Source organism: Aythya marila, assembly GCF_965140915.1.
Source record: "Aythya marila genome assembly, chromosome: W".
In the NCBI taxonomy this organism is placed as follows: Eukaryota; Metazoa; Chordata; class Aves; order Anseriformes; family Anatidae; genus Aythya; species Aythya marila.
Genome location: NC_139081.1, coordinates 15902702 through 15957660, shown reverse-complemented (window position 1 = coordinate 15957660; position 54959 = coordinate 15902702). Strand labels below are relative to the sequence as shown.

The 54959-nt window shown below is 56.1% G+C and overlaps 2 protein-coding genes and 1 pseudogene across 6 annotated transcripts in view; 2 read left to right on the top strand and 1 right to left on the bottom strand.

Moving 5' to 3' along the window:
• Positions 1-7537: 7537 nt before the first annotated feature.
• Positions 7538-11114, bottom strand: LOC309889552 (cyclic AMP-responsive element-binding protein 3-like; the record flags this gene model as incomplete). The annotated part of the gene is given in 11 exon segments (XM_082782403.1): positions 7538-7734; positions 7737-7898; positions 8327-8405; positions 8539-8623; positions 8740-8844; positions 8993-9099; positions 9587-9679; positions 9908-10020; positions 10256-10529; positions 10599-10736; positions 11099-11114. Coding segments are annotated over 10 exon segments (1353 nt in total). The 5' UTR covers positions 11099-11114.
• A 4096-nt stretch (positions 11115-15210) lies between these two features.
• On the top strand, positions 15211-44267 carry LOC309889519 (talin-1-like; annotated as a pseudogene). Its single transcript, XR_014319580.1, has 51 exons — positions 15211-15340; positions 18531-18628; positions 18761-18890; positions 18995-19147; positions 19267-19406; positions 19603-19730; positions 20024-20084; positions 20201-20305; positions 20634-20766; positions 21266-21474; positions 21612-21710; positions 21928-21977; positions 24153-24764; positions 25001-25167; positions 25361-25489; positions 25867-25980; positions 26823-26964; positions 27985-28100; positions 28205-28333; positions 28417-28530; positions 28608-28816; positions 28905-29024; positions 29186-29383; positions 29670-29809; positions 30154-30247; positions 30428-30517; positions 30627-30749; positions 30854-31001; positions 31106-31263; positions 31381-31521; positions 31780-31961; positions 32323-32455; positions 32811-32912; positions 33034-33204; positions 33354-33500; positions 33843-33944; positions 34111-34230; positions 34344-34490; positions 35442-35616; positions 35703-35737; positions 35907-36032; positions 36317-36433; positions 36513-36698; positions 36824-36928; positions 40219-40342; positions 40477-40601; positions 40769-40894; positions 41179-41241; positions 41490-41672; positions 42412-42537; positions 43077-44267. The product of XR_014319580.1 is annotated as a talin-1-like (transcript).
• A 3561-nt stretch (positions 44268-47828) lies between these two features.
• LOC309889394 (tropomyosin beta chain) overlaps positions 47829-54959 on the top strand; it is a gene marked incomplete at its 5' end in the record, with an annotated part of 13304 nt that continues 6173 nt past the window's right edge. For 2 of the 4 annotated variants that reach the window (XM_082782197.1, XM_082782198.1), the window contains 2 exons: positions 47829-47942; positions 48554-48679. In XM_082782197.1, coding sequence (XP_082638323.1) covers positions 47829-47942; positions 48554-48679 — 240 coding nt within the window. Of the gene's footprint in view, positions 47943-48553; positions 48680-52162; positions 52295-54959 lie in introns of those variants that run through there. The other 2 variants (XM_082782199.1, XM_082782200.1) reach the window with 1 other exon arrangement.

Below are 54959 nucleotides of genomic sequence, written 5' to 3'. Positions count from 1 at the left end.
ATCTATGCATAGTCTTTTACTCCCTTATCTTTGGGGTTGTTAACATACAATTGTGCTAGCTAAGACCTACGGAATCAACGTCCTTTATCTTGTTCTCTGTCTCAATACTGATTAATTAGTATGTAAACCACTTTGCTTGAATAGCACAGGGCTGTTAAAGGCAGGTGTTTTGGAGGTCCACCACTCCTCTGTCTTGTCCACTGGCTGAACCTACTTTGTAGCAAATAGAGACGGCCTGTCTGCTGTTTGCTTCTGCCTTTACCACCCCGACACAGACTTCAGGACACAAAGCCAACGATCCCAAACCAGAAACTGGAATTTCACTAAAGCTGCCTCAATTGAGGTTGCCACTTCAGAGGCACTGAGCCAGAGCTGACTCACGGTCCCCAGGGGACACAGCCAGACCAAGTCCCTGTCACCCTTGGGGTCTGGACTCCCCACCCTTCTCAGTACATTCAAGAGACACATGCGGCAGCCTGGCTCGCTGGGACATTACTTCTTTATTGAACACTTTAAATAAGCTGGGTATATATTACTAGCAATTATTATTAACATTAATAAAAAACCGCAAGAGTTTTACGTTCACCAGTGCATTGTGTAGGAGGGAGGAAAGCTGGCTCCCATCCTTGCTGGGCATATCCCCCCTTGTCCCCCTGGCTACCCAGGAGGCACTGGGGGGGGGGGGCACGGGGTACTCACTGCTGGTGGGGGGCAACACAGATGTGTCCCCGCAACCCTGGTGTGGTGTTGGGGCAGGAGGGTGTCCCGCATGCCAGAGGGCTCAACACCCAGGGAAACCCAAGCAGTGGCACCCTCCTGCTGTGCTGCACCCCCCTAACATCACCACTCTGCATGCCCCTGTGGGGGACTAGGAATGTTCCCCACACTTGTGGGGAGGCAGCGGGACATCCCCCCCTATCCCCCATCCCAGGGGGCTGCAAGAGCCCACTGAGGGGTGAGCTCTTGGGGATAGAGGATGGGCCCTGCCGCCTGGGGCAGCACTGTTATTGCACTACAGCCCAGCCCCACTGGGACCTCTGCAAAAAGCCAGCCTGCTTGGGTGCTGCCTGCAGCCCCCCCAAGGCCAATCCCATTGGAACAGGCACCTCAGCATTACCATCACGGCCACCAGGTGAGCAAGGACAGACTCATTGGAGGGGGGAACAGGACACAAAACCCCAGGCTCACAAAGCCACCCCACACACAAGGGGAGCTCCCAGGAGCACCTGGCTGCAGCTGTGGTCTCCAGCACTAGGACTGCACTCCTGGCAGCTTCAGGCTGGGCTCCGCCAGCATCAGCCCCTGGGCTTTCTGGAGGCGGCTGTGGTCGCAGCAGAGGAGGCTCTTGGCCTAGCAGTTGAGGTTCTGGTAGTGGGGAGGGCTGGGCGCAAGCCAGTGGAAAACGGAGGTGAAAGTGAAAGGCCCCAAGCAGCAGCCGGGGCAGTACAGCACTTCATCCTGCTCCAACAGTGCCAGTGCTATGCCCAGGCAGCAGGGCCACGTGTTCCATCTGCTCCAGCGCTGCTGCCGCACAGGGGATGCTGAGCTGGGAGAAGCCACTTTTCAACCTGCTGCCCCCAGCCAGTGGCTTGCTGACCACCACATGGTTGTTGTTGATGAGCAGCACATTGGGTGCCCATGGCTCCATTTATCAGGGCTGGGCACCTGAGGCTGTCACGTGGATGAATTTGCTGGCGGCATGTGCCAAATCACAGACCTACAGCAGCTTGGGGCTGTGGGGGCTGCAGTCCATCTGCTCCTCTGCTGTGGGACCAGGGGGGAGGCGTGAATCCCACTTCCCAGCTCCCCAGCATCCTCCCGGCTCCACTTCGAGCTGGGGGGCTGGGCAGGAGACTCCACACCCAGTGCCAGGCCCCCATGGCAGGGCAGCTCAGGGGAGGTGGGCAGTGAGTGGCACTTGTGGAGGGCTGCAGCAGGCACCAAGAAGTCACACTGCACTTCTACGACTGGCTCGGGCGTCATGGGGGAGCAGAGCTGCAGCGAGGCCGGAGGGGGCAGGTCAAAAGTGAATGAGATGACAGACTTGCTGGGCATATCAAAAAGCTTGATCTTCCCCCCCTTCAGGTCTTCACGCTGGGAGAAGGGGTTGATGTGAAGTAGTGTCTCCTTTGTCCTGGCCCTGCCACAGGGCTCAGGCAGCTGTAGCAAGGTGGGCAATTTGGAGGGGAATACGTCGGACTAGCTGCAGGACAGGTGCTGGTCCAGTTGCAGGTGCTGCGTCCCCAACTCATGCAGTAGCAACTGCTTGGCATGGCTGGCTGGCCTCCTGGCTACTTCTGAGCAAGAGCACAGGAGTGTGTGTGTCTCACTGGCACCCTGGGTGTGCCCAGGCACCATGGGGCAAAACAGGAAGCAGCCCAGGCAGTGAGAAGTGGGGCTGCTTCCTACAAGCCTTCTACCCCAGCCTGCTCCCCAATAGCTGGTGGGGTGGTAAAGGGGCACCCCCCCGCCCCCAGGACACCCACATACCGTTGAGCATGGGTGCTGTGCTGGGCACAGGCAGGCTGTCCCTGGCGCTGAAGAGGGGGGCCCCCAAACCCTCGGTGCCTAGCTGGTGCTGCAGGATGCCCTCCAGGCACTGTGAGATTTCCAGGAACGAGGGGCGGGAGGTCGGCTCCATCTGCAGGCAGGATGGGTCCCCATTGAGGGTCCTGTCACTGGTGTTAATGGAGAAAAGGTCTCCTGCCTCTCAACACCCCCTTACGAGGAAGTTGTAGACTGTGATGAGGTCTCCCCTCAGCCTCCTCTTCTCCAGGCTGAACAGGCCCAGTGACCTCAGCCGTTCTTCGTACGTCTTCCCCTCCAGGCCTTTCACCATCTTCGTAGCCCTCCTCTGGACACTTTCCAACAGTTTCATGTCCTTTTTATACTGTGGTGCCCAGAACTGCACACAGTACTCGAGGTGAGGCCGCACCAGCGCAGAGTAGAGCGGGACAATCACCTCCCTTGACCTACTAGCGATGCCGTGCTTGATGCACCCCAGGACACGGTTGGCCCTCCTGGCTGCCAGGGCACACTGCTGGCTCATATTCAACTTGCTGTCTACCACGACCCCCAGATCCCTCTCTTCTAGGCTGCTCTCCAGCGTCTCATCGCCCAGTCTGTACGTGCAGCCAGGGTTTCCCCGTCCCAGGTGCAGGACCCAGCACTTGCTCTTATTGAACTTCATGCGGTTGGCATGAAGTTCCATGGCACCAGGCAAAGCATTAGTTCCCAACCCTATTCGCATGTGTACTGGAGTCCTTGGGTGGTCATCCAGCGTACTCTGGTGGTCTTTTGATGAAGGCGTAAGTCTTCCTCGCTGCTAATCTTCTGGCCCTTCCTGTCTTTGACAGACTTCAGCAGTCAAGCCAGTTCTTGCTGGTTCCCTTATCTATGCATACAGTCTCCCTTATCTTTGGGGTCGTTAACATACAATTGTGCTAGCTAAGACCTAGGAATCAACATCCTTTTTCTTGTTCCTTGTCTCAAGTCCCCCCTTTTCTTTATCCTAAGGCAAATTCTTTTGCTTATAGCACTCCTTCTTGATTCAAAGTTTTCATAAAATTCTTACCGGTTTCTACATGGTGCTTGATTCGGTTACACTTCCAGGTTTCATAATCATCTAGTCCTTTTATACAGCACCAAAATGCACACTGTACTAATACACAGGGTAAGAATACTAGTATAAGCAAGATCAATATTCCTATAAACAATTGCTTAAGCCAAGAAAAGTTGGGTAACCAAGAGGTCAGTTTGTTCCATAATTCTCAAAAACCTCACAAGGTGTCATCTTGAACTACCTTATGTAAGATCTTGGTCTTTTCCAAATATTTTTTGAGATCAGTCTCAATTCGTCCTGCCTCATTTACATACATACAGCAACAAATATTTATTAAAGTGCATACTCCCCCTTGGGAGGCTAATAAAAGGTCTAGTGCCTAAAACATTCTTATTGATTTGTTCTAGTTGCTTGCCCAAAACTATAATATGTTGTCATAAATATTGGTTTCCTACTTGTGTTAGATCTTCTCCTTTGTATGGCATTTGGTAAGGCCTGCCATACAATATCCCAAAGGGGCTTAGTTTTTCCTTGGTCCTAGGCCTAGTTCTAATTCTAAGAAGTGCCGTGGGTAGCGCCTGATACCAATACATATTGGTTTCTTGACAGATTTTAGCAATCTGTTGTTTTATCAAATGATTAATTTTTTCCACTTGGCCACTTGCCCCTGGTCTATACAGAGTGTGTAGTTGCCAGTCAATCCCTAGCACTTTGCTGACTTGTTGGGTCAGTTCTGCAGTGAACTGTGGTCCCCTGTCAGATGACATCACTGAGGGTACACCAAATCTCACTATAATTTCATTCTCTGGCTTTGTTAGTTCTACATGGGAATGCTCCCGGCCATCTGGAAAAGGTGTCTGTTAGTACCAATAAGCATCTAAACCCCTCTTTTCCTGGGAGTTTGAAAAAGATCAATTTGCCACTGTTTCCCAGGAACATTTCCCTTCCCTATTGTTCCCATTTGGGGTTTGATTCCTGTCTGTGGGTTATTTTTAAGATATATGACTGGCACTGTTTTGATACCTGTCTGACAATAGTATACAAATTAGGCCCTATCCATTTTCTACTTAAAAACTCTTATACTACTTCAGCTCCCCAGCATGCTTTATTATGTTCTCCAATTACCATCCAATATAATATGGTATCACGATTTTCCCACCATTTATTTGTGCTAAACCTGCAGGTAACATTTTCCATTTACATCTTCACAGAATCACAGAATCATCTCGGTTGGAAGAGACCTCCAAGACCATCGAGTCCAACCTCTGACCTAACACTAACCAGTCCTCCACTAAACCATATCCCTAAGCTCTACATCTAAACGTCTTTTAAAGACTTCCAGGGATGGTGACTCAACCACTTCCCTGGGCAGCCTGTTCCAATGCCTCACAACCCTTTCAGTAAAGAAGTTCTTCCTAACATCCAACCTAAAACTCCCCTGGAGCAACCTTAGACCTCCCCCCCTCATCCTATCACTGGGCATGTGGGAGAACAGACCAACCCCCACCTCGCTACAGCCTCCTTTCAGGTACCTGTAGAGAGCAATAAGGTCGCCCCTGAGCCTCCTCTTCTCCAGGCTGAACAAGCCCAGCTCCCTCAGCTGCTCCTCATAAGACTTGTTCTCCAGACCCCTCACCAGCTTCGTCGCCCTTCTCTGGACTCTCTTAAGCACCTCGATGTCCTTCTTGTAGCGAGGGGCCAAAAACTGAACACAGGACTCGAGGTGTGGCCTCACCAGAGCCGAGTACAGGGGGATGATCACTTCCCTAGCCCTGCTGGCCACACTGCTTCTTATACCAGCTAGGATGCTGTTGGCCTTCTTGGCCACCTGAGCACACTGCTGGCTCATATTCAGCCGACTATCAACCAATACTCCCAGGTCCTTCTCCACCAGGCAGCTTTCCAACCACTCATCTCCCAGCCTGTAGCACTGCTTGGGGTTGTTGTGCCCCAGGTGCAGGACCCGGCACTTGGCCTTGTTAAACTTCATGCAGTTGGCCTCAGCCCATCCATCCAGCCTATCCAGATCCTCCTGCAGAGCCTACTTATCCTGCGACAGATAGACACTTCCCCCCCAACTTGGTGTCATCTGCATGCTTACTGAGGGTGCACTCAATCCCCTCATCCAGATCATCAATAAAGATACAAAACCAAAAGCAAGGCCGGAGCTCCTAGACCAAGCTGGCACCACAGAAGGTCCCTGGGGAAGGAGCAGTGGCTGCCTTCCCAGGGTCACCTCATCCTAGAGGCAGAAACATGCTGTCACCTGTCCCAAGGCACAGTCCACGCATGAGCTGCACTCTTCCACTTTTTCTCCTCTGCAAACAGAGATGCAGCAAACAATTTTACTTCCTGTCCATCTACACAAGCACCTTTTCCTGTGCTTTTCTGCCATAAGCATGGTGCTGCCTGCCTCTCTGGGTTCCCGCACCCCAAACCTCATGCTGGGCTCTACAGCCTGAGCTCAGGAGCTGCTGGTGCCTCCATGGATCCAGTGATCCCAACTGAGCTCAGCACACAGCCTTCATTTAGCAACCATTGCCTTCCCATTGGCAGGGTCAGCCCTGGGCCCCCTGGCTGAGGGGATGGGGGCTATTACACCACTCCAGCTTTGCTCCACTTCCTGCAATTGTGCAGTTTCTTGTTACAAAAGCAGAAGTGGGAGCAGACAACAGCTCCTTGCACTTCCTCCAAGGGAAGTTACTTAGTTCTGCTGTGCTAAGTGCCACTGTGCATGACATGGTGCTATGGGCCTGCTGCCGCCACTCCCCATACACGGGTGTCATTGATGTGTACTGGCAACACCTGTTTGTCCCAAACTGTTTCCAGGGTGTTCACACATCCCCAGCCTCTGCTAGACTGGAAGTGGGGCTCCTGCACTTGGGGGTACTTCTGTGATACTCCCAGCCCCTTGCCCAGCCTCACCTGGTCAGCCCAATCCCAGACTGAAAAGACCATGGAGGGCACAGTTACACAGACAGCATATTTTATTTCCACTTCATTAACAATGAAACATCCTCACCAGCTTAGATCTGAAGTAGGGCAAGGAGAGGTGCTCAGCAGGTACCACCGGGCTGTACTGCAGGAAGGACACCAAGCTCCAGCTCACAGAGCAGCTGCTGCACCCCACAGAGCAGCTAGAGCCAGCTGACTGCCTCACTGCAAAGCTTGGCACAGCTCCAGACCCAGCCTGCAGACAGGAAAGTCTTCAGAAGAGCAAGAGGCTTCACAGCTCTTGGGTCTGCTCCCCCTTAGTAGCCTTGCTCCTTCTCCCCAAGGGGCAGAAGTCTGGCTTTGGGCTGTGAAAGAAGAAAGGCTCAGCCCCTGTGAAGGGAACTGGCTCACACAGCTTGGGAATCCCCAACACCTTCTCTACCCAGGCCAGCAGCGAGCCCATGGCTCAACAGCTACCAGAAACAGGGGAAGCATAGGGGCTGTCGCAAGGGCAGGACCACTGCCTGTCACTGAAGGTCACTATCCAGCTTGCCATCTCACACCCAAACACCAGACAGCACTGCAGAATTACTGGGGAGAGACAAGGAAGAAGTGCTTGTGGCTACCAGACACAGTAAGAAGGGCAGGACTGAGCCTGTTCTGCTTCTTTCCTGCCCAGATGGAGATGAACAGCAGCATTCTGCACCACCTGCCTCCAGTCAGATCAGGTATTGGCATCTCAGGCCCAGCTGCCTTCACTCTCCATACCACAGCCCTTCCCCAGCCCAGGAGGAAGGCAACAAAGCTCCCAGAGCTTTCCACCCCATCTCAGGCAGGCTCCTGTTACAGATATACAAAGCAGGGTGTAGGAATAGATCACCTGTAAAATGATTCTTCTCTGGTAAACCCTGAGCTGCCAGCAATCAGGAGATTATTTAAAAGCATTTGCTTTGACAGATTCTCTGTTGACACAGTTCTGCTTGTCTCTCCCTGACAGGGTGCCCTGCCTCACCCTGGTAGGCAGCAAGCAGGAGGTGATGGTCACATCTCATCAGCATGGTGCTGCTGGATGACAACAGTGGCAGCACGCTCCACCCACTCCTGACTCTTGGCTTTCCATGGCACCAGCACCTCAGAGTGCAAGGGGTCACTCCAGGAGCGCTGCTCCTGCAGCTGGGGATGGCTCAGCTCGGAGCCTGCTGTTGCAGGAGGGTCAGAGGATGAGTTGCTGTTGAATCAGGCTTGGGTGGACTCTGCCCCTCTTCCTGTGACTGACTGAGGCTGCCCAACAGTGAGGTGTCCTCAGGCTCGGGGCTGAGCCTCTCCAGCACAGCTTCCTCTTGCCTGCTGTGTGCTGTCTGCCAAGCCTGGTTCAGGAACTCACGAATCTGCTGCAATAGCGCTGTAAGAGGGAGAGCTGCCTCATCATTCCCAACTCAAGAGCAGGATCCATCAACCTCTTGTTATCCTACTAAGCACAGGCCACCACCAAGCCCGTGAGAGGAGAACAAACTGTTCAATCAGGGCTGCCTCCTCCCAGGGAGGTGGGGTGAGGATGCTTCACAGCAGCCAAGCCCAAGCACAGCCTGCACTCCAAGTGACAGCAGATCTGGGCAGTTCTGATATCACCCCTAACCTTGGGAAGGTCTCTGCAACGGGGCTGGGGAAGGGTCTGGAACTGGACTGAGAAAGGGAAGACAAACCATATGCTCATCATAGGTGAGGGGCTCTTGGGTTGGAAGTGTCTGAGAATTTGGGCTCTGTGGGAAGTGCTCTACCCTGGAGGGCAGCACTTTCCCTGGAACCATGCTCAGCCCCCTGGGCACTCACCTCCAAGCTCTGGATGCAGCCCTCTGCTCCCAAATGAGTAGAAACTGGACGAGAGAATGAGGCAGGACAGAACCAGGACCTGGAAACAAGATCAGCAGAGCTCGCAGCAAAAGGATATGAAAAGGCATTACTGGCTGCAATAAACACCTGTCTCCCAAACTTATGGGGACAGCCGAGGCCCCTTCCCAAACACTGGAGCTGAAGCTACTCACCATGACGCAGGTGCTCAATGTGGTCATTTTGGTGGTGGACTGTTTCACCAAAGCCTGCAGTTTGTGCAGCTGCTCAAGCAGAGACCTGAAGGAGAGCAGGCACAGCAGGTTAGCACAGCAGTTGATCCACAAGCTGCGCACCCCTCCTTCCCTTTTGCAGCCAGTGACAGACCACAATCCCAAGCAGAGGAACAACCTTACCCACCACATCTCCTGCCACATCCAAAGAAAACTCGCATGTTCTGCTTCTGCAGGAGCTGCACCTTCTTCTGCAGCTCGTGGTTCTGAGCTGTGCAGGCTGCCACCCTGCCCAGGACAGACAAACAGCATAGGGGAAAAACAGAGAATCATAGAATATCCTGAGTTGGAAGGGACCCACAAGGATCATCAGGTTTGCTCTTTCTGCCCATGGTGGCAAGACCCCAGAAGCAGCACAGCTGCTGTGTACCCATACCTGTTTTCCAGGCCATCCACATAGATCTTCTTCCTGTGATGACTGTCCTGGGCTGACTGCTTGTTCCAGATCTTTTGACACACATTCTTCAGAAGCTGCTCCTCAGCCTGCAAGAGCCATTTCTCATTAGCAGTCACTCCAAGGTGATGGCAGCCTAGCCCTTACAAATCCTGCATAGCACTCAACCTTGCTTAGAAAGGCAGAAACCTATGTATTTTTGTCCTCTGCTCTTCCCACACCAGTGAATGAACTGCACAAGCTGCAAGGCAAACTCTGACCTGCTGATAATACTGGCAGTTTCCCAGTATACCAGAAAAGCAAAGCACACTGAAGGAAGATGAAAAGCATGCAGGTCATGAGCCACCAGGCAGGTGGGAAGAAGGCTGAAAGCACTTGTAGTGTAACTGCCTCCTGCAATCAGTCACAAGGGGGGGGGGGGGGAAGACTGAGAGCAGCCAGGGCACTGAAGGAAGGAGCAGGACCCTGAATCCTGCCGTACACTGCCCCGTCGAGGCACCGTCCTACATTTTCAGTGCTGAAGTGTTTGAGGAATCCAAGTCTGTTTGGGAGTGACAGGCTGCAGTGAGAACTCACTTTGGTCGGTGGCAGACAGGTTGGCAATGAAACACCTTCTTTCTCCAGGAGTTGCCTCTCTTCATCAGTCAGCATCAGTTCTGGGAAGTCAGGCTGGAAAACAGCAGAAATATACCTACTGAGAATCCAAAGTAAAGGGAGGAGGGATCCACCCCAGGACAGAGAAGGCATGCAGAACGAGGATAAGCTCTCCTAAAGCACTATCACGCTTTCCCCAAAGATATCCCTCAGAGTAGCCAAGACTAGAAAAAAGGGGAGATGGGATGAGAAGCAAAGGCTGGGCACACCACCACACGCTTCCTTAGGCACAGCTGTTGGTATCTGCATGGTGGCTCTAGGCATGAGCTGGGGTCTGGCATCCACATCAATGGCAATCGGGAAACTGGAGCTCTGTTCCAGTGCCTCAGTTGTGCTTTCCAAACCCGTCCATGTCTCTGGGGAAGGAAAGGAGAGTCAAGCTATGGGCCTCAGTGAAGCAGCACAAACACCTCACCAGCCAGATTTGAGTAGCATGGAATTGCAATTTTATGGCAGCAGAAAACCATGAAACTTGTCTCTCCATTGCTACTTTGTGCCCCCACACAAAACCTGTGTCAGGGTGCTTTTCTGCTAGGCACGGCACCGCCTGTAGCTAGGACAAAAAGACCCCCCCACACACACATCACTTACCAAAGTCAATGGAAACATCTCCTTCTGCCATATCAGCCCTCATGCTTTCCAGTGCAGGCCAGTCTTGATGGAGGGAATAACTGTGATCAAACTGCACAATATCCAAGCTCTGAGGGCTGCTGGCAAAGTCACTGCCAGGGCTATGGAACAGATTCAGATCCTCAGAAATGCCGCTGTCACTGTCAGCAGATGAACAGCCCTGCAGTGGGCCTGGTTCATTTTTACAGGGGCTCAGCATGTGGCTGATGAAATCATCCATCTCCTTGTTTAGGAGCTGTGGAGAAAAGCCTTCTGCTAAGCAGGGAGCCAAACCCAGCAGCCTCCAGATTCCTGCAGAACTCACCTTGGGCCCTGGCAGGCCCCAGTCCTCCAGCAAGAGGTTCTCCTCCCCTGGGTCTACAGTGTCATGAGTGTCATTGCTGAAGAGAAAGCCAAGCAGGTCCTTGTCTGCCAGGGCAGCCAGGTCCTCTGGGCACGCCATCTGAACGAGACACACATAGTGAGTCCCAGGCCTTTGGTGGTGGTGCCGCTGAACATAAAGGCACCCGGGACACCAAGAAGCTTTTAGGCTTCAGACAGGTGCCCCGGAGGGAGGAGGAAAAAGGAAAAGTGAAGCAGGATGGGGCAGCAGGGCTTCGGACGTTGGCAGAGCAGTGAAAGAGAGCGGGACCAGCCAGGCCTCTATGCCCCAGCAGCACGCACAGGGCAGACAGCAAGAGACAAGGCTGACAGAAGAGCCCCAGGAAGGCGCGGGCGCACGCTCCCGCCCCCAACCGCGGAGCCACCAAGTGAACGAAAACAACCCCAACCCAGCCCCCATCGTGGACCCAGTCATAGCCTCACCTGGACGTTGCATCCACCACCCGCCAGTGACGCCACCGCCCTCCCAGAAGCCCTCGCACAGCACCACACAGTCCCGCCTCACCTCGCTCCGCCCCCGGGTGATGCAGTGGCGCGAGCCCCGCCATTGACCGATGGCACGGGAGCGCGCGCGGCGAGGCAGGAGCTGGGAGCTGCCCGCGGGCGGCGGCGGAGTGGGGGTGGGTGCGGTACTGGTCTGTTGGGAATGCCCGGTGGGGGTCATGGGTGGCGATGTGTGGGGACCGAGGCCACCGCACCGCTCTGTCCAGTGGCGCACGGGGCCTAGCGCATGCGCGGCGTGGGCCGGCGGGGCGGGAAGCGGGCGGTGCCGTCCCGCTGCTGCACAGCCTCGGCGGGCCTGGCGCGCTGTTCTTGCTCGCGCACAGGTACGGGGCCGGGGGCGCGGGCGACGCGGCCTCGCCTAGCGCGGGGACTCCTTACCGGGAGGGTCCCGGTGCTCCAGGACACCCCTCACTTCCCCCGCCCCCGCCTCCCCCCCCCCTTCCCGCTTATCGGGCTTGGGGCCGGGCCACGCCGCAGCGCGGCGACCCTGTCGGCGGTTGGACCCCTGGGGCGGGAGCCGCTGTACCGGGGACTCTAGGGGCTGGGGGAGAGTGGGGCGAGGAAACGCGCGGCTCAGAGGAGGAGGAGGAGGAGGAGGAGGAGGAGGGGCTGTCATCTACCTCTGCCACCACCAGCAGCTCCGTGCTACTGTCCCAGCAGGAATGCCTCCATGTTCTGGCACTTCCAGCCCCATGAAGCCACGCTTCTGCTATGGGCACAGGTGCTGGGCTAGGCAAGTTGATTTTCTGTTTTTTCTGGGCTAAAAATTAACTTTGCATCACCACACAAATCCTTGTATCAAGGCAGAGTTGCAGCTTGCAGGCGTTGCAGTGGTGCCTCAAGACCTAGCCGTACATGTGGCCTAGCAATTGTTTTGCCTTCTCTGAGATTAAAAGGAAGAAAAACAACCACAACAAAATAAAAAAGAATTCTAGACCTTCCCAGCTGCTGCAGGCTGCTCCTGTTCCTGCATCACCACCCAAACCTTCACAGGAGGCTTTGGCAGAGTGGCAAGGCTGAGGCTGGCTGTGGACCCCAGGCAGAAGGGCTGGGAGAGTTTCCTGCAGCCAGGGCTGGGCCCCACCTGGTGCAGGGCCTTTCCCAGGGACAGTTCAGTGTGGCAGTAATACCCAGAGCTTCCTTCAGCACCAGTATAGTGAAAAGAGAGAAATCTGTTTGATAAAGGTCTGCAGCTCCTAGAAACTTGCCATCAGTGTGCTGTGGAGGCTATCTTCAAGCACAGCCTCTGGCATAACAAAAACCCCACAGGGCTTTATATTTTTTATTATTATTGTTGTTAATGTAAAACTTGCCCTGTACCTGTTGTTGCAGCAGTACTCTCAGGTCAGTAGACAGAATTGCAGCAATTATGTACAGGATGGAAACCTCGCTCCTGGGGCCAGTGGCCCCTGCTGGGGTGTGGGAGGTGGAGGGACAAAAGGCATCTGCTGCTGGTGGGGCTGCATCATGGAGGAAGAGCTTACAGCGAAATGCAGAAGTGCCTTCAGCTGGCCACACTGCTGCTGCGCTGGCATATCTGCCTTCGCATACCAGTAAGCGATTGCTGACTTGTTTGCTTTCCCTGCAGCGTAGCCAGTGCAGAAATGTGGTGTGCATTTGTCAAGTCTTTTTTCTCCTTTTTATTCTTTTTTTTCCCCTTCCTGAGGGATGGCATGAGGCTGGCTGTCCTCTTCCATCACTTTACACTTTGTCGCTGTGGCTGCTTTGTGCCGAGTGTAACACCAGTGCTGCAGCCCCTCTGCCCAGTGGGTGGGCAGTGCTCAAGGTGCCCCCAGTGCCAGCTTGCTCTGGGGGGACAGCACCAGTGTCACCAGCCTGGAGCCTCCAAGATGTTCCTGCAGCTTCAGCATGGCAGCAGAACCATGCTCTGGAATGACTTCTGTTGCTTTTTCAATTGAAATGCAGACATGCCCACTCCTGTCCTTGACGTGGCACCCCAAGGCAGAAGCCACCTGGGGCTTCACCACCACATGGCCGCAGCTTGGGCGCTGTGTCTGGAGGAGGCACCCAGACAGATTTGCAAACCTCATGTGATGAGCCACCGCCAGATTGCTCTGAGGTTTGAGATGTGCTGCTTTAAATAGCAGAGACCACTTCTGCTTTAGAGACTGATGGGAGCAAAGCTCAGCTGCCTGGAGCATAAAGCGTTTTCTCAAAACATGGAAATAGCACTGAACCATCTCGCTTGCCTCTGGCTACTTGCTTGATGTTTTAAGCACCTTGTATATAAGTGTCTGCAGCGTTACGTCTGGTGTGAAGCTGTAACGCCAAGTACAAGTATCCTTTTCCCCCTAAGCCCTCAGTGCCTCACTTGTGAGGCAGCACTCTGCTTTCAGCAAGGTGTGAGGCTGCTGGCGTTGGCCACATGCAGCTGCTGATGGTTGTGGAGGACCTGTGGGTCTGTACTGAGCTGGAAGAGCGCACATGGCATGAAGCTGCCCCTATCCTGCTGTAAAATGGTGTATTTCCTATTCAGCACGTGTTCCAGCTTGCCCTGCAGAGTGTTATATTCCTCTGAACTCACTGTTTTTGTCAAAAAGCTCAAGAGTAGGGCTGCTGGGATAGTCATCATGCTGGTAGCCTCACAGCATGGCTGGAAGGGTTCCTGCCTGCTCGCACCATCGTTTTTTGCTCTATCACCATGTTTCCTTTGTAACGTCCTGGTTTGGGCTGGGATAGAGTTAATTTTATTGTGCTATGCTCCTATTGGTCCTAGTCCCTGTCCTGGAGACAGCACGTCCTTTCCCCAGGGTGGCTCAGGGGCAGAGATGGAAAGCAGCCCTGTGCTCAGATCTAGAATATTTTTAGATATAGGGAAGATGACAAACACCAGCCCACTGACTGTAGCGGCCCACCCTGCCTGTGAAACGCTCAAAAAGCCCCTTCCAGCACTGGCTACTCCTCGTCCACACTGCACCACAACCTGCCCAGTGTTGGGGACTCATCCTGTCCAGGGGCTGCAGGGCAGGGTGCATGCACAGGGGCCCCGCTTGTGTTACATTCCTAGTTGGTGGGGGCTGAGGGCCTCTGTTGTGAGGGCTCCTGCAAGCAGCATTGCCAAATGGCTCAGGAATGCACAGCTGGAGCGGCTCCATGTGCTAGTGGAGGTGACACCGTACTCCTGCTCAGCCTCGGGCAAACATGGTGTGCATCCACCAGGATTTGTGCCTCCTTCAGCCAGCTGCAGCTTGAGGGAGCCTGGAGCGGGTCAGCCCCGATGGAAGCCAGCAGGCTCCAGAGGGCAGGGGAAGGAGCATGGGGTCAGGGGCACTGCTGAGCGGGGCAGGGATGGGCAAGTTGCCCCTTGGCAGTGGGGCAGAGGTTTGCGTCGAGCAGGGGAGCACTGAGAGCTGGATCTTGACCCAGCATCGCCTGTGCCCCCTAGCGCAGGTGTCCCTGTCTCCTCCCTGAGAGCTCTGCACCCCCAGGAAGCACACACAGGGTTTCCAGGCTTGGCACCTTGGGTTGCCCACGTGGGACCACTGCTCACTGATAGTGGAGCCAGACACTACTGGTCTTGGGTCAAAGTGGGGTTTTCCTCTTGCAGCTTCTGTGTCATGGTAGTTATAATTAAAACCCCTTCTGTCATGCTGTCCCACCTTATCTCGCCATGCTGCTGGCACATTTCCTCCTCACTGTTGGTTGAGGGCTGCGGCCACTGCTGCACATGAACAGAATCCACTCAGTGATGGTCCTGGCCAGAGCACCAGACCACCCTTGCGTGTAGTGAGGTGATGAGCAAAGAGCTTCATCTGAAGCCCTTGTGTCCATGAAGGACCTTCACAGTTGCCACCCCTGTCCCTTGCCTGGTTGGGGAGCCAAGCCCTAATCTCTGCTCCCCCACTGCCACGTCCACGCATGTATGGTGGAGTGGGCACACACATCTCCAGCTGAGAAGATCTCGGCCACCATCAGGTCCCTGGGGTATGCGTGGGGGCCTGGCAAGGAGAGCTGACCCAGTTGTGTCCTCTGGAAGGTGACGTAGGAGTGGGAACAGTCCAGCCACCACCATGGTTGCCCTCTTGCTGAAGATCAGCATTGGCAGTGTGGTGAAGACGATGCAGTTCGAGCCCTCCACCATGGTGTACGATGCCTGCCGCATGATCCGGGAGCGGGTGCCTGAGGCACAGATGAGACGGTGTAAGTCCGCGGTGTGGCCAGTCACCAAGCCCCAGTGACCCCATCTTGGCCGTGTGGTGCAGGGACAAGGCTCTGCCCTGCTCTTGGGCTCATCCCCTGTCCTCTCCTGCTGCCCGGTCTCTGCTTTCCCAGCTGCATCTCCTTTTTCTTCTTTTCATGCCCCTGGAACTGCCCTAAACAGCCTCTCACCTGCCTGGGACAGGCTTCCTTTAGGCACTGGTAGGCACTGGTATTTTCAGGACAGAAAGCCCCCTTCCCACTACTGCAGCTTTAAACAAGCCAAATTTATTTCAGGCTGTTCACAACCTGTTGCTGCTCAGCAAATGGCTGTTCAGTCCCCTAAAAAAAAAAAAAAAAGACATTTCACAGCCTCCCTTTCCTGTTTCATCCCCACACAGGCCTGGGTTTCTGCACCTAGAAGAGAGTAGCAATGGGGTACGTGTTGGGTGCTCCCCATGGCATGGGCAGAGCAAGGTTCAAGGGAGAGGAGTGCCTAGGCACCACCAGGGGCAAAGAAACTTGATTCTGAACCTCAGAAGCTTTTGTGCAAAGCAGGGTTTTTGTTGGAGCCAGTACATCCGACTAGTGTTTGGTGCACAGTCCTCATCCACGAAGATACTCTCATGTTCATCCAAGCACCATGGCTGCTTTTGGAGGTCTGGAGACCTTCCCTTGCATGCAGTGATGCCAGTATACTCAGGTGTTGCTGGACAAAGCATTGCAGGTCCTGCTCTGCCAGCACATTGGGAGAGGTTGTTCTGATATCACTGCTTGGCCTGGAGAGCCCTTCGCTGGGTGGACAGGCTCCCAAAAATGAAGGCAGTGTCCCTGCCATGCAGGGTTGTGGTCACAAAAAGCTCCGAGAGGAGCTGACTTGACCTACGTGTTCAGGGTGCAGATTGTCATCTTGTAAGGTTGCTTGCTTAAAAATAGGTAAATAAGAATAACTGATAGTTCCTGCAGCCTGAAAAGTGTTCCCCTCGATCTCCTCTGCGCCTCGATGCTCCCTGTCAGTGTATTGAGCACGGGACCAAAGCTTGGGGCTCTTTGGTCTCCCTCATTTATGCCTCGGACAAAATGTGGGGGCTCAGGGTGGTAGGAGAACACATGGGAAGTGAAATACTGGTCAAGCTCTTTGAGCCTGCTCCTTGCCTGTCTTGTCTCCTCTCTCCTGCATGTATTTGTTAAGCTGGCCAAGGCTATGTGGGTTTGAACAGTTGCAGTGCTCCCAGTGGGTGTTCATATACCATATAAGTTAACTTTTCCTTTCTTGGGAAATAGATAGCCCTCCCCAGTGGCTCTCCATGAGGCTGTGACGTGCTGGTGCGCTGCTACCTCGCTGAGCTTTTTCAGCTCTAATATCTCCCTGCTGCTGTCAGACTCAGAATTAAGCTGATGACAAAAACCTCACAATGCAAGTTGTGCCCTGGTGATTCCTGTGGCCCTCCACCAAGCCCCACATTGGGCAGGGATTGGCCACGGCATGGGGACCATGGGAGGAGGGGAAGGCGAATACATCTGGGAGCAGCGGATTCCTGGTGGAGCACAGGAAATGCCTTCTTGCTCTGTGTGACCACAGCTTTCAGTTTTGGGGGAGGGCTGGGTGTTTATACAGATCCTCAGCCAATGCATTTCCTGCCCCTGGGCCCAAGCCAAGCTGCTCTAAGGGGCGAGGAGAAAACCTTAAAGGGAGCTGCTCGTGCCTGAGTTCCTGTCTGGTTGCTCACAGTTTTCCCTAGAACAGCTGGAGCTCGACCTTGCTGGAAACAGGACTGAGCTCAGCACTGCTGCTCCTTGCTGTCTTCCCTTCCCCACTACCGTGCCCCCAGCCCTCCCAAAGGATTTGGGTTGCAATTTTGGGAACCTCGGATATAGATCTTCCATTTATCTGTTTTTACCTCGTCTCTAGCTCAGAGCTCTTCTTTTCCTATTTGATCCTTGCAGCTGTTGTTTCTCTTTGCTGCCCCTACCTAGTAGCACTTGTGGATCCCTTTTTGAGCTGCTCTTGTGTTTTGTCACCTTTAGCAGGGCCCTGTTAATTAAATCTGAGCACACCCTACCCCAGCAAACCCATCCTTAGCGTGCTTTCCTGCTCTCTCTGGACCGGGAGAGGGGTCCTAAGCCACTGGGCCAGGTGTTACTCAATTCCCCTGTTTTTGGCCTGGGTTTTGTGTCTGAAATGCAACATCCCCACATGCTCTGTGCTGAGCTGCCATGCTGGGCTCAGGCGCGAGCTTCCAGCTCTGCTTTTGCCCTATTTCGGGAAGCGCCTCTCCCCTCCTGAGCTAAGGATCCAGACAAGCTGCTCAGTTTTCAGAGCTTTAGAATTATCCTCTTAAAACTGGCTATGAAAATAGTTTTGTTTGTTTGTTTGTTTTTAAACAAACACACCAGCCTCCCTGGTTCTTCTGTTCTGTTTAGCAGGATCCTCAGCACAGCATGAGGTGGGCAGGCGCAGGGCAGCTCAGGAATTTCCCCTTCCCTGCCAGCAATGCCCGCTTACAAAACCAATGACCAGCCAAGCAGCTGCTGGAGGGGAGGAAAAGGGGCAGAGCCTGGTGTGGTGCTGGCTTCTTACGAAAAGAGCACCGGGGCTGTCCCTGGGCTCCAGCAACAGCAGACCCATCCAGTACCCCCACCCAAGCTGTCAGGATTTACAGAATATCAGTTCTGCACTAATTCACCATCTCTGAGACTTTGTAAACCTCCAGCATATCCTCTTCCGGCCTGCTCCTCCCCAAAATGAGGAGTGCCAGCTTCTTCAGTCCCTAGTACTGAGTGGCTGATCTTCCTGGTCCATCATTTTAGCTGCCCCTCTCGATGCCCTCTGCCTTGTTCCCAGCACCCTTCCTGATGATGCCCAGCATTTTATCATCATGTTTTGGCTGTTATGTTTCACACCAAAGATTTTAGAGAGTTGTCAAGCACAACTCCAAGCTCTTCCCTCAGTTGTGACTGTCACCTCTGAGTCAGCATTACGTAGGCGTGCTTTAGATGAATTTTCCTGTGGATAAATAGATGTAAAACACCTACCCTAATGCTCATTTGCCAGCTTTTTGCCCACTCAGGCTTTCCTCCTGCTCGTGGCAGTTGTGGCTGCTTGCTGCAGCATACAGGGTGCTGCTGTACTGTGCGCACTGGTCTCATCCAGCCCAGGGCTATGCCGACAGAGGCTCTCTCTGTTTTCCAGCCAGCGATTTTGGGCTGTTTCTCTCGGATGAAGACCCAAAGAAAGGGATCTGGCTGGAGGCTGGGAAGGCTCTGGACTACTACATGCTCCGCAATGGGGTAAGCATCCATCTTGCATTGGGCATGCCTGCCCTGCATCATGCACCCTGCGGTCAGCTGGAGCTGTAGGTGCTTCGGTGGGATGCAGGTGCCCAGTGCCACTGCTGGGAGCTGTGCTGGCTGTGCCTGCAGGACACCATGGAGTACAAGAAGAAGCAGTGGCCCCTGAAGATCCGCAAACTGGATGGGACGGTGAAAACAGTCATGGTTGATGACTCCAAAACCATCACAGACATACTGATGACAATATGCACCCGAATTGGTGAGAGGGTGGGCAGTGGTGTCAGGGAGGAAGGGAGGTGGCAAGGGACAGGAGGGTCTTCGGGGAGGGGAGCGGCACCAGCTCAGTTCCATGCACTCCTGCAGGCATCACCAACTATGATGAGTACTCCCTTGTTCGTGAGATCATGGAAGAGAAGAAGGAGGAGGTCACTGGCACCCTCAAGAAGGACAAGACCCTGCTGTGGGATGAGAAGAAGATGGAGAAGCTCAAGCAGAAGCTGCACACGGACGATGAGCGTATGTGCTGGCAAGCGCTGGGGATGGAGTCAGCCTGCGTAGGGGGCGGAGGGGATGGGAGCAGGGCCTCCTGTCTGGGTGTCTGTCCATCCCTGCTCATGCTCTGCCATTGCCTGCAGTGAACTGGCTGGATCACGGCCGGACCCTGTGTGAGCAAGGCATCGATGACAAGACGCTGCTGCTGCGACGCAAGTTCTTCTACTCCGACCAGAACGTGGTCTCGCGAGACCCTGTGCAGCTCAACCTGCTCTACGTGCAGGTACAGTGCCTGGCACAGGTGTGCCTCACTCTGCTGCCCTGTGCCAGCCCCATCAGGGCTCACAATTGAGGTTTTTGGCCAGGAGCAGCCATAGGGGGTATTTCAGGATGCTCAGTTACATCCTCAGTGCCGGCACAAATCCCGTCTGGTGTGGAAGGCAGCAGGGCAGATCCCGGTGTCTTCTCTTCCCACGTAGGCTCGGAATGACATCCTTAATGGTTCCCACCCCATCTCGTTTGACAAAGCATGTGAGTTTGCTGGCTACCAGTGCCAGATCCAGTTTGGGCCACACAACGAGCAGAAGCACAAGCCAGGCTTTCTGGAGTGAGTGTCCTGTGGGTGTCAGCGCCTCTGCCAGCATCCTCCCTTAGTGCCTGCACTGATTCACAGCCCCTGGGGCTTCGTCATCCCAGAGGGCGAAGAGGTGGCCCTAAGGAGAAGTCTTTTGGGTCCTGGAATTGTCATTAGTGCAGTGACCTTTCCTACATCCTTCCTCTTCCCAAAAACTCTCTGCGCTGGCAAGGGTTTGTCCGAGGCTCTGTGCTGGGCGTCTTCATAGGCGAAATGGAATGGCTTCAAGCTGTGCTCTTACAGTTGATTTTGCTGTCTTTTGGCAGACTCAAGGACTTCTTGCCCAAGGAGTACACCAAGCAGAAAGGGGAGCGCAAGATCTTTATGGTATGTGCAGGGCAGAGTGGGGAGAGCCTGGGAAGGCTGTGATGGGGGGGGGGCAGCATGGTGTCACAGTCAGGGGACCATGGATCTGGCCTGATGTCCTCTCATTGTTGCTACAGGCCCACAAGAACTGCGGGAACATGAGCGAGATCGAGGCCAAAGTTCGCTACGTGAAACTTGCCCGTTCCCTCAAGACCTACGGGGTTTCCTTCTTCCTGGTCAAGGTAGAGCAGTGGCTCCCCAGCCCCACTTTTTATGTTAGCTGGCCAAAATTCCCTTTTTCCAGCATCCCTTCATCAATCCTGTCTCCATCCACTCCTCACCCCAACCCACATTGCTCCAGCTTTCCTTGTGTCTTGCCCCTTATTTTGGCTTTCCCTCTGTGCTTCTTTCTCACTCCTTGGTTCATGCTTTTCCATTTGTCCTTTTCAAGACCCACACTGCAGTTGTCATCATCTGGAAGCGCGGCCTTGGGGGTGTTTGCTGGCCACACGAGGCTGTGGGGCGAGAGAGCTTTGAGACAGCCCCACACACCTTTGTTCTGGCCCACAGGAGAAGATGAAGGAGAAGAACCAGGCTTCCAAAGCTTGGCGCAAAAACAAGATGGATGAGTCCAAGCATGAGATCCATTCCCAGGTGGATGCTATCACTGCTGGCACAGCCTCGGTGGTCAACTTCACCGCAGGTAAGTGGAGGGCTTGGACAATAGTCATGCTCCATTCCTGGAATAGACTTAGTTTCTCTTCTCTGGCCTTTGGATGAAGATGAAGGTTCCTGCCCTCCATTGGAGACTGGAGGGAGGCAGTTTGGCTCAACCAGAGCTAACTGAGCCCAGACCACTCCTGACATGCCTGAAGAGTCAGTAGCACTCCCTGCCTTTCAACCCCCAAACATCCCTGTCAGTGCACAGGCTGCTTCCCATCCTTCCCCTGCCATGGCTGACCTGTCTTCCCCTAAACCAGGAGCGTGTTGTCCAGTCCCAGCTGTGATCACAGCCACAGTGTGGTCCAACTCTCCTTTCCCATGCTGTCTTTCCTAAACAATGTGACCATTTTTCAGACTTAGGAGCCAGGGGGCTTCTCCAAGTTTTTACAGGAAGAATCACATCAATTCCAGGTGCAGGGGTGGTCTTAGGGTGTCATTGAATGTATCCTGTCTCCACATCTCATCTCCTTCCTGTGCAGGGGACCCAGCAGATACGGACTACACAGCTGTGGGCTGTGCCGTCACCACCATATCTTCTAACCTGACTGAGATGTCCAAGGGTGTGAAGCTGCTGGCTGCACTGATGGAGGATGAGGGAGGGAATGGATGTCAGCTTCTGCAAGCAGCCAAGAACCTGGCCAGTGCCATCTCAGACTTGCTGAAAACAGCACAGCCTGCCAGCGCTGAGGTGCGAGATGGGCAGGAGGGACATGGGGCTGTGGGGCTGGGTGTGGGGAGCTGAGATAGAATGGGTGGGAGCCAGGGGAACAGCTTGGTTTGGGGCTTGCTCAAAACCCACAATTGTTTTTGCCTCCTTCCTTGTAGCTCCACCAGAATCTCCTGCAGGCTGCCGGCCTCGTGGGACAGACCAGCGGGGAGCTGCTGCAGCAGATTGGGGAGAGTGACACTGACCCTTGATTCCAGGTGGGTGGGCCTAGCTGCGCACAGGGGCACGTGCTTGAAAAAACCTTCTGCCTTGCACAGGAGCACCCCGTGAGGACCTTCTTCTGGCAGGAGAGGTCTGTGCTGAAGCTTGGCCCGTGCACAGTGACTTTGCCAATGGAGGGGACAGGCCAATTCCCATCCCTGTCCTTAGAGCCACTGTCATATAACGCTTCTTATCTTGTGGATTCTCATGTAGATACCAGAAAGCTGGTGTGCTTGGTCCTGTCTGCCTCTGACCCAAAGACGGTAAAAGGGAGCTGTAGGCATGGCTTGGTGGTGTCTGCCCCTCTCAGATGTGAGGGCTGCTCTTCTGGGGACAATCAGATGAACTCTTTGGAGAAGGGCTCTTGTGGAAAATCTGCTTTTCTCATAATCAGCCCTCTGAAGTCCATGCACTCAGGTCACTGCATGGGCAAGCTGTGCTCCAGCTGTCACCTTGTGCCCAAGTCTGTGAGGCTGCCCAGAGCAGGGAACTGAGGCAGCTGAAGCCTCATGTTTTTTTTCTTGCTGAGCTGACCTCCAGCCACACTGGTTTTCCATGACTGCTGCTCCCAGCACAAGGGAGGCAGCAGACAGTGCTGGGAGAGGGAGCCAGCCCTAGCAAAACAGGCTTCCAAAATGAGAGGTTTCTGTTTACTGTGGCCACATGGACTCAATATGAGTAGAAAAGCCTGGAGAGAGAGCCAATAAGGCATCTCCAGCCTGCAGGGCCCCCACTGCACACCTGGCAATCCTGCCTCATGCAGCTGGTGGAGGGCAGTGCGACCAAGGGGCAGATGTAGGAACTGGAGGACGATGTGCAGGGCAGCCTGCCCCTCCGCCACCAGACTCAAGTATATCTGCTTCCTTCCTCTGGGGTCCTCTGCTTGGGGGCTGCTTCTCTGCCTTGGGCAGCTGCTGTGCTTTTGGAAACTGAGGGCTCGAGCTCGGTGCATGTGCTCTCAGACTGCTGTCCTGGCTGGAAGGGTGATAGATGGCAGCAGGAGCAGCCTTTGCTTGCAGAAGGTGAGGAGGCAGTGTGACATTTCTGCTTGGTAGCCAGAGGCTTCACTGTAGTAGCAGGGTGCAGCTTTAGAGCTTGCTCAAGAGCCTGGTGGTGGTTTTGCCTCATTTACGCTCTGCAAGCTAGCCCTCAGAAGGAGAACTGGGGCTTGGCAGCAGTTTAGCTCCTGTCTGCAGCGGGAGGGTGCCCATGCAGCAGCTGGGGAGTTGTGCCTTGGGCACAGCGCTGTGGTGTAATTGCCTGAAGTAACTAGGAAAATAAAACTAACATTCACATTTTAAAGAAAATGTACAGCATTGAAGAGGCTTTCAGGGTAGGGCGTAGCTGAATTACCTGAGCGTTCCCTAGGCTTCCAACCTTAGATGCTATCGCGCTGGGGGAACCTGCTGTGCTAGCTCTAAGGAACAGTATGGAGCGTAGAGTGGAGTGGAGACACCACGGCTAGGCTCTGTGACCAGGTGGGGATTCGATTGTTCTTGTGCACACCAAGATCCTTTTAACGTGTTTATTTCTAGGCTGCACACCTGTAACACCTGTAACACCTGTGTATTTCATGCATGCTAGCTTGCTTTTGCAGACAGTCACTATCGCTGGCAATCCAAAGAACCTGTGTACCTGTTGCTGTAATAAATCACACTTGATTGCATTGTTATAGCTCTCATTAAGTGCAACTAGGGTAAGGGTGGTTATACGTTATTGGTGAATCCATGACCGTGATAGTTCAGTGTTCTGAATCCAACCAGACCCCAGACAGTTAATGCGTTATTGGTGAATCCGACTGAACCCCAGATGGTTAATGCGTTATTGGTGAAATCTGTGATTGTGATAGTTCAGTACCCTGAATCCGACCGGGCCCATAACGGTTAATCAGCTACACCTCTTAATGTGACAAGCGCCTTGTCCGAACTCCCTGCCTCGCACTCGGTGCCCCAATTGCCTTCTGTTTAGCACTCTTGTTGGTGGATGCCAGCAGCATGATGTCAGGGCAAGTCCTGATGGCTGCAGTGTGCTGTCGGTTCGGGCATCCTCCGAGGAAAACTGCCTGCTGGCAGGGCATCCCAGCAGCACGGTGCCTCGACGCAGGTTCTTGCTGCGGTACCATCAGGGATGCAGTGCAGGTTGTTCCTGTGGCAGCATCACAGGTGATGCTGAAGGTTGTCCGAGCTGCTCCTGGAGGTGATTTTAGCCAGGGCAGTGTCCTGGTACCAGGAGCTGCCGCATCTCAGGCTGTGGCACACTGTAGGGATGTGCTTGAGGTGTTGCCAGCCACACAAGCTGCTTCAGGAGTTTGGTGCAAGGCTGAGGTGGCAGAAAGGCCCCCTGAGATCGTTTCCCTGCTGAATATTTCACGAGAGCTGTGCAAGCGGCCGTGTCTGGCTCCATGGTAGATCCTGCGCTGACCTTCTCCATCCCTGCAGGACATACTCATGCAGCTGGCCAAGGCTGTAGCCAACACTGCCACAGCGCTGGTACTCAAAGCCAAGAATGTGGCTCAGAAAACGGAGGACTCGGTGCTGCAGGCGCAGGTGATCTCGGCTGCTACGCAGTGCGCCCTCTCTACCTCCCAGCTGGTGGCCTGTACCAAGGTAAGCGACACCAACCCTCACCCCACTGGGTTTGGGACCAGAAGTCCCGGTTTCTCTCCTCTTTGGAGGTTGGGGACAGTGGTCATCTGGGCTATGGGCTGCTGGGTGGAGAACAGGAGCTGCATGGTAGCAGCTGCCTGGGCTTTGTCCTCCCCTGCAGTCGTGGCTCCCACCATCAGCTCCCCAGTGTGCCAGGAGCAGCTGATCGAGGCCAGCAAGTTGGTGGCTAAGTCAGCAGAGAGCTGTGTGGAGGCCTCCAAGGCAACCACCAGCGATGACCAGCTGCTAAAGCAGGTGGGGGTGGCAGCCACCACTGTCAACCAGGCCCTAAATGACCTGCTACAGCACATCAAGCAGCATGCCACGGGGGGACAGCCCATCGGGTGCTATGACCAGGCCACTGACACCATCCTCAGTGTCACTGAGAACATATGGGTGATGCAGGTGAGAGTGAGCAGTTGGTGGCACCTGGGGAAGAGCACAGTGGGTAGGGGGCTTGAAGGAGCACAGGTAGATGGAGCAGCCTCTCTGGGGCTGTGCTTCCATGCCCGTTTGCTGTGCCTTTGCTGTGGTCTTGTGCCTGAGGGTTGCACCAAGGACAGGAGGCTGGTGTGGTGGAGTGGGGAGGTATCAGGGAGCCCCTGGGACTTGCTGATGGCCACCCTTCCTTTCTGTCCCAGGGGAAATGGTGCGGCAGGCTCGTATTCTGGCTCAGGCCACCTCCAACCTCGTCAACGCCATCAAAGCCTATGCAGAGGGAGAGACAGACCTGGAGAACTCGCGCAAGCTGCTGAGCGCAGCCAAAATCCTGGCCGATGCCACTGCCAAGATGGTGGAGGCTGCAAAGATTCGTGGCACACAGGAGGAGCTGCTGGAGCAGAGGGGCTGCTTCCTATGCTCTGCACAGCTCCAGGGTGAGGTGTACGGTTCCAGAGGGAGGTCCTGCACTGAGCTGATGAGCAAACACAGTAGCTGCTGGCAGGAAAATGAGAGAGATTTGGGGTCGCGTGAAGGTGAAATGGCTTTTCTGCTTTGCCCAGGGAGCTGCAGCCCACCTGGACAGTGAGGAGCAGCAGCAGTGGCTGCGGGAGGCAGCAGAGGGGCTCTGCATGGCCACCAACGCTGCGGCTCAGAATGCCATCAAGAAGAAGCTGGTGCACAAGCTGGAGGTGAGCACTGGGCAGGGGAGGCAGAGTGGGACCAGGGACGGTATGCGAACTGCTCCTAGCCAGGAGTCTGAATCCCAATGCTTTCTGGAGAGGTGATGTCCCTTTTGTACAGTTTACGTTTCCATGCTGCATCCAGTAGAAACTTCTCCACTGCTTCCTGCTGTTATCACAATATCTGAGCAGCGTCCCCCTTTTCCATGTTCACACTGTGTTGCCTTGTAGTGCTGAACTTGATCTCCAGCACCAGAGGTGCTGGTGATTCTGTGGCAGGCAGAGGCACAGCAGGAGAAGCTTAGAGGGGAGCAGGACCCTGGTCTGCGGTGGGGAGCTTCCAAGCCACGCTGTCCCCACAGCTGATCCCTGCCTTCCCCTGGCAGCATGTGGCCAAGCAAGCGGCTGCCTCCGCCACCCAGACCATCTCTGCCGCACAGTATGCTGCTGCCTCCAACAAGAACCCTGTCGTGCAGCAGCAGCTGGTGCAGAGCTGCAAGGTAAGGGGCACAGGGGGGCACAGGCCCCTGTCCCGGCACTTCCCCACTCCCAGTGGGTCTGGGTGCCTGCAGGCCTCTGAGCAAAATGGTGGGAAAAGCTGCTGTGAGAATTGTAGTTTATGTTCCCATTTAGCGTGTTTGTGCTGAGCTGCCTTATTTTAAGGAGAACAGTTATTCCAGCAAATACAGTGTGAGGGCTTTTTAAAGGTTTTTAAACTTGACTTAGTGTCATGCAGCACATTGAGCAAAATATTAGTAGGGTGTGGTATCTGTAAATGAGTTAGGGATGCTTCCAGGATTTGTTACAGAGTACTGGGTTCCGGGGAGGATGCCTGCAAGAAGGCTTTTGAGTGGCTAGGTTCATGTCTGACTCTCTCTGAGCATTTGATCAATGGTCCTGGGATCAGAGAATCACAGAATGGTTTGGGTTGGGAGGGACGTTAAAGACCATCTAGTTCCAACCCCCTGCCATGGGCAGGGACACCTCCCACCAGACCAGGTTGCCCAAAGTCCCATCCTGGCCTTGAGCACTTCCAATGATGGAGCATCCACAGCTTCTCTGAGCACCCTGTTCCAGTTCCTCACCACCCTCAAAGTGAGGAATTTCTTCCTTATATCTAATCTAAATTTACCCTACCTTAATTTAAAGCTGTTGTCTTATTGCTACACTCCCTGACAAAAAGTCCCTCTCCACAGCCACTAGCAGTCAGATCTGCAGATGGCCGTGCTGCAGGCAGCAGGGGGGGCGGGTTCGGCACCCAGAGCCTGCATGGCTGGAGGTGGGATCTTCACCAGAGGGACCTGCAATCTGTGCCCACAGTGACCCTCTTCTCTGGTCGCAGGTGGTGGCAGATCAGATCCCCATGCTGGTGCAGGGTGTGCGAGGAAGCCAGTTGCAGCCGGACAGCCCCAGCGCCCAGCTGGCTCTCATTGCCGCCAGCCAGAACTTCCTGCAGGTACCCCCAAACCTGCTGTTGGCCGTAGGCAGGTAGGAGACAACTGCGTAGTGCCCTGTCTCATTCCTTCTTTTGACAGCCCAGTGGGAAGATGGTGTTATAAATCGCTCAGTCCCAAAATAGGATTATAATCAAAGTTTACAATTTATTAAAGGAATAGAGGTAAGCAAACAGCGCTGGGTGCGCCGGGAGTCTCCGCTCCACCAGGACGCACACCAGTTACATCAAGTAGCTGATTTTTATGCTCCTAGGCTGATACATATTTATTACTACTTCTAAAAAAAAACCACCTGGGTTATTATAATTAGCTTCCGGGATCCAAACCCTCCTACTGGAGCATGCATATCAGTCTCCGGTGGTCCCCCTGGGGGTCTCTGGGGGTCTTTCATGCTGAAGGCTCGTAGTCTTCCTCTCAGGTTTTTTTTCTTGTCCTTCCCCTTTGTACTCCTTGGCAGCATGTCAAAAGCTTACACAGCGTCCCCTGCAAGTTTTGTCTCCTAGCCGTCCTTCAGCTTCTTTTTTCTTCTCCTTAATCTCCTGGCCACCTGGCCAGATATCAGGGGCTTGCATAGTGTCCCATTCAGAAGCCATAACAGTTATTAGTTGTTAGCAGTTGTTCTGAAACCCCCAGACATCAGAGACTTCAAAGAAAGAACATACAAATACAAATAGCTCTCTATTGACACTTCACGAGTAGTTAAATCATTCCTCACAGGCCATCCACAGAGACACTCCAGTCACATCTATAGCAGTGCTAAATCAACCACAAAGGAGGCAAAAAAGCTGTAACTGTTAGGAATAAGAGTTCAGAATCAGTAACGAAAGCAAATAGGCTCATGGATTTGAGGAATATTTCTGAAGATTTGATAATTTGACTATAATGAGGGGGAGACTGGGACACAGGGAGGAAAGGGAAGAAACCACATCTGTGGGAGGAAAGGGAAGAAACCACATCTGTAGAAGAATTAAATTGCCAGTGCAGGACCCAGAGACAGACAGAACTGCTCTCTATTGACACGAATCAGATGAACATATCTCACAATGGTAGCTGCAGCCAAGGCCACAGTGCCCACCATCACTGACCAGGCCTCCACCATGCAGCTCAGCCAGTGTGCCAAGAACCTGGCTGCGGCCCTGGCCGAGCTCCGCACAGCCGCACAGAAGGTGAAAGGCTGGCGGCTACCCAGTGCAGAGGGCAGGCAGTCGGGGATGGCCCTCCTTGTGGGCCGAGCTTCCTGCAAAGCTGCTCTTCCTTCTCCCCGACACAGGCACAGGAGGCCTGTGGGCCCCTGGAGATCGACTCAGCACTGGGCCTGGTGCAGAGCCTGGAGAGGGACCTTCAGGAGGCCAAGGCAGCCACCAGGGATGGCAAGCTCAAGCCTCTGCTGGGAGAGACGGTAAGGGCACACAGGGCAGCAGGCACAGGGTTTTGGGGGCTGGCTGGGTAAGGTGTAACCCCTGCTCACTGGTTGCTCTGCATATGGAGAAGTGTGCCCAGGACCTGGGGCACACTTCTCCATTGGCACCAAGGCCGTCACCTCTGTCATTGCTCACCTCCTGGGCGAGGTGGCCCAGGGCAACGAGAACTACACAGGTATTGGCTGTCAGGCCTCAGCTGGGCCCCAGCAAGGGGCCAGGCTCTCACTGACTGACCACTCTCCCCCACGGCAGGCATTGCTGCCCGGGAAGTGGCCCAGGCACTGCGCTCACTCAGCCAGGCTGCCCGTGGTGTGGCAGCCAAGACCTCCGACCCACAGGCACAGGGTGCCATTCTGAAGTGTGCCAGCGACATCATAGATAAGGCCAACAACCTCATCGAGGAGGCGCGAAAAGCGGTGGCCAAACCCAGAGACCCCAACAGCCAACAGTGCCTGGTCCAGGTGGGACTGGGGCCCATGGGGTGGCTGCAGGCTTGGGGCAGGCTGCCGGGGATGGCTGAAAGACAGCCACCACTCTCATCTTCTGCAGGTGGCCAAGGCGGTGTTGCAAGTGCTGAACCACTGTGTGAACTGCCTGCCCGGGTAGCGGGATGTGGATGCTGCCATTCGCATGGTGGGAGAGGCAAACAAGAGGCTGCTGGTGGATTCGGTGAGCTCAGCCCAGGGCTGAGGGGGGCGGGCAGGCATTGTGGTGGGCACCGGCTGTGCTGGATGCTCTCCAGAATGGCCCCAGATGTGTGAGGGTGCTAGACCTTCACCCACCAGCTCCCACATCTCCTCTGCCGCTCCTGACCCCCTCCCTGCCTCCAGTTCCCTCACAGCACCAAGACCTTCCAGGAGGCACAGAGCCAGCTGAACCAGGCAGCAGCAGGACTCAACCAGTCTGCCAACGAGCTGGTGCAGGCATCACGGGGCACCCCCCAGGACCTGGCCAAGTCCTCAGGCAAATTTGGACAGGGCTTCAATGAGTTCCTGCAGGCAGGAGTGGAGATGGCCAGCCTGTGCCCGGTGAGAGTGAACGCCCATTTGACAGTCCTGATTATTGTGGGAGGCTGTGAGCAGCTGTGGCTAACACCATTTGTGAGATGGAGTCTGGAGAGGGGCAAAATAGCAAGAGCAGGGGAGGAAGTGGCTTGTATTCAGTGATCATTGTCACCAAACACTTGCTGCTGATGGCCGGTAGATGAGTTGAGTGAAGGGAACTGGCGTAGCCTGGAAACCACCAGAGAAAACCAGGGTGGGCATGGAGCTTGGGAACCTGCTGTAGGTGACTACTCTTCTTGGCTCCTTGCAGAACAAGGAAGACCAGGTGCAGGTGTTGTCAAACTTGAAGAGCATCTCCATGTCCTCCAGCAAGCTGCTACTGGCAGCAAAGGCACTTTCTGCTGACCCTGCAGCCCCCAACCACAAGAATCAGCTGGCAGCAGCTGCACGGTAGGAGGAACTGCTCAGGTTGCATGGAGGGAGGTGGTCAAGTGCCAAAGTTTGTGCTGGGTCTGCAACTTCACAAGTCCTGGTGTTTGCCTCCATGGAGCTCAGCTTGCTATGGGGCCATCCTGAGACCATTTATCTAACGTCATCCTGACCTTGTTGCTCTATCACAGTCTTATCAGAAGAGACAGACCCTTGGGCAGGTAGGAATGTCCTCCAGACAGAACCTCTGCCCATTTCCTACACCAGGACATGTTCCACAGCCAGGTTAAGGTGTTTGCAATAGTGGTAGCTCTGGGCGGTGAAGTTGGCACTGATCCAGGTATGTCTCTCCCCTGTCCTGGCAGGGCTGTGACTGACAGCATTAATCAGCTGATCACCATGTGCATCCAGCAGGCATCAGGACAGAAAGAGTGTGACAATGCCCTGAGGGAGCTGGAGGTGAGAATTGGAGGCCAGGGGCTTGGAATTGGCTGGGTGCTGAGATGTCTGGGGTGGGGAGAGGAGCAGCTCCTCTGTGCCATAAGAGGCAGGAGAGAGCAAAAAGGAGCTGTGAGTGCAAGGTGTGGGATGTGGAGAGTGCAAACCCTTCCCCTTGACACGACACCCTTGTCTCTCTAGGCGGTGAAGGAGCTGTTGGAGAACCCCACCCAGGCTGTCAATGACATGTCCTACTTCAACTGCCTGGACAGTGTCATGGAGAACTCCAAGGTGAGTGTCTTCCTCTGGATTAGATGCTCAGCTGGTGGAGCACAGTGAGCTCTGAGGCTGGAGCACCAGGCAGGAGGTGGTCTCCAGCTGGTGGTTGTGTATCCTGCAGGTGCTGGATGAGTCCATGGCTGGCATCTCCCAGAATGCCAAAAACAGCAAACTGCCCGAGTTCAGGGAGTCCGTCAGCGCTGCCTCCAAAGCTCTCTGTGGGCTGACAGAGGCAGCAGCTCAGGTGAGACGCGCTCAGTCCCATCCCCATGCATCGTGCCTGGTGCTGGGAGCCCTCTCCTGCCTCTGCCCTGGCACAAGCCCTCACTGCCTCTCTTGTGCTCGCAGGCTGCCTACCTGGTGGGAGTTTCTGATCCCAACAGCCAGGCTGGACAGCAGGGCTTGGTAGACCCCACTCAGTTTGCCAGAGCTAACCAAGCCATCCAGATGGCCTGCCAGAACCTAGTGGACCCTGCCTGCACACAGTCACAGGTGAGTATGAGGTGGGACACCGTGATGGGCATTTTCTTGCCTAAAAGGGAGTGTTGCAAGAGTGGGGAGATGCTGTGGATCCTGCCTCGATCTGCTCTTCTCCACAAGTGCTGTCAGCAGCCACCATTGTGGCTAAGCACACCTCGGCTCTGTGCAACACGTGCCGCCTGACCTTCCGCACCGCCAACCCCGTTGCCAAGCGGCAGTTTGTCCAGTCGGCCAAGGAGGTGGCCAACAGCACCACCAACCTGGTGAAGACCATCAAGGTGTGTTGGGGCAGCACGGGTGGCCCTGCAGAGGCAGGCGGAGTAGAGACGGGAGGGTAGGTGGGATGTGGGGCATGCTCAGGGCTGGATAACTGCTCACTCTCTCCTGCACACCAGGCCCTGGACGGCACCTTCAATTAGGAGAACCGGGAGCGGTGCCGCACCGCCACAGCTCCTCTGATAGAGGCCATGGACAACCTGACAGCCTTCGCCTCCAACCCGGAGTTTGCCACTGTTCCTGCCCAGATCAGTCCTGAGGTAGGGTGCCACCGGGGCAGGGAGGAGTGGCCTGCCTGTGGTGGGAGCTGCTGCAGGGTGGGGAGGAGCTGCATGCCTCAGCGCCAGTCCCTGCGGAGCGTGGGATGGGACCCAGAGCAGAGCTGATGTCTGGAGGGTGCAATGAGGAGGCAGCAGCAAGCGTTGGGCATCAAGAGACTGCTCCTGGGTGAGGAGAAGGGGTAACTTCCCATGCATGCCTGTCCATCCATGTCACTGGGCCACCATCTCCCTGCACAGGGATGCAGAACCATGGAGCCCATCGTTTCGTCTGCCAAGACCATGCTGGAGAGCTCTGCTGGCCTCATTCAGACTGACCGCTCCCTGGCCATTAACCCCAAGGACCCACTGCAGTGGTCAGTGCTGGCCAGCCACTCTTGCACCGTCTCAGACTCCATCAAGAAGCTGATCACCAACATGAGGTGAGGGCAGGCTAGGACCCTCTCAGCCAGTCTGGTGTGCTTGGCCAGAGCCCCCACTGACCAGTACCCCCAGTTGGACTCATTCCAAGATGATGTTTTGGCTCATCTTGCTCCTGTTCTCCTTGGCTGCTGCAGGCAAGGGATGGGATGGAAGGTGCTGTCCTTCTTGCAGCACTGAAATGGTTTGATGGGAGACACATGCTGGTGAGCACAGGCTGGTGGGGCTGTGGTGCCTGGCTCTAACACCAGATTGCTTGAGGAGAGGGGTCCTGCCCCCCACCAGCACCAGTCGAGTTGTGTGGTAAAGGGGTGGCGTAGCACCAGGCAAGCCTGGTACAATGCTAATCCATCTGTCATGCAGGGACAAAGCTCCTGGACAGAGGGAGTGTGATGAGGCCATTGACATCCTGAACAGGTGTATGCAGGAGGTAGACCAGCCCTCCCTTGAAGCCATCAGCCAGCAGCTGGCCCCTCGAGAAGGCATCTCCCAGGAGGTAAGTGGGGGGCAGCAGCATCCTTTTCTGGAGCCCCTGCTGGCTTCCTCTGCTTTCACACAGGGCTTTGGCAACCCTCCTTGGGTCTTTAGCAGGAGGCCTGCATCCATCCAGCCTAGTGCTGGATAGAGCAGCTTTGTTCCAAGTTTTGTGTCCCTGCTGCATGTCTGTCTCAGTGAAACAGAGCAGGGCTGTGCTGCACCTGGGAAGGGCTGTCTGGTCACACAGCCCTTAGAGACAGAACTTGTTTAGCGATGAAATCAGGAATTTGGAGCCTTGCTTAATAGCAGCAGGTTAACTCCTCTCTAGCAGAGTTCAGCGAGGCCAGCCTTGCCATGCACTCTCTTTTCAACAGGCTTTACACAACCAGATGATTACAGCTGTGCAGGAGATCAACAATCTGATTGAGCCTGTGGCCAGTGCAGCGCGGGCTGAGGCCTCACAGCTGGGACACAAGGTAATGGGAGGGGAGGGATGGGGAGAGGGTGTTCAGGCACCAGGCGTATGGAGGAGTCCACATCAGGAGGAGAGGTTTTGACCAGCGTGTGCTAGGAGCTACTGACACTGCTCTTCCCTAGGTGTCCCAGATGGCTCAGTACTTTGAGCCGCTCATTTTGGCAGCTATCAGTGCTGCCTCCAAGACACCCAACCACCAGCAGCAGATGAACCTCCTGGACCAGACCAAAACGCTGGCTGAATCTGCCCTGCAGATGTTGTACACCGCCAAGGAGGCTGGTGGGAACCCCAAGGTGAGCAGGAGGTGCATGTGGCAACAGTGTGAGCCTCAGACATTTGTCACATGTCATACATGCATGCTGGGCACCAAAATCCATAGCAAGTGTCTGGTGTCCCTGCTGGGGGGGCAGCTTCCTTCTCTCATTCCATCTCCTCCTTGCAGCAAGCTGCCCAGACACAGGAGGCTCTGGAAGAAGCTGTGCAGATGAAGGAGGCTGCGGAGGACCTGACCACCACACTGAACGAGGCAGCCAGCGCTGCAGGTGTTGTCGGGGACATGGTGGACTCCATCACCCAGGCCATAAACCAGGTGAGGGGAACACAGAGAGGGCTGGGGCTGAAGGAAAGGAGAAGTCAGAGTCAAACCCTATGTGGGACTTTGTCGTTTCTTGTCTTCCTTGGGATGCTGGCTCTGAGTCCTGCTTGGGAAGGAGAGGCACTGCACTTGAGCAACCAAAGAGGCAGGGAGAGATGCAGGAAGATGTTTAGATCTTTCCCCATTGGAGTTCTGAGGGCCAGTCTGGGGAGGGAGTGCCCAGGGCCATAGTGGGCATAACCCCAAGCAGGGAAGCACAAGTCTCTTGCCATGCTGTAATCAAGGAGTGTCTCTGGGCAGGGGCTGGAGCCAAACTCTCCTGATGTTCTCTTGCAGTTGGATGAGGGGCCAGTGGGCAAGCCAGAGGGGACCTTTGTGGACTACCAGATCACGATGGTGAAGACGGCCAAGGCTATTGCAGTGACTGTGCAGGAGATGGTGGGTGCAGGGGCCAGCAAGGCTGCCACTGCACTCCTATTCACCCCCACTCGAGACAGGAAGCAGAAAGTGGTGCTGCAGTCTCACCCGGGCAGGGCAGCTGTCCTCCTTGCTTACCTGTCCTACCATAGGGCCCACCTGAGCCCTGTTCTTCTTCCATCGGCAGGTCACCAAATCCACCACCAACCCAGACGAGCTGGGCATACTGGCCAACCAGCTGACCAACGACTATGGGCAGCTGGCGCGAGAGGCCAAGCCAGTGGCGCTCACCGCTGAGACCGAGGAGGTGAGAGGGTTGGTGGAGAGGAGCTGGGTGGGGTGGTTGGTGTGTCCCATCAGGTATGATGGGTGCAGGGGTTAGTTCCCTTCAGGCTCTCTCATGCACCCATTTGCCTCCAGATCGGCTCCCACATCAAGTGCCGGGTGCAGGAGCTGGGTCACGGCTGCACCACCCTGGTGACCAAGGCTGGAGCCCTGCAGTGTAGCCCCAGCGATGCCTATACCAAGAAGGAGCTTATAGAGAGTGCGTGCAAGGTTTCCGAGAAGGTGAGCTGCCCCAAGGGTCCCGGAGCAGGTAACAGGAGAGTGGAGGCAGGTGCTGGGAGGAATGCCAGATTGAGCCATGTGCCCTTTGAGCCTCCACCTTGGGTTCTCTTGTTGTCCTGCTGGGCTCTGTCTGCTCTCTCGGCCATGCTTGCCCTGGCACAATTCAGCTGGTGGGGCGTGGGACGGGTTCCCTTCCTGGCACCATAACAACAACTTGCGCTGCAATGGGTAACTGCAATGGCCGGGTGCTACCTGCTGAAGTGCTGGTAATGGCCTGCCGAGAAAGACTGTTCCACACCTTGGTGGCAGCCCAGGGCTCTCTAAATCAGCCATTGCAGAGGTGTGTGTAGCATTTGCTGCGTCTCTAGTAAGCCTGCAGCTCATGCTAGGTGATCAATATCCCCAGCGTCTTTTGCTAGTACAATGGAAAGCATCCTGCCCATCAGCCAGTCTAAAAAGCACAGTGATTAATAACATACAAAAAATGGTTTAAAAAATCCAACTGATAAGGGTAGAGCTGCAATGCTTGCAAGCAAGATTACAAAAGCAAAACAAATGCTGGTTCATACTGTCTGGCACGTCTGCATGCCCAGGGCCTCTTGTAGGTTCTTTCTTTCCAACCTTACTTTCCATCAGGAAACTTACTCTCTTATGAGTGCTTGCCAAAGTGCAGAAATTGAATTTAGCGCTTACAGAAGGAATGAGCTGTAACATTCTGATAAGGTGCTAGCCTTATTTTTTTGGAAAGTAGCAGAGTCCAATGTCTCCTGCACCCCCAAGCATGATAGGTATGAGATAAAAATAAATGGAAGCTAAGAAGGGGTGTCCAGACCATACAATTCCTGAGACCTCTCCTTGGATTGATTTATCCTGGGGAGGTGTCAGAGGTGTGTGGTGGGGATTGCATGAGCCTGCTCTGCCTCACTCAGTCACCCTGCTCGTACCATGCAGGTGTCCCATGTACTGGCAGCCCTGCAAGCTGGAAACCGTGGGACGCAAGCCTGCATCACTGCTGCCAGCGCCGTCTCTGGCATCATCGCTGACCTCGACACCACCATCATGTTTGCCACAGCAGGGATCCTCAATCAGGAGAACTCGGAAACCTTTGCTGACCACAGGTACCAGGGTGGGGGGTAAAACACCTTGGCCAGCCCCTGCTCAGCTGAGGATAGGTGGGGCAGGCTCTGTCCCTCTGTCTTGCATCTTTGTAAGCTGTGGACCAGCTCCAAGGAGACCTGCAAGTTCAGGTCATACTGGCTGTTTCCCCCTCCAGCTCATACAGAGCTGATACTGGCTGATTTGAACTCCATGTATATGGCATGTTCTGGGGTGCCCTAATTTTCTGCTGCTGGGCCACACCACCTACAGCCTGACTGTGACCACAGCAAGCCATGACCCTGGTCTTGCTCTTCCTAGGTGGTTCTGATCAATGCTGTGAAGGATGTGGCCAAGGCACTTGGGGACCTGATCAGTGCCACCAAAGCAGCTGCTGGCAAAGCTGGGGATGACCCCACTGTCTACCAGCTGAAGAACTCTGCCAAGGTCTGCACTGGGGCGCAATGGGGAGAAGGGAATGGGGCAGGAGGGCTAGAAAAAGCAGGAAGGTGCTTCTGTGCCTGTCTAGGGATGGGAGGACAACTGGGAGGTAGTCAGGGCAAGGGGACACATAAAAGGTAGGGCACAACACAAAGTGGGAGATCAAAATGAGGTGGAGTATGGAGAAGGAAGGGACAGTTTGGGACCAAACCACAAAGGGAGGGACAGGTGCTGGCAGCGTTCCAGAGCTTTCTTGGGGCTTTTTCCCAGTTCTGTTCTCCCTTCCACAGGTGATGGTCACCAACGTCACTTCCTTGCTGAAGACGGTGAAGACTGTCGAGGACGAGGCCACGAAAGGGAAGCGTGCGCTGGAGGCCACGATAGAGCACATCCATCAAGAGCTGGTGGTGAGTACAGCCACAGCATTGTGGCTGGCCTCCTGCCCTCCTGCTGCCCTGCGCCTCACCCCTGACTCTCTGTTCTCAGGTCTTCTCCTCCTCAGTGCCTCCTGCCCAGGTCTCAACCCCAGAAGACTTAATCCGAATGACAAAAGGCATTACGATGGCCATGGCCAAAGCTGTGGCCGCTGGCAACTCATGTCGGCAGGAGGATGTCATCGCCACGGCCAATCTGAGCCGCTGTGCCATCGCGGATATGCTGCACGCCTGCAAGGTGCCGTGTGGGTAGTCAGGGGACGTGGGGCTGGCACAGGTTTGGGGGGACAAGCGGGTGCCCTCCACAAGCCCCATTGTGGCAGGGGAGGCATCTGGATGCGAATCGCTATCTCTGGGTTCCAGGAGGCTGCCTACCACCTGGAGGTGAGCGTGGACGTGCGGCAGTGGGCGCTGCGCTTTGACAGGGAATGTGCTGGTGGCTACCTGGAGCTGCTGGAGCACGTGCTGGTGGTGAGTGTCCCCAGCCCCATTCCCATGGTTTGCTGAGGCCACCCATAGATACCGGGGTGCTCCCCAGATCCCCAACTTCCTATGGGCTCTGCAGCTCTTCCCTCTGAGGTCTTTTAGTGTGCTCCCCCTTACTGCCTGTCCCTGAAGCACCCAAGGTGAGCCCTGCTATGGGGCTGAGCGCAGGGGAGGAGGTAACGTGCGGTGGCCACTGGCACGCAGGTCGTGCTGCCTGTCCTTCAGGTCCTGACATAAAGGAGAGACCTGCTGGCTGCCTTGAGACTGCACAGCTCTTCATTGCTGCAGTGCTCTGGGCTAATGCTGTTAAAGTTGCTTTGACCTGACCTAGACATTTGATGTCAAAATCGTCTTGAAAAAGCAGGTGCCAGATTCCTCTTCCCTTCCTTGCCCCTGTACCTAGCGTGTGGCTCACCTCCATCCCCATGATGGTTCCATACAGGAAAGGAGCACCTCCTGTGTTCCCTGATTGCTTAGGCAGGCAAGGTGAGGAGGGATGGGAGGGCTGCCTATAATTACTTACAGAAGCAGATGTCAGAGTGATCAACAAGCTCTGAAGAAAAGTATTTGGGTAACAACAGATGGAGATTAACTGGCCATAAACAGAGGCTGGAAATTTACAACACAGGAACAGAATCCTGAAGCAGCTTCCATTATGAGTAGTGGGAGTGAGAAACTTAGCCAGTGTGAAAACAGAGCTCATTAAGCTTACACAAGAGTGTGCGAGACAGGCAGTGCCTGCAGTGGCAGAGGTGTTGACTGTAAAGGCCAGCTGCACTCTTTTGATCCAGTCTTCCTCCAGCTTAGTCCTCCCGAGTACTTCAGTTGGCTGCTTTAATTAGCTGTCCTACAAGATCAGTGTAGTTCATATGAAGCGAATTAAGGCTAGATTAACCAAGAGTTGGGAAGAAAGGATTCAGTGAAGTGCTTCCAGTGGTTTGCATTCTTGGCAAGATTGTAAGAGCTGATCCTGCTGCAAGGATGCACAGAGTGTGTGCCTGTAGATCTGATGATAGCCCTGGACCTGAAGCAAGGAAAAAGGGCAAGCATGGGGTCAGTTATGCAGCACGATTTCACTAGGTTGGTTAAAAGGGGATTAAGAACAAAGAGGGAGGTAGGCAGGACCCAAGGGCTAGAAATTGAAGCCAGACGGGGGAAATCAAAGGATGGTTTTATCTGAAAGACATAACCATTGGGATACAGTTACAAAGAGCAGTGAGTTTTTCATACTCTGCATCTAGATCAAATGTCTTTCTGGAAGATGCTTTAGCCACACATAAGTCATCGCAGCCAAGACTGAAATGCTAGGTGAAATTCTCTGGGTGACCTGTTGTTAACAGATGATTGGGCTAATGACATACTGTGGCAGTGCCCAAGGTCAGACTACTTGCAGAAGCATGTTATTCCACTGCATTTTGGGTGTAAGCTTCCATCTGTCATGCAATGTCTCCTGAATATCATACATGCAGTCCATCCCATGAAATATTCATTGGAGGTACATCTTAGTAAGCTTATGGCCTCTAGAAAGAGACCATTTAGCAATTTTAAAAACCTTGTCAGAGCAGATGATAGACTTAATAATACTGCTTTTTGTCCAGACATGCTCACGAGGGCAAATTGGCCACTGCTGTCAGCTTGGGGGCTCCCTGCCATATGCAATTGCCATGACTTTGCTGGGATGGCCCCACACAAGTCCCAAATAAAGTTAGGAACCCTCCAGACTCTGCAGCACTGTGGTCTGTGAATGCAGGAAGCCAGCACAGAGGTCACATTTATGAGAGGGCAGCAGGTTCCCAGAAGGCAGCAAGCAGAAGGGATGAGGAGGTGCTGATGGGGCAGTCTGCAGCGCTGAGCCCTGCCCCACATTGAGGGATGTAGAAGGGAAGGTTATGGACAGGATACTGCCTTACCCCCCAGCATCAGTGAAGACTGTTGCTGTATGTATGCTGGATCTGTCCCTTTGGGAACCAACGCCTCAGTGTGTGAGCAGGAGTGGTTAGAGTTCAAGAGAGTTATTTGTCTCGGAATGGAAAACTTGGCTCCCAGCAAAAGAGTAAGCCAGCAGCATATTTCACTGGGGAGGGGAAGGAATTTGAACCTCCATGGGGACTTGGTATTTAATAACAATAGGTCTCCATCACCAAAAGCAGAGAAATGCAGGGTGAGAACTGCAGTTAGAGTTCAGGGTGGGGAGAAGTGAGGTGCCAAGCGGGGTGAGGAGGAGAGCCGCTCTGGGTGCGGGTGCCTCCTCCAGCCCTGGGAGCCTCAGGAGCCTGTCCATCAGGAATTATGCAGGGCTGAAGTATGAAGTGGTGATGGTAGCAGGGCCTGGAACCTCTGAGCCTTCCTCCCCACCTCTCCATCTCACCTCCTTCACCCCACCCCATGCGTATCCCCATTGCCTGCACGTCTCTGCCAGAGCATTCACTGCTTTCTTCTCTCTTCTCCATCTTCCCCCATCAGCTGGTGAGTAAAGTGACACTTGGTGTGCCTGCCAGTGTCTAACCTCAGCATGAGCAGCGTGTCCGTGTTCCCAGCCCAGCACTGGGGTGGCGCTGTGCCTACGTGGTTTGGGGCAGGACCCCGCCATCTGTGTCTGTACTCATCCCTGCTCAAGCTAATGTGTGGCCTCCGGTGTGCTGTAGTGTGTACATGCCTGCCCTCCATCCCAGCTGCAGGGGGGATCTTCTGGGAAGGGGACATGTCCCTGCAGGGGCTGGGACCTGGCTCCAGGGTCCTTCCATGCCCAGCTTGTGTTTGCAGATGAATCTCGGAAAGGGGAACGGTGAGGGGGGATGGCTTTCTGGAGCTTGAAGTGCTTTGAAGGGGGGAGAAAAGGAGATCCTGGGGGGCAGCTGCTGAGTGCTGGAAGGACCCTGACTTGAACTGAGGACCTCGGTGCTGCAAGATGTCCCAGAAACCATGGACTGAACAGGGCCAAGGAAAAGGAAAAGATCGTCCTGTCCCCACACAGGAGGAGACCAGTCAGCGTCGCTTGAGACAGGATGGCAAACAGTGAACAATACATACTCACAGGGGGTGGGGGTTCCTGCTCTCTTTCTGTGGGGGGAGCGCCTCAAATGGACTTGCAGGGTCCCCTTGTTTTGCAGTGGCACCAGCAGCAGCCTGAAATGTGTGGCTGCTGGTGCCATGGGCCCTAGGTGGGACTGGTGGTACTTTTTCAGGCAGATGAATTCTGGGGGCGAGGGGCAAAACAGGGTCAGAAGGAGCTACCAGGTAGGGTCCACCCTCTGCTTTGTGATCTCCCTAAGGTGCTTAGACCTGCTCCTTTCCTGCAGAAGCCAACACACGAGCTGAAGCAGCAGCTGGCTGGGTACTCCAAGTGGGTGGCCAGCTCTGTCACTGAGCTCATCCAAGCAGCTGAAGCCATGAAAGGTGAGTTCCATGTCTCTGTCCACCTTCGGGACAGCATCTAAGCCTGGGGCTCAGCAGCTGATGGGAGGAGGTAGGGTGGATCAGAAATGAAGCCGTATGTGGCTTTAACCTGTTTTGGTTTCTGTCTTCTCTAGGGATGGAGTGGGTTGACCCAGAAGACCCCAAGGTCATTGCTGAGAACGAGCTGCTGGGGGCAGCGGCTGCCATTGAGGCTGCAGCTAAGAAGCTAGAGCAGCTGAAGCCAAGGGCCAAGCCTAAGGTAGCATGGGGTGCTGAGTCCCACCTGAACCCCCTCTGGGGCAGCCCCTTCTCTCCTGAGTCCTACAGCCATCACTCCTGTCCCCAGCTCTACGTGTGCCCCCCTCAGCACCCTGCCACCTTCCTGGCAGCCCTGTGTAGGACTCACGCTCCTGTTTTTGTGTACAGCAAGCAGATGAGAGCCTGGACTTTGAGAAGCAGATCCTGGAAGCTGCCAAATCTATTGCGGCAGCTATGAGTGCCCTGGTGAAGGCAGCCTCAGCAGCCCAGTGAGAATTAGTGGCCCAAGGAAAGGTAAGGCTGGGAAGGGGAAAGAAAGGAGCAGTGTGTGAGTCAGTACCAAAGCACTGTGTGCACAATTTGTGGGGTCCTGGGCTGACCCCTTGAAGGTGGGCTTGCTCAGAGACATTGAGGTGAAGGTGGGTGGGATGTTCTAGCAAGGACCCTGGGGCTGAAGTTGGCAAGATGCAGAGCTTTCATGGAACAGGCAGGTGGATCTAGGACTGTGGTGGGCTCCCTCCCTTCTCCAGTGGCTGCCCGCAGCCCTCGTGCTTCACTAGTCCTCTCCTGCCTCACAGGTGGGAGCCATCCCAGCCAATGCAGTGGATGATGGGCAGTGGTCCCAGGGACTCATTTCAGCCGTGAGTATCAAGGTCGTGTAGTGCCTGTGGGGCAGGGGACATCTTCCCTTGTTCTTGCTCCGAAAAGGAGGATGCGTTGCCCTTGTGGGATGCCTCCGTGGAGGAGGCATCCCCACTGCTTGCTCCCTCTCCCACCAGCTGGGATATGGCATGAAAACTGATTGATTGTCCCCATCCCAAGTCCTGTGTCCTCCCTGGGACCCTCTCCTGGGAGGCTCCCACACCCCTCTGACACTCTCTTGCTGCAGGCACACATGGTGGCTGCTGCTACCAACAACCTGTGTGAAGCCGCCAACGTGGCAGTGCAGGGCCACGCCAGTGAGAAGAAGCTCATCTCGTCAGCCAAGCAGGTGGCTGCCTCCACGGCACAGCTCCTGGTGGCCTGCAAGGTGAAGGCTGACCATGACTCAGAGGCCATGATGAGGGTCCAGGTGAGTCCCAGGCTGCCTTTGAGCCCCAGCTGCCTCCTCCAGGCTCCTGAACACCCATGTGGGTGCTTGAAGGGTGGGTGGTGGTGAGAGGGGGCATGTGGGACTGTGGTATGAGGCCATAGCACAGAGGAAGCATCTCCACAAGGTTGTGCTCCCTGCCTGCATACTGTCAGTGGTTCACTTGGATGCAGGCTCCATGTAGCTTGGACCTTAGTTAGCTGCATGCATGCATAATTCTGGGCTCTTGTCCACCAGGCTGGGATTGCTGAGCCGGGAGCATTCAGGGCTGATGGTCTGGCTTGAGAATGCCTGAAATGTGTTCATCGAATCCCTGGCATTAATGTCTGGGGACATATTTTGTCATAGGAGATTAACCCTCCGTGGCCATGGCATGGAGGTTAATGCTCACATGCTGGGGGTTAACACAAGGATCCCAGTGGGACCTTGGGTGTGGCACCTCAGGGAAAAATCTGGGACAGGTCAGCCAGGCTGCCCTGAAGTCCCTTCCCTGCTACTCAGAAGGGAGCAGAGTGAGGGAAGCGCCACAGGAGCCTGACTGGGAGCAGCAGCGCCTGAAATGGTTATGAGCAGTGCTGCTGGCAGCAAGCCATCCTCAGGGATGCAGCTCCCACCTCTCCCGGCCACCTCTCCTGCCCTGCTGGGACAGGGCTTCCCCTGCCAAGGCAGCAGTTGTGCCCCAGGCTTAGGATGCTGTTTCCCCACCTCTTTCCCACTCCAGGCCGCCGGCAACGCCGTGAAGAGAGCATCAGATAATCTGGTGAAGGCAGCACAGAAGGCAGCTGCCTTTCAGGACCACGATGAGACTGTGGTGGTGAAGGAGAAGATGGTGGGGGGAATTGCACAGGTGAGGAGTGGGGCTACTCCAGTGGGGCAGGGGGAGCTTTGGCTGCCACCACTACAGCCATGTCCTACCATCCACCAACACAGAATACGTTCCCAAAGAGCCTCAAAACAATGCTGCAGACAGGGAAATGGCACCCATCCCACCCAGCTGGGCTTTGCGGTCTTCCTGCTGCTTGTAGCTGTGGGCACAGCCAGTGTTCATCATGCTCATCCTGATGTCCTAACAGTGTAACACCCTGCCTTCTTGGTGTGACACCTGTGCCATACCAGCATCCAGGATGCGTGCAAAGGGCAGAGCATTGCATAAGGGATGGGTGCAGCCCAGTGTGGGGTGGCACAGGTTCCATCTCTGCCTCCTGGATGTGAGACCTGCCTGCAGGGCACATTGCACTTTCCCATGTCTCCCAAGGAGCATGGTCTGGGATGCAGGGACTGCTCTGGAACCATGAGGTGGGAGGGGATGGGAGGGCGCAGAGCAAGGTGTGCTCTGTCTGTCACTGCCATGGGCTGCTGAGACATCTCACTGCGTTCCCTTGGCAGATCATTGCAGCCCAGGAGGAGATGCTGCACAAGGAGCGGGAGCTGGAGGAGGCACACAAGAAGCTGGCAGTACAGCAGCAGTACAAGTTCCTGCCCTCCGAGCTGCAGGAGGAGGAGCAGAACTGAGCCCCACGCCACCACTCTGTGCCTGGGCAGAGCCTTCCTGCCATTCATTGCACAGACTGCTGACAACAGCTCCTATTTAAGACACCCCACCTTGAGCAACGCCGGGCTGCCTCGGGTAGACTAGAGCCCTGCCTGCACCAGCGCACCAGGACTAACCCATACACTGCGCAGCACTGCCCCGAGCAGGTACCACACCAGCATCTCCGCTTTGCCACCCAGCCCGCCTTCCCACGCGCCTGCGCCAGGGCCCAACCAGCACCCCTGCAGGGGGCTGCTAGGAGTGGGAGCCTGTCCTGGACCGGCTCAGGGTGCCCCCGCTGCTAGCCCCAGTTGCAGGGACATAGGGCTCCCTCCTGTGGTGGGGCCCGGCCCTCCAGACCTTTCAGAATTTTTCTCGTGCCTTTGTTGTTCCTTCTCTCGCTCCTTTCTTCTCCCTCCTCCAGGTAGGAGAGGGGAAGGCTGGTGTCTTGCCCTATCTTGTACGCTGCTCTGCACCTTCCTTTGCTACGCTCTTGCACAGAGCCGCCTTTCACCTCTGTTGCCTTACTGCTGGCTGAATTGCCCACCCCTCTTCCTCTGCAGCATCCCCAGGAGGCATTGAGCCACCCCAGAGCATCCTCTCCAGCCTGGGCTTCTTGCTGGAGGCCCAGGCTCGCCACCACAGTGCTTCTGTTCAGGGCTGGTGCAAGATGGCTTTGCCCCAGAGCTGGTCTCCCCCACCTTGTCCCCTTTTCTGAGGATCCTGCCTCTCTGCCCTCCTCCTTTTCTTTCCCAAGTGCCTGCATTGTTTTCCAAGATTTTCCAGTATTCTTTATAACTTCTAAATGTCTGTAGTATTGAGCCTGCAGCTTTCAAAGTTCATTTATCTCCTTGTTCACGTCATCCCCACTAAATGCCTGCAGCCCAGTGCCTGTCCAGGGGCCCGGAACTCCTCACCTCTCCATGGCTCCAGGACCCTATCCCTCCTCTTGCACTTGCTGAGGTTTCTCTCAGTATTTTGATACTTTAAGCATCCCCTATTACACATAGAAGGAAGCCAGCTCTCCCTGAGGCTCTAGGGTGCGGTAGGGGGATGAGGATGGCTCCTTGGGAAGATGCCTTCATCAATAAAAAAGGATTTTCTGCTTTCTCCGTGCATATGTCGATGGGGAGGTGCAGGGAAGGGGAGGTTGCAACCCAAGGAGGTGGCCAGCATCTCAAAGTTTGGGTCTGCTAGGTTGACCCGGGGCACTGGGACGGTGCAGGGTGGCCCCAAGGAGTAGGGCTGGTGGGCAGGGGTGCCGCAGACCCCACCGCGGGCTGTGTGAGGGGACCGCCAGCCCTCCTTGGTGGTGGTGGGGAAGCGCAGTGCGGGTGCTTATACAGCATGGAAACTATTCGAGACATGTCCAGGAGCGGCACTCAGCTGTCCGGACCCCTTCTGCCAGCCATGTGCAGTCCTTGCAGGTGCTGCTGGGGGCCAGGGAGGATTTTGTTGCTGGGGGATTTGAGGGCCGGCCGGGCTCCAGCGCAGCACCTGCCCCTGGGGCTTTGCACTCCTGGCCCCATTCCTGCAGCCAGCTGAAAATATCCCTGGGCAGGGCAGCAGGAGGGGGTGCAGGTGGGTCATCCCCCAGTATGCTGACCCCCCCAAACCACCCCGGTTGGGGCTGCGGCCCTCTGCATGCCAGAGGGCCAGGAATGTGGCCTGAGCTTTCCTGGCTGCTGGTGCTGAGCTCAGGCCCTGAAATAGCCCCCTGGGGCTGACCTGTGCGGGTGGCAGCTGCCCCAGCTTGGCTACTTCCCCACCTGCTCCCATGCCATCACTCAGCTGGGTTTGGGGAGACCCGAGTGGTGGAAGGGATGCTGTGGGGTGGAGTGGGGACACTTCTTCCCCTGCGATCTGTCCCCTGCACCCTGCATCCCCCCCCTCCCCAGAACATACCAGCACCAGCAAACACTCAAGAGGCTGAGTTGCCCTGTGAGTATTGCATGTCACAACTCTGCAAGGCCTTGGCTTGGGGCGGGGGGGCATGTTGTGGGGCTTGGGGCTGTTCTGGGTCCCCCCACAGCACAGCAGCATCCCACAGCATCCCAGCTGAGCCTGGGGTACTGGCACGCCCAGGGTGCTGAGATGCTGTCCCCCCTCACCCGGGACATTCTCCCATGGTGGCCTGTTTCCAGGGCAGATTTGTGCCTCCCACAGGAATCCCAGCCCTCCCAGCTGTCCCCTGACAATCTGTGCTGACCTGACCTGGCACCAGGCTCTCGCCCAGGTACAACCAGACACGGGACCCTCTGATCGCACAGCAAGGAAAGTAAGCAGGCATGTCCCACCCTGCCACCCCTGGACCTGGGCAGGGGGCTGCCAGCAGTGGGGACCCCTGGCCACATCCTCTGGACGAGGGGAGGAGACACAGATGCCAGCACTAAATCCATGTGGGAGGGACATGGGGCAGGATTCAGCCTGGCCAGAGCTCCGGCCCCATAAATTTCCCTGGCTTGAGTGGGGGGGGGGGGGTATTTTTGCACACAGGTTCCAGCAGGCACAAGTGGTGCTTGGACCTGGGACACCTCAGTCACAAGGTGCCAGCGGCCCAAATTCGTCTGGGCTTGGGAAGCTGCAGCCTGGCTCATCAGGGAGTCCTGGGATGGGATGAGGCTGCAGCACAGGTGGCACCCAGGGACATACCGTTAGCAGGAAAAGCCTTTCCCCAGGAGGGCACTCAGACCCCAGAGCAGGGAATGGAGAGGGGATGTGCACCCCTTGCACCCACTTGTCCTGGCGGCCACCCTGGAGGATGGCTTCGAGGGCAGGCTCACAGATGGGGTCACCCTGATGGCCCCAGCTGCCTGGGGAACTGTGTTCCTTGGGGGGGGGGGGGAGGGGGGGGGGGGGGACACAATGATGACACATTTAAAAGCCCCCATCCCTTTCCTGGCTCCTCACATCATACACATCACCAGCTTTGCCCTGAGCTGAAGCATCTCCTCAAAAGCCATCCATCCTCATCTGGGAACAACAGGAGATGGATCCTCCCCCCTCCCCGGCAGTAGCATGCTGGGGGTTCCTGGCTCTCCTCCAAATATGTGCCTAATTCATCAGCATTAATACCACTTGCCAGCGTCCAGCAGCGGCTCTGCTGTTTTGCATGGCTCCTGCAGCCCCTTGGTCCTTGGAGGATGCCTCTCATGTCCTCCCTATGTCCCCCAAAATCCAGGCTGCGCTCAGCATTGCCCCCAGAAAGCTGTTTCCTGCACCCCATTTTGGGGAGCCCTGTGCTGGGCTGGATGCAGCCCTAGGGCGATGGGCTGGGGAGCTCACATGCCCCCCTCGCCCTGCTCCAGCCCAGCCCAGCCCCTCATTTCCTGTGGCCTCCCAGGCTCAGAGCCCACCCTGCAGCTGGGAATGCGCCAGAAGTATTTACGAGTGGCATTAAACCATGGGGTATTTTTGGAGGAGCCAGGATCTGAAGGGTTTGCATTTTTTTTTTGCCTGTGGAATGTAGTTTATTTAGAGCAGAAGGAGTGGGGCAGCCTGCATGCCCTGTGTCCTCCCAAAACACCAGCCTATGGGATGCATAGGTGCTGGCTGTCCCTGCATGCTGGGGACAATGGCACCTGGGCACAAAGTGGCAGCGATGTCAGGGCAACACTGGGGCGCCTGCGTGGAACCAGGGCCCCTGCCTTGTTGTGACGCAGGAATGGGATCGGGAGGTTGTCGCTCAGCTCCCTTCTCTCCCAAAGGATTTTCCCTGTGTTTTACTGCCAGGTCTAGTGTGGATGCCAGGGCAGTGTGGGGAAGTGTCCTGGGATAGCTGTGCTGGGAAAAGCCTGCTTGGTGCAGGGGGGACAGTGGGATTCCCACTGTGGCCACCTTCACCGAGCATCCCTGTGCCCGTCGCTGGCCCTGGGGGGTGGCAGGGGGATGGGGACAGACCCGGGCAAGCAATGGGACTGGTCCTGGGAAACAGTACCGTTATTGGAGCAGGGATCTCCTTAGGATAGAGCAACCCCCTGTGAGTTTAGGGGGTGGGATGTCTGGTAGGGGAAGCTTTGGGGGACCCCCAGGGCATGGAACTGCAGCAAAGGGGCTGCAGTGCTGGTAGCATGGTGTCCTGCAGGGGAGATGGGGGGGCCACAGACAACTGGACCCTGGGGCACAGCAGCATCATGACAGTCCTTGGGTGTTCCCCACTTCATTCACAGCCCAAGGAGTGTCCCTGCAGCCCCAGGAAGCAGTCAGTGCCTGTGGGGTGTCACAGCGCGTGTGTGTCCCCACAGCACAGAGCCCCCGGGGTGTCCCCAGCGCTGTCCCCCGGGGGTGTCCTCAGCCCATCGCCACCGGGGCAACCCTCTCTCGGTTCCCCCGCGGGTGCCTGGTGCCGGGGGCCGTGGTGGTGCCTACCGGGTACCTCCCCCCCATACCCCCCCTTCTCCCGTCCCGCTCGGTGCCGCGGCCGGTGGCGAAGCCTGTCCCTAAAAGGTGCTGGCGGGCGGTGGGGGAGGTACCGGGGAGGCCCCCACCCGCCGCGGCCCCTCCCCGGCTCTTAGGCGGCGCGGCGAGGCGGGGGGCTCAGTGCCGATACTGCCGCCGCCCCCGGTGCTCCGTGCCCCGCCGCCACCCTAAGCCCCGCCACTGCCACCATGGAGGCCATCAAGAAGAAGATGCAGATGCTCAAACTGGACAAGGAGAATGCCATCGACCGAGCTGAGCAGGCAGAGGCTGACAAGAAGCAGGCAGAGGACCGCTGCAAGCAGGTAGGTGGGTGTCCCACAGACCCCCCCCCAAAAAAAAAAAAAAAAAGTTGATGGGGACCCCTGCCCTAAAGGGGTTTGACCCCAGGGACCTTGCCCTGCTGTGTGTCCGACCTTGGGAACCACCACCCTGGGGACACCCAGCCCTGGGGACCTCACCCTGCTGGGTGGCCAGCCCTGGGGACCAGTGTCCCAGCCTGTTGTACCTGGCCTCAGCACTTCCAAAATACACTGGGTCTTGGTGGGACACCCCAGTGCCAACTCCCTGTCCCTCTGCCAGGGAGACCCCTGGGGGCAGCATGCTCCCACCTCAACCACACAGAGATGGGGACCTTCCTGGTGCCCCTGCAGCTGTGTCCTCAAATCAGGACCCCATTGCCCCCTCCAGGCTCAGGGGTGCTCCAGCCCCAAGGGACCTGGGGCTTCCTAAGGATGTGTGACCCCTGAATTGACAGAGTGATTGTGTCCACTTGCTACTGCTGTGCCCCCAGCCTGGGCCACCCTGGGATGAGGGTGACTGTCCCCTGCCAGGTGGGTGCCCCAGGGTGACCAACTGTGCGTCAGGGGTGCCATAATCCATCTGTGGGTGCCCCCATAATCCATCCCTTCCGCAGCTGGAGGAGGAACAGCAGGGCCTGCAGAAGAAGCTGAAGGGCACGGAGGATGAGGTGGAGAAGTACTCTGAGTCCGTCAAGGAGGCCCAGGAGAAGCTGGAGCAGGCGGAGAAGAAAGCCACAGATGTACGTAGGCAACCCCTCTTCTGTGTGGGCACTGGACCCTGGGAGGGGGAGCAAAGGAAGAGGGGAGCCTTATATGGCAAGTATTGGTGGGGAAGGGTGGCAGGATCCGTCCCTGCCATGCTGACACCAAGCCAGGCAGTGGGTGCCAGGCAGGTCCCACGCAGGTGCCTCCGGTACGGGGGCACTGCTCAGTCCCAGCACCCCAAAACACAGGGACAAGCAGCCTCGCCATGCATTGCCAATACATGTGGAGGGAAAACTCCACAGTGGTCACACAAATGTGTTAGAAAAGTGAAAAAGAGCAGAGAAACAGGAAAAGCTCTCGCCTGTGGCCAGCTGCTGAGCACTGGTTGCATAGGATGCTTGGAGTTCGTGGGAGGACAGTCCTTTTGGGCTCCAACATGCCATCCTGTACTCTGGGAAGGGAAAGGCCAGGAAGAGTTTTATTTAGGGCCATGACTGATGTTTCTCCTGGGAAATGGATCCTGGCAGGGAGATGTTAGGAAGGTGTTGAAATTGGCTTGTGCCTGACCAGGATGAAGGGTGGAACAGCTGTGCGTGGCCTCATTGCTGCTCAGGAACTGGGTATAACAACCCGCAGTGCCACACAGGGTATTTGACACCCTATAAATAAATCCTCCTTTTGATAGCCAGTCCTTCTCTGATGAAAACCAACCCTGGAAACTGGAGTAGAAACTAAAGGGGAGCCATCGGGAGTGCAGCCAGCAGGGGCACGGCCAGGCTTTTCAGGATTGAGAACCAAAAATTCAATCCCAGCTGTTTTATGGAGCCAAGTGGGGGAGATATGTCAAATCTCCAAGGTGGCTGCCAAGGACAGAGGAGAGTAGGCAGGGACAAGCAGTGGCAGTAAAGTCCCCAGGGTAGCCTAGAGTCCCTGGGGAGTGACCAGGACCCACCCCCCATGCCACCTCACAGGGACCCTCAGCCTCCATGGGCACAAGGGGTGCCGGCACCAGAGAAGCAGGCACAGGGGGAAAGAGGAGACAGCCTGAGAGCCCACCCTAGTGTCCCCAGTCCCACCAGTGCCTGCCTCACATCATTCCTGGTGTTTCCAAAAGGGACAGACGAGGTGGCTGTCCCCAGAGCAGCTCCTGGGGTGAGGAGGGGGTGTCCCCAGCCTGTGTGCCCCCCCAAGCTCTGGGCCACAAGGTGCCAGATTCCAGCCAGCGCCAGGCTGCATCTTGCAGGAGTTTTGAGAAGTTTGTCCTGAGAAATACTCTGGTGCTGTTTGCTGACCTTTCGGGCCTGCCCAAAGTTAGAAACAAACCCAAGTTGTTAAAACATTGGAAATACTCTGGAAGGGCTCATTTGTCTTGGCAAGAGGCAGGCATGCTGGACTGGCCAGGGAGGGATGAGCTGCATTCCAGGGTCCGTGCCAGGGTCTGTACCCATCTGATGGGATCCATATGGGGTGGGGCGAGCTCGGTGTGGGGCTTGGCGGGATGTGGGGGGGACTCAGGGGTGCTCGGTGGCACTGAGAGAGGTCCACAGCAGTGGGGAAAGGCTGCGGGCTTTGGTGAGGAAAGCAGGTTTCCCCCCATCCTGGCAGGTATGGGGGCGGGGAGCCTCTGGCCCCTCAAGGGAAGGGTCTGGAGCAGGGTCGCAGCAAAGGAGCCCTGCTGCAGTGTTGGGAAGGGCAGGCTGTCTGTGCCATTCACAGGGACAGTCTGTGCTCTGTGCAAGACCTGGAAGTCACCGGGTGTCCATGGCGGGGACATGAATGTGCTGACAGCACTAAGTGGTCCCTGCTCCGGCAAGGAGGAGCAGGACAGAGCCCCAGGTCGGCAGCTCCATGGAGCTGTGGATCCTTCCCAGCAGCTTTATGAGGCCACCGTGGCCCCATCATCTCCTTGTCCCCCAAGAGGGACAGCCCACAGGGACAATGCACAAGTCCAACAGCAGCTGGAGCAGGGTTTATTCCCTGCAGCCCCTCCAGCCCCACATGTCCCCAATGGCCAGCCTGTCTCCAGCCGCCCGCTGAGCACAGGGAAACTCAGGCTCTGCCATTCCCAGGCCATGATCCTGGAGGCTTCACCAAGTTCCCGCCCCGTTGCTCTCCCAAGCTGAGACTTTGCTCTTATTTGGTGATTCCCTGAGCCAGTGGGAGGGAACGGGGCACTGCTGGGAAGTGACTGCATCCCTGGGTGGGGCCAGAGCAGGAGGCACCCAGCCTGGCTGCCACAGGACCAGGGTGCCTGCCCCCCAGCCTGCCCTCTGCTGCCATATCCCATTGCCCCTTAGCCAGTGGGACCCCTGTGTCCCATGTGCCGCTCTGTGCCCGAGTGTCATGCTGGGAGCGGGAAAGGACCGGGGCCAAGTACAAGGCCACGTGCTCCCATGCTGCTGCCACCTGGCCAGGGGCATGGGGCTGCAGGCCCCCCCCTCCAGTGGCATGTCTGGGTGCTGCCCTCCACAGGGTGGCCCCAGACCCCATGGCAGCCAGCAGGAACAGCCCAGGAATCGGCGTCCCTGGAGGCAGGTGTGAAGTAAGGTCAGGGCTGCCCGGGAGCTGTCAGAGCTCCTTAAGGCAGGATTGAGTGCCACTGTGCTATGCCTTCCTAATGCATTGGGGCATCTGCTGTGGCCAAAATGCAGAGCTGGGGGACTGGCCTCTCCCATGGGGCACTGGCCCCAGGGGTCTTTGTGGGGCTGCCGGCCAGGTCCCAGTTTAGAGGAGCACATGCCAAGGGGTTGAGACACTGGGGGGCACACTGTGCCCAGGTACCCAGGGGGACGCCTGCCCCATCCCTCTCATTGACTCACCTATGGGGCAGAAATTCTCCCCACCCACCCCCCCCCGGCTTTGCAGCAGGTGTGTGAAGAGGCTGGGGAGCTCCCACGGGTATGCCACTCCTCTGTTTGTGGGGGCCCACAGGGCACCCCCTCAGACTCCTTGGACCCTTGTCCCCCCAGCAAAATTGACTTGCTGAGCTCCTTTCTGCCTGTCTGCTGGAGCTTGGCGGGGACATGCACTCCTGCCTGGGGGGGCACTGTGTGCCCTGTTCCAGGAGGGGGCTATGTCCCCTATGCTGGGGGGCACCCTGTACCCTAGCTGGGGTGGGGAGCCATGCACCCTGCCCAGGGGGGCAATGTGCCATGCCCAGAAGGCACCGTACATCTTCCCTCAGGAGGGGGGGGCTTGTCACCTCAGCCTGGGGCGGACGTGTGTCCTGCCGGGGGGGGCACGTACCTCCTCTTCAGGGCAGGGGCTGCACACCCAGCCAGGGGGGGGGGAGCATGTGCTCCAACTGGGGGCACCACATGCTCTGGCTGGGGAGCATGGTGGGCCTGGGTCCTGGCAGGCCATGGCGGCAGCAGCAGTAGGAGGAGGAGCAGGAAGGGATGGAGGCAGGGTGGGCAGCAGGAGCGACTGCCGCCTGAGCGCTTCCTGCCCAAGCCAGGCGGATCCCACAAAGGGCTCGGCAGCACAGACTCTTTGTGCTCCCCGCTGGCCACACGGCCATGGCCGGCATCAGCTCCATTGATGCCATCAAGAAGAAGATCCAGAACCTACAGCAGGTGGCTGATGAGGCGGAGGAGCACACCGAGCATCTGCAGCGGGAGGCCAATGCCGAGCGGCAGGCCCAGGAGCGGGTAAGGCTCCTGGGGCTGGGGACCCCTGGGACCCCCCTGCTGCAAGGGGGGCTGGACGGCTGCCAGCCCCTCAGGGCCAGACACCAGGAAGCGGAGCACTGTATGCCCTCCTGGGTGTTGGCTGCCCTGGTACGAGCATGGGCAGCCGATCCCCAGCTGCCCCATGGCATGCCTGGGTGGGATCCGGCACCGGCATCCTCACTGCCCCTGGGACAGAGAGCTGGGGGGGCATGGCACAGCCGAGTTGTGCATCCCAGTGCATGAGAGCCCCCTGGGTTCAGGTATGGGGTGGGGGGCTCTGGGCAGGGTCCTCGCTGCCAGTGGGCTGCCCAGTGCCATGGGAGGTACCCATGGACCTTGCTAGGGATGCTCCTGTGACAGGGCTCACTGCGGCTTCCCCAGCTGGCAGGACACAGGGCAGTGGCCAGCTCACTGCCTTGGCTTGGCTGGGGCCAGTAGACCCTGGGAAAGGGTTCCCCCCACCTCCTGAGGTTTGGCTGAGAATCCCATGCCAAGCTCTGGGTCTGACTTCCCAGCAGAGCCCCCTGCTCTCCAGCATGTCCCTTGGCAGGGAGAAGCCACCCCATCACACTGCCGTCGGCCAACATTTCCACTCTTATGTTGGTAGGATGGCATTTCCAGGTTGCATCTTGTTCCTGGTGTGGCTTTTTTGTTGTTGTTGGGTATTTGTGTGTGTGTTTTTGTTTTGTTTTGTTTATTTTTCCTATGCCTTCCCCGCTCATTTAACATCCTTGCGCTATCAGGGGCAGCAGAGCTGGGTACAGTACCCGGGCTGTTGTTACTGGGGCTGTGTGGGGAGGAAACAGCCCCTTCCTGCAGCCGCAAATCAGTTTCCAGGTCACCAGGAGCTGCTGGTGAGTACATTTCCGAGTGCCCATTCGGGCAGCTCTGACCCACTTTGGGGGGCAATCCCAGGGAGAAAAGTCCCCGCTGGGGTGAGGCAGAGCATCTGTAGAGATGCTGGCTGTGCCCACCAGCACCCTATGGGGGACTGTGGTGGCGGGCATGGGGACATCCCCACCTGGCTCCCCACTCCCTCCGCTCCGTGTCCCAAGGGTGCTTCCGCTGCTGGAGCACAGGGCCAGGCCAGGCCTGCTCCAGCCCATGAATGAGCAGGAGGCATGATCCCCTGGGCTGCTGCCTGCCCCTTGGTGCTCTCACTGCTGCCCATCCCTTTGCACCCCAGGGTTTTTTTCTTCCCACCCCCCTCCTTCCAGCAGCCTCCCCCCCCACCACCCCCGTGGGGAGCAGGGCCAGGAGCTGCTGAGGCAGCATTTCCCAGTGGTGATGGAGCAGGAGGCCTTAGCAAATGGAAAGAGCGCAGGGCCAGGCATGGAGGGGCTGGCAGGGGGCCAGGGCCACTGCTCCCGGCCTGCCCGGCTCCTGGGCTTGCGCACGGGGAACCTGGGAACAGGTAGTGGAGGGGGTAGTGGAGGAGGGTAGTGGAGGGGTCGGGGGCAGATAGGACCCTGTCCTGCCAGCCGGAGGCTTCGGTTTGGCCAGGATCCAGCCCGCCAAGGGCAACTCACTCCATTGCCCCTGGTGCCAGGCTGTAAATCGGGGGGGGGGGGGGGCACAGGGGCTCCAAGCAGCCCCATGGCGCAGTGAGGCTCAGCGGTGTGGGGCCAGGGAAGGCGTCCCAGCTATTTGGCTCTGCTGCCACATCTATAAACAGGAAATCCACAATTGGCTCCCATCCTCTTTTCAGGAGTAAATCTGCACAGGGCATTCCTCCTCCTTTACTCACTGCTCTGCAAACCCCAAACACCATCCCTGTGATGGCACAGCCACCCTGGCCATCCAACCTGTGATATATGGAGTAATAATTCGTGTCAAGAAGATGGTTGATATTAATAAAGAAGGGGGAGATGTGGGCAGACTCTTAATGATGAGGCCATCAGGAATGTAAAAGAGTTTAGAGGGAACAAAGAAGGGTGATTCAGGAGACTCCATGCAGTCTTGGGTTGCTTGTTCTCCAGCCGTTAAGGTATGGAAGTTGCTGGGTGTTTGCTGTTGCTGGGCAAAGTTGTTTGACCAATGAAAAGTTGTTTTTGAAAAGGACTGCTGTGGGGTGAAGGGTATAAGAGGGGAGCCTGTCCTCAAGATGAAAAAAAGGCAACACAAATGGAAAATGGAGACTGTTATATGATAAGTCATGGAAGATATGGGAGCACTTCAACCAGGATTACCAACTCCAACTATGCTCCCCCAGTCATGGACATTACCTTTTCTGATTGTACATATGCATAGGTGTACTCAGGTTTAGTATGTAAAAGCAATGTTCTGTATATTTAGAAGGTTCGATGTTCGTGTGTGCGTGTTGGTAGAGCATAGACTCCCTGCTCACCCAGTGCTGTTTACTTGCCTTTTATAAATATTACTAAATTCAGATTGAGTTGAGATTTCATTTATAACACGACCCATTGAGCATGTCTCTTCCATCTCCAGGGCTGGGGGCACAAAGATGTGGTGCAGGGGCTGCACATGCCAAACTCAGGACAGAGTTTTGTGGCATCAAATGAGATGCTAGGGATGGGGAAAGCTCCTTTGTCCTCGTGGAAGGGTGATGGGGTGTGTGCCCCAGCCGGGCGAGCGCTTGTGGGAGTGCAACATGGTACGAAGGGGTGCTCTAGCTAGCAAATGC